The following is a 72,089-nucleotide window of genomic DNA, read 5'->3' as shown; positions in this document are numbered from 1 at the left end:
CATAACAGTGAGTGTAGGAGAAAGAGGGTATTCGCAAGAATAAGAGGACATGATGCCACTCTTTTTGTCAGCACCAAGAGCATTGAGATCTCTCTGGATGACTCCAGTTCTCACAAAATCTGAAGAAAGGAGATGCAGATAACTCTTAGATAGGTCTGATAGATGAATAAGAGAGAAAAGAGATAAATTGTAAATACTAGAAAAAAATCTTAAGCAAACTATGTAAATATATGTAAATATAATAAAAGCAGATTTTTTTTTTGTGTTTTTATATTTTTCAGAAAGCAAGCAGAATCGATGTTAAATAGTTAGAAAACAATTAAGTCATTGAAAGCATGCCAAGATCTGCAATCAATTTTTTAAAGTCTTCTCATCTAATGCCTAGGTGAAAATGTCAGCCAGTTTATCAGTGGATGGAATGTAGAACAACTCCGCTTTTCCCAATTGAACTATGTCCCTGATTAAATGATGACGGATGTCAATATGCTTTGTCTTGGAATGTTGCATTGGATTCTATTTCATCTAAATGGCACTAGTGTTTTCACATAAGATGGGAGTCTTTTAGAAGTTTAGACCATAATCTAAGAGGTGGTAGAACAAGAAACTGATGTATGTTTTTCGTTGGACCGGCTTACCAATCTATCTCCAAGAATTTGAGCTCCTCCTAAAGTGATTTTGCGATCAATTCCACATCCATAATGATCGGAATCAGTGTGTCCCATTAGCTTGAACTCAAAATCACGAGGATACCATAACCCAAGATTGGGTGTATACTTTAAGTAACGAAAGATCCTTTTCACAGCAAGAAGATGAGATTCCTTAGGATTGGTTTGATAACAAGCACACAATATAGTAGCAAACATAATATCAGGGTGACTGGCAGTAAGATAGAGCAGAGAGCCTATCATTCCTCAAAACACAGTTGCATTCGCATCAACGCCATTTGGATCAGCGCCAATAGACGCTGATGAGGACATCAAAGTATTTTTCGGCTTAAAATCAGAGATACCATACTTCTTCCGCATATATGCAATATATATAGCTTGACAAACAAAAAATCCATCAGTTAGTTGTTTGATCTGCAATCCGAAAAAGAAAGTTAGTTCACCCATCATGCTCATCTCGAAATTATTAGCCATGATCTCCGCGAATTCTGAACTTAGCTTTTCATCAGTGGATCCGGAAATGATATCATAAACATACACTTGAGCAAGAATGATATGAGGTCCTAAATTCTTGACGAACAAGGTGTTGTCAATCTATAACATCCCAAAATTCAAGGCTGAAAATGTCATTTTTAAATAAGTTATTATAAAACCAAAAGTATAAAAACATCCATAATAACATCCTATGTCAAAACCAAAGTAGAAATAATCAAAACATGCTATCATAAAACAATATCAGAGTGTAATCCCTAAGATCTCATGTGCGGAAATATAGTGTGATGCGTTGCGATCGAGCCGGCTCCTTTCCTTTGAAAACGAACTACCTGAAACCAAAACTGAAAACCGTAAGCACAAAGCTTAGTGAGTTCCCCCATCATACCACACACCATACAATTACATACTGTCAGGCAATTCTGGGATGCCTGACTTACCCAGGTCAAGCCATTCTGGGGTGCTTGACTTACCCAGGTCAAGCCATTCTGGGGTGTTTGACTTACCCAGGTCATGCCATTCTGGGGTGCTTGACTTACCCGTCGTTCTATTTCACCCGACTACCGGGGACTATTTCACCCCTACCACTACCACACAGTAATATAACACACATATAATGTCAGACAATTCTGGGGCGCCTGACCTACCCAGGTCAAGCCATTCTGGGGTGCTTGACTTACCCTTCGCTCCTTACGACCGACATACAAGGACTATTTCACCTCCTACTACTACCACATACTATCATAGCATAAACATATTGTCAGACAATTCTGGGGTGCCCGACCTACCCTTCGGTCCTCACGACCGAACTTGGGGACTATTCTCCCCCTACTACCACTATCACATATAACATATCATGCTAGCACATAAACATATCAGGTAGTAGCAAACCTAGATGAATATCACAAAGACAATCATCTAACATACAAGTCCTACTGGTGGGCCGACATTGTGGCCGTAGACCCACCGGTACTGGAAGGTAACTCACCTCACACTGCTGAAGTCCCATAGACACAATCCCAGCTGTTGGTTGACAGATTCTCGAACTGTCAATATCAAACAACACCCAATTAATAATTGGGTCCCAACACAAAAATCATAAGTCCATGCTTGGGGTAAAAGACTACTTTACCCCCATCTTAGCTTGATTCAAGCTCAAGGCCCAATACGAAGGCCCAAAGGTCAAACTGTGAATCAAAGCCCAACATATGGCCCGATTTTCCAAATTGGGCCCAAACCTTTACATGGTCTCACTCTAAGGCCCAACCAGTCCAACCTTTGACAGTCTAATGGTCCAATATCATATAATCATCAAGGCCCAAACTATGGCCCATCTATTGACTAATTTTCAAAATTGGGCCCAAACCCTCATATAGGCCTTACCATGAAGCCCATTAAACTATTCTAGTCCATTTGCTTGTTCTTGGATGACCCATTAATAACCCAATTACCAGAGCCCAACAGGAAGGCCCAACTTAAGGCCCAAGTGAAAATTAGGGTTTCACATAAAATGATGATTAGGGTTAAGTGTCCCTACTTAACCCATTAAGGACTTAATCCATTAAGTCCCACATGGCCTTAGGTTAATTGCAACTAGTTATTAATTAATATTTTAATTTAATAAACGATTCTAGTGCGGGTCCCGATAGATCCAAAGCCCATATATCCAAAATTAGGGTTTTCTAAACCCTAATTAGGGTTTCAAACCCATTCATAGTCCAATAGGCCCAAAACCAAGTCCTTAAGCCCATTAGCGTTTTAGACCCTTGTCCAAACATCCCAAACGAATCACCATACAAACAAGGCACACCGCCACCCGACATGGCGGCCGGTAGCAGCAGGAGGCGGCAGCCACCACCTCACGGTTGTGGTTATAGTTTTCTATTATTATTCCGGGCATCATTACAATTTACAACTCAATAACACACACTCACACACATTAATATAAACATACACACACGCAGCCACCTTGTGGTGGCCGGTGGTGGTGGTTCTCGGTTTCCCAGCCAAACAACGACCCACACAACACACCCTACAGCAGAAACAAACACCCATACACTTTCTTGCTTGCAAACGGATCCAGCCACCCTACTGGTGGCGGTTGGCGACGGCAGAACCCTGGAGAGGCGGCAGCGGCGGTCTTGACGGCGGCAGGGGAGTATTCACGGCGACAGCATTGACGAACCCAACAACCGCAACTCGACCGGTCACGACGATTCTTCTCCAGCTACGCGCGACGGCGGTTGACGATGGTGGTCAAGGCTTGAACGAATCACCAGCAGCAAGAAATAGAGAAGAGAGGATGGCAGTCGGACATCCGACAGTGGTTTCCGTCCTCCCTGAAGCGAAACAGCGACCACGACTCTCCCGACGTTCACAAACCACGCGTCCGCGTCCATGGCTTCGACTCCGATCTTCAGTGACACCTCCGGTGGCACACAACGTCATTGGCGGTAGGCGCTGTTGGGTGGCGTCCGGCAGTTAGGATGCAAGCGGCGGAGTGGCGGTCGGACTCGACACCGACGATGGCGGCTGGGGTAGTTTCTTGTGGTGGCGGCTGAGCATCCATTAGGGTTAGGGTTCCAGTTCCATTAAAATGAGAGGGAGGGAAGGGTCGCCGGGTATACATCCCGTGTTCTTGAAACTTTCACGCATTTATTCATTATTAGTCCCTCCCCACAATATCTTCTTCACTTTAAATCTAACATTTACCCATTAGCCCCTGATCCCATAAATTCCTTTCAAATTCGACCCATGAATTACCAAACAGCCCCCAATATCTTAATTATGACATATTCAGCCCCTGTCTTCATATATATTCATAAGCCGAGTCCAGAACTTACACTTTTAACCCCCGACTTCTAAAAATGTGACATTTAGCTCTTCGAGACCATCCGTTATACATAATTATTTATTTTAGGGCTACTATTCGTTCATTAATTTATTTATTTATCTAATAAATAAACTGGGTGTTACAACTCTCCCCCACTTAAATTAGATTTTGTCCTCGAAATAATTCTTCACCATTTCTTATGCACCAAACCACTCAAGTAACATGATCACCATCCTGGGCACACCCTAGCCTTACCAGGGTAACCGTGACCAACCTTCGTAAGGCCTTAAAATCCGCAGGTGAACGAATTCCTCGCAACAAGATCACATCTACTCTGTCTGAAATTTGTTGTATCGAGAGGGTCTGAGTCCCTGACTGACCACTCATACCGAATCACTATTGATGAATTCAGTCAGTTTATCCCTCAACTGTCTACTCAACTTCTAATAGCTCGAGGTTCCCACTTCAAAACAGGTTCACATACCTAAATATCACTGCAAATCACATATACTTGGCCAAGGCTCAGATAATCCCGCTGTGAGTGACTTGTCACTCCCAAAATCAACCAACTATTCCGTTCGTATATGTAATCTAAAGCACAAATACCATCACTGCCCAAACGCCAAAACTGGCCGAAAACTAAACTGACTGAAGCAGTGTGCTACCACATAGCTGCTTCCCAAAATCTACCGCGACCTCCCTGGTCTCAATTCGTTCGACAATCACCTGAGATACCAGGTTCGAACCCAACTACGGAGCCAAAGTTTCACACACAGTCTCTCTACATGACTTCTGAACGAAATCCTTCTCTGGAACTTGTTGTCACTAGCTATCCTGCCACTGTGGCTCTAATAACCTTATGATCTAATTGACCGGTTCGATGCGTCAAATCCTGACATCACCAAATCCAAGGATAGAAGTGATTGCTACATGACCAACGGTAGCCTTATATCACAAACGACTCTAAGCAGTCCATTGCTTCCTTGCTTTCATAGCTGAAATGGCGCTCCTACATCCTTATCACTGGTGCAACCAGATCAATCCGTCTGGGTAATCCATAAACCAATCCGTGGATTTCCATATCCTTACTGCTACACACGAACTGGTGGGTACTATTGTTCCTTCCGCGTCCTAACAATGCACTCATGCTATCTACCAACCTAGTGAATGTTACAGCTACACCTACAGACTTACAACACTCTATCACTATCAGGCTGCTAGTGAATGGTACGGCTACACCCGCAGACTTACAACACTCTAATACTATCTGACCGCTAGTGAATGCTACGGCTACACCTGCAGACTTACAACACTCTCCATACTATCTGATTGCTAGTGAATGCTACGGCTACCCCCGCAGTCTTACAACACTTTCCATACTACCTGATCGCTAGTGAATGTTATGGCTACCCCCATAGTCTTACAACACTTCCCATGCTAACTGGCCACTAGTGAATGCTACGGCTACCTCCGTAGTCTTACAACACTTCCCAAACCGGGTCGAACACGCACTTGACCTAACACTCAACCGAACTTGAGTCCTAACTGAAGCTCAAATCTGGTTCCCAAAACCTGCTGTCTGAGAGTCTCGAAGGCTGTCTGATGCTCAGGCCCCCAACGAAAGGCCACCGACTTCTTGGTCAGTCGAGTGAAAGGAACCGCAATCTCGGAGAAGTCCCGCATAAATCTCCGGTAATAACCCGCTAGACCCAGGAAACTCCGAATCTCAGCTGGAGAACTCGGAATCTCCCACTGCATCACGGCCTCTATCATGGCCGGATCGACCAGAATACCCTTCTGGTTGACAAGGTGCCCAAGATATTGCACCTCACGCAACCAGAACTCACATTTGGAGAACTTTACAAAAAGTCTCTCCCCCACTTAGATTCGACTAAGTCTTCACTGCACGTGAGAGTTGAAGGGTTCCCAATCCTTCTTACTTTCTAATAGTCCACTGTCAACAATCTGAGCTTACCAATGCTGACGATCAATTACCAGTCAAACCTCAAGATCGCCCATTCTCTAAAAACTGGAAGAGTACTCTTGAGATCTAATCCAGTCTGACACTTCAATCTACCTCCTATGCTGACAACTGGAGGCCTTAAACTTCGCCCTGGTTAACGAATTCTCGTCCCCACTCCCAGCCTCACAGCACCACTGAACTCTAACCGAACACAACCCATGCGAAAATACAATTCTTTTGAACATCCAATGACCGAATACTTATGCATCTAACCCCCCGCAACTAACACTTCCATCTTCATGCTACCAATCCTTTCTTAGCAATGGTGGTGCCTTGAACTCCAAAGTTCTTCCATAGACAGCTGTCGACCATGCCCGAACAATGATAGAACCACAGATCTCTGACTTCACTGGAGAACTATCGCTTTAACCCTGACCAAAGGATCTCCCAAATAATACTTCTGAACGGATCCCAACAAAGATTCGGAATAGTAACGGTACACGTGGAACCCACTCCGCAAGATGCGTCCGTCTGTGGGTTCATCAAGGACTTTTTGGCATGCAGGATGGCATATATGATCCTTGATAACCCAGACACTAGCAGAAAACCGACCAGAGATCTGACTAATCCAAACTCACTCAAATTTCGAAAGTAGTACAACTTCCCAATATCCATCTAGTAGCAGTAGAAGATGACATACCCGCAACATCTGAGGGAATCCTAATCACCTTTTGCTGATATGAGCAACCACACTACCCTATATCAGCCTAAACCCTTGGAGCGACAAACTCCCTTGTGCACTTTCCCGTACGTGCTGCACTCACTCCGGCCCTGCTGGCCTTTCATCCGATTATCATAAGTCATGGGTCTCTTCCCGGGACCCTCTACTATACGCACCTAGCAGGAACCTCTCTTCTCAAAGTGCTCCAAATCGATCTCACATCTGAAACCTCTTGGAAATCATATCCTTTAGGGTCTGACACCCTGCCACGCTCACTAGCTCACTTGCCAATGGCTAAGTTGTAACAACTGGAACATCCTCTATCCCCAAACCGGGTCACAAACTCTTCCCCGAAGCTTCTCAGATTCTCCAAGACTCTCACTGATTCGAGTATGGATCATGTGCTTTCAGTAGTACGGGCCCAATACTACCTTCCACACCTATCCATACTTTCCTCAGAAATCCTCTCGAATCCTCCAAGTCACTTCCTCAAACTGGTACACCTAAGTCTCACTGAACCTTACTACAACCCACTGAAACATCTCCTAGGCTTTCCTACGTTCCCATACCCACCCAGTCCTCAATTGCTGAAGGATTCCCAGTAATGTCAACTAGCTACCTCATGAATATAGCCACATGCAACAGAGATCAGATAATCCTTCGAGTAAAAGACCCATCCCTAGAACGGTTAGACTCAAACAAGAGCTGCGCAATAGGGTCAAATCTATCACTCTGAGATTATCCAGCCTGTGCCACATGTGACTTAGCATATTCATTTAATAGCTAGCTCACATTACTAAGAGTCCCACAAAGCACAAAGAAAGCAGCATTCAGACAATGGAAATTCTAACCATCATATTCCAATCAAACCATTCTATCCTCTAATCAAGAATCTGTACATGCAATTCAAAGGCTCATACAATCAGACATAACCTAAACAGGCTATCCTATCACTGACTGATCAATACTAGCATGCAAGTCTACAAGCACATATAATAGGCATATAAGGCATCCTACTAGATCCTTAGTCCTAATCTAGCATGTAGTTTTCATAATAATATCATAACATAACATATCATAACATCTATGGGTATCTTGGGGAAAACTTACTTGAGCTCGGCTGATTCCACGCATCATACACTTTGTTCTTTCAAAGTTCTTTTCTCTTTTCAAACTCCTTTTATAAAATGATTTTACTTTTGAAAATTTTTCATACCAAGCCCTTAGTTTGAGTCCAGACACACCCGAAAGTATGTCTGAATCCCTCAAACCAAGGCTCTGATACCAACTTATAACATCCGAAAATTCAAGGCTGAAAATTTCATTTTTAAATAAGTTATTATAAAACCAAAAGTATAAAAACATCCATAATAACATCCCATGTCAAAACCAAAGTAGAAATAATCAAAACATGTTATCATAAAACAATATCAAATTGTAATCCCTAAGATCTCATGTGCGGAAATATAGTGTGATGCGCTGCGATCGAGCCGGCTCCTTTCCTTTGAAAACGAACTACCTGAAACCAAAACTGAAAACCGTAAGCACAAAGCTTAGTGAGCTCCCATCATACCACACACCATACAATAACATATTGTCAGGCAATTATGGGGTGTCTGACTTACCCAGGTCAAGCCATTTTGGGGTGCTTGACTTACCCGTCGGTCTATTTCACCCGACTACCGGGGACTATTTCACCCCTACCACTACCACACAGTAATATAACACACATATACTGTCAGGAAATTCTAGGGCGCCTGACCTACCCAGGTCAAGCCATTCTGGGGTGCTTGACTTACCCGTCGGTCCTTACGACCGACATACGAGGACTATTTCACCTCCTACTACTACCATATAATATCATAGCATAAACATACTGTCAGGCAATTCTGTGGTGCCCGACCTACCCTTCGGTCCTAACGACCGAACTTGGGGACTATTCTCCCCCTACTACCACTATCACATATAATCATGCTAGCACATAAACATATCAGGTAGTAGCAAACCTAGATGAATATCACAAAGACAATCATCTAACATACAAATCCTATTGGTGGGCCGACATTGTGGCCGTAGACCCACCGCTACTGGAAGGTAACTTACCTCACACTACTGAAGTCCCGTAGACATAATCCCAGCTACTGGTTGACAGATTCTCGAACTGTCAATATCAAACATCACCCAATTAATAATTGGGTCCCAACACAAAAATCATAAGTCCATGCTTGGGGTAAAAGACTACTTTACCCCCATCTTAGCTTGATTCAAGCTCAAGGCCCAATCCAAAGGCCCAAAGGTCAAACTATGAATCAAAGCCCAATAGATGGCCCAATTTTCCAAATTGAGCCCAAACCTTTACATGATCTCACTCTAAGGCCCAACCATTTATTCCAGTCCAACCTTTGACAGTCTAATGGTCCAATATCATATAATCATTAAGGCCCAAACTATGGCCCATTTATGGCCTAATTTTCCAAATTGGGCCCAAACCCTCATATGGGCCTTACCCTAAAGCCCATTAAATTATTTTAGTCCATTTGCTTGTTCTTGGATGACCCATTAATAACCCAATTACCAAAGCCCAACAGGAAGGCCCAAGTGAAAGTTAGGGTTTCACATAAAATGATGATTAGGGTTAAGTGTCCCTACTTAACCCATTAAGGACTTAATCCATTAAGTCCCACATGGCCTTATGTTAATTGCAAATGGTTATTAATTAATATTTTAATTTAATAAACGATTCTAGTGCGGGTCCCGATTCATCCAAAGCCCATATCCAAAATTAGGGTTTTCTAAACCCTAATTAGGGTTTCCAACCCATTCATAGTCCAATAGGCCCAAAACCAAGTCCTTAAGCCCATTAGGGTTTTAGTCCCTTGTCCAAACATCCCAAACGAATCACCATACAAACGAGGCACACCGCCACCCGACATGGCGGCCGGTGGCGGCAGGAGGCGGCAACCACCACCACACGGTGGTGATTATAGTTTTCTATTATTATTTCGGGCATCATTACAATTTACAACTCAATAACACACACTCACACACATTAATATAAACATACACACACACACAACCACCTTGTGGTGGCCGGTGGTGGTGGTTCTCGGTTTTCCGGCCAAACAACGACCCACACATGTAACACACCCTACAACAAAAACAAACACCCATATGCTTTCTTGCTTGCAAACAGATCCAGCCACCCTACTGGTGGCGCTTAGCAACGGCAGAACCCTGAAGAGGCGGCAGCAGCTGTCTTGACGGCGGTAGGGGAGTATTCACGGCGACAGCATTAACGAACCCAACAACCGCAAATCGACCGGTCACGGCGGTTCTTCTCTAGCTACGCGCGACAGCGGTTGACGATGGTGGTCAAGGCTTGAACGAATCACCAGCAACAAGAAATAGAGAAGAGAGGATGGCAGTCGGACATCCGACGGTGGTTTCCGTCCTCCCTAAAGCGAAACAGCGACCACGACTCTCCCGACGTTCACAAACCACACGTCCGCGTCCATGGCTTCGACTCCGATCTTCAGTGAAACCTCCGGTGGCACACAGCGTCATCGGCGCCAGGCACTGTTGGGTGGAGTCCGGCAACGAGGATGCAAGCAGCGGAATGGCGGTCGGACTCGACACCGACGATGGCGGCTGGGGTAGTTTCTTGTGGTGGCGGTTGAGCATCCATTAGGGTTAGCGTTCCTATTCCATTAAAATGAGAGGGAGGGAAGGGTCACCGGGCATACATCCCGTGTTCTTGAAACTTTTACGCATTTATTCATTATTAGTCCCTCCCCACAATATCTTCTTCACTTTAAATCTAACATTTACCCATTAGCCCCTGATCCCATAAATTCCTTTCAAATTTGACCCATGAATTACCAAACAGCCCCCAATATCTTAATTATGACATATTCAGCCCCTGTCTACATATATATTCATAACCCGAGTCCATAACTTACACTTTTAACCCCCGACTTCTAAAAATGTGATATTTAGCTCTTCGAGACCATCCGTTATACATAATTATTTATATTAGGGTTATTATTCCTTCATTAATTTATTTATTTATCTAATAAATAAACGGGGTGTTACACAATATTTCCTCTTTTGTATCCACTTTCAAGAAGATAGCTCGCCAATGTGTCGTACCATGCTTTAGGTTCTTGCTTTAAACCATAGACAGATTTATCAAGATGATACACATGATTTGTAAATTCTTCACTTTCAAACCGTGGTGGTTGTTTTAACTAAAACTTGTATGGGAGTGAAATAATTAACAAAGTACCTCCACCCCCTTTGCGGGTACCAACATCTTCTTTGACACCCTTATTGATAACTATTAGAATCATGGCTATCGAATCTTCTAGTTGAAAAAATATAGTCACGAATTTCACGCATGTCATTACCCAATAATAATTTTGTCCATATTAGTTGTTGGTGTTAGAGGTGTTGGTGGTGATGAGTCGGATTCATATGAACCTTTGGAACCATCTGTCTGTGCCTTCTTTTGTTGAGGCTCATAGGTAGGCAAGTGCGGAGGGTATTTTGTTAGAGAAGGTGCCATGTGAATGTATTTGGTAGCTAAAGCTGGGAGGTCAATACACGCAGAGCTAAAAATCCACCATTTAGCACGACTTCTCATCTGTTGTCGACTCCCACTTCTCTATAAGTCTATTATATAAGTAATCATATGTTGTTAACGATTAGAAATTGCTTGCACTGATCCATGTGCATCTTCTTCAGTTTCTACCATCCAACAACCGATGGATCACATTCGGTTGTCGAGTACCAAACAAACTGCTCACATGAAAACTCTCAAGAATCCATAATTAGAAGAATGAAGTATTAGAATATTACCAAACAAAAAATGTTTAATTTTTAATCACGTATTTTACCCTAAAAGCGTATAAAAATCTGTTTAGGGTGTACGTCATTTTTTAAGATTTTTTATGTTTTGGCTCCACTTGATGTATAATTTTTTCAACCTTATCGAATATAGTGCATACTTGATAGGACAATTGATCCCAAATTATTTCCCTCATGGATATCTGGAACCTGAATAAATTCATAGTTTAATTTGTAAAAAACTTTAGTAATAATAATTATTAATTAACAACATGATACATGTTAAATTCATCATGGTTGGATAACAAAGCGAAATACTCCTGTGTCATAGGCTGGCGATCCGACCGCCCATTGAACCTTTCTCGAACAGATGTAGAAGACGTACACAGAACGCATCCTCATCCGATAAGTCATTAAACGAATTTTCAAACACATCGACCACATGTTCTAATTTCACGGAGACATTCAAGTTATTCATACGAAATACATGGGATCGCGAGGTGGCGTATGAAATGGAGGCAATAAAATATTCACCAAAGTAGAAGTCAATGAGAAAACATATTTTTTCTCCCTAAAAGATAGGTCGTACCCCCAATCTCAAAAACCATTTCCTGTACTTCGCTTAAAGGATTTGTCATAACTTCATTGCAAAAGATGTAATGTAGATGTAAAGGGTCCCCTTCGATGTAACATCCGGAATTCCAAGTATTATATTTTATCATTTATTTTTGAGAAAAGAGAGGGACTCGATGAGTCGATTCGTAGACTCGTCGAGTAGGACCGCGAATGATGACTGGATTTAATGAATGGACTCGACGAGTCGATGCGTGGACTCGGCGAGTCCGCGCTGTAAAATGAAACCCTAATTCTCGGGGTTTGGGTCCCTATTTAAAGGCCTTTATGGCCTCCATTTGCGGCCACTTCATTCGAGAGAAACCCTAGAGAGAGAGTGGGTGAGTTTGAGGGCAAGAAGAGGCTAATACATCACTTTTGGTGTAGTTTTTCTAGAAGGAAGAAGGAAGAAGGAAGCACCAATCTAGAGCGTAAGGGGGGTTTGGATCTGGGCTAATCACCTTCAGATTTCATCTCTGGAGGTATAATCCTATCTATTTCATGTTGATATGATAGAGTTCATGATTTTAGGGCTTTTACCCCCCATTTCATGTAAGATCTAGTGAGTATGAGGTCCCCTTTGTGTTAATAGCATCAGATCTGGACCATGAAAGGTCCATAGAGTCACTATCCCTCAGCTTTATGCAAGTAAATGAAAGATTGGAGACTAGGTTGACATTTCTAGAGTTATTTCTCCATTTATGACTTATGGTGGGTTGCATGCACGTAAAGGTTGCACCTTTACGTGACATTTGATCATTTGAAGGGTAGATCTGTTAGTTGGTGAAGCAGATCTGACCTCAAGAGATCTTTTGAGAGTTTTCATGGGAGGAACTCGCCGAGCCCATAAGGGACTCGACGAGTCGAGTCGGGTTGCCCCGCGACTCGCGACCTGTGGCGACCCGTGGAGTATAGGGTTAACTCAGCGAGTCAAGTGAGGACAGGGGCGAGGAGGACAGGCATGTACTCGCCGAGTCACTCTAGTGCACTCGGCGAGTCCGGTCAATGTTGACCGTTGACTTTCGTTGACTTTTAGGGTTTCGGTCAACATTTGGACTTTTGGGTCAAGGAGGGGTAAAATGGTCTTTTACCCTTCTGAGGTATCATAGAAGGGGATTTAATCTAGCCTTTGAGAGCCATTATTTATTCGAGGATATTGTGTATGTGATTAGGCGGGGGCTAGATCAGTATATTCATGAGCGAGATCATCCGAGATACCCGAGGTGAGCCTTTTCACTATACATTACCTAGAGTGGTATTTATGTGTAGACCAGAGGGTCTTGTATGCTATGTGTATATATATGAGATTATGTGCATTGTGTTATATGTATGCTATGTGTTGAACAGGCCGGGCCGGAGGGCCTAACGATATAAGACCGGACTGAAGGGTCCAACGACACAGACTGGACCGAAGGGTCCGACGAGCTATGACCGGACCAGAGGGTCCAACGAGCTACGGGACTGGAGGGTCCCGCTGAGACACATCGACCGGAGGGTCGTACTGTAGCCTCGAGTGGCGTATATGTTGTATGTAGTATTTTGGGGAACTCACTAAGCATTTATGCTTACAGTTGTTGTGTTATGTGTTTCAGGTACTAGCGAGGATCGCGGGAAGGCGCCGGCATGATCCGTACACACTGAGAGGATTTATGTATTTGAGGATCTTGGGATTTGTTTATTGTGATAACAGGTGATACATTGGATTACTATGATATTTTATGAATGAAAGATTGTTTTTAAAATGAAAATTTGTTTTGGCAATTCACGTTGTTACAAGTTGGTATCAGAGACTCGGATACACCTCCGGGCGTATCTGAACTCAAACTAAGGATTTGAGAGAATTTTTCATAAAAGAAACAATTTTTCCAAAAGAGTAAAGGACTTTTCAGAAAAGTAGAACGGAGCAGTGTGTACGATCAGCCAGCGCCTGAACGGTGATTTTCCAAAATACCCTTACATTATGTGTTATGAGATATGTTATGATATGATATGCATGCTAGAGTAGGCTAGGTATTCATATTAGGACTAGAGTGGCCTGATTTGTGATGCCTTAGCCTAGGAGTTAGTGCTACTATGAGATACTTCGAGAGTAAGTAGGTAGCAGCGAGGAATTTATGAGTGGTCTACTAGAGAGTAGCCTGAGTTTAGTGATATATAGAGTACTTGTGATCTGGGATCCTAGGAGGAGGACTTGGGGTGAATATCGATGCTCTGTGGAAGGTGGTATAAGGGCCCGTACTAGTGGAAACACCGGATCGGTGAGCAGTCTAAGTAAGAATCCTTAGGGTACTAAAGAACGAGTAGGGTTGAGTATCGAGTGCGAGTATACTCGAACGAGTCTCTGATTCTTTTGTGTTGTGTTTCAGAGACATCATGGTTGGGACGCGCCACCACCCAGGAGGCAGTGGTACCAGTGGTACCAGCGATGAGGAGATTCGTAGGTTGATTCACGAGGAGGTGGCTGCGGCCATTCGAGCTGAGATACCAGAGATGTTCGGGTCTATCAAGACCATGCTGATCGAGACTTTTGATGAGCGGTACGCTGCTCTTACTGAGGCTGTTGTTGCTGCGGCGACCGCAGCCGTCGCTGCTGCCAGGCCGCAGGAGGGTGACTCGTTGCTGTACCGAGAGTTCAGCAACACGAAGCCACCAGAATTTGATGGGATGCAGGACCCGATTGCTGCGATGAGGTGGATTTCTGACATCGAGGGATGCTTCTACACGTGCTCGTGTCCGGAGCATCTGAGGGTTCGGTTTGCGCTGAACCATCTTCGCTTGGGAGCGAAGGACTGGTGGAAGTTTGTGACGGCAGACTTCACTACGGCAGAGCTTACTGCGGTGACCTGGGAGAGGTTCACCACGATGTTTCGAGATGAGTATGTTCCCCCTGTGGAGAGGGAACGTCTGGCCCAGGAGTTCTTATCCCTCAAGCAGAGAACTGAGTCTGTGACGGTGATTACGAGGATGTTTCACGAGAGGGCTTTGTTTTTCCCTGAGCACGTGTCGACTGAACAGGCACGTATGAGCCGGTACTTGAGCATACTGAGGAGGGATATCCGTGAGTTCGTGGCAAACTCGTCATACCAGACATTTTCCGAGCTTCAGGCAAATGCCCGGAAGAGAGAGATTGAGCTGGAGACTCAGGTCAGGGAGGAGGCCGAGTCTCAGAGGAGGGACAGGCGACCGGCACAGGCGCAGCCGGCAGCCAAGCGGGCAAAGCCCGCTGATTCGAGATCTGGGGGTCCGAAGGGCCGCACTTGTGGAAAGTGCGGCAAGAGCCACGAGGGAGTGTGCACGGCTGGGGTGTGTTACAAGTGTGGGAAGGAGGGGCATTACGCGAGGGATTACCCCAAGGGATTCTCGGTTTGCTTTCATTGCAACCAGACCGGCCATCGGAAGGCCGAGTGCCCACAGCTGCTGCAGGGATCAGCGCAGGGATCTACACCTGCTGCTCGAGCTACGGAGACCCGGCCAGCGAAGGCCGAGGCACCGAAGGCTCGCGGGAGAGCCTTCCAGTTGACAGCGGAGGAGGTCCGCGCAGCGCCCGATGTCGTGGCTGGTATGTATTCTTTCATTTATTTATGTTGAGTTTGAGATATTGTGCTTATATAATGTTATGCGTAGGTACTTTTCTTGTTAGTTCTATACCTGCTTTGGTGTTATTTGACTCGGGTGCGAGTCGGTCTTTTGTGTCGTTAGCGTTTAGTCAGCACATCAGTATCCAGCGGGAGGCGTTGAGTCGACCTCTCCGAGTTTCCATAGCTGACGAGTGAGCGGTATATGCTACGGATGTGATTCGGGGATGTGTACTCGAGATCTTCGGTGTTGAGTTTCCGATTGATCTGGTCCCGATTGCGATGGGGGACGTGTGTGTTATAGTGGGTATGGATTGGTTGAGCCGTTTTGGGGCAGTTATAGACTGCGAGCGACAGTTGGTGACGATACAAGACCCTAGTGGGGGAGTTATTACGGTGTACGGCGAGGGTACCCGTTCAGGGTCAGCATTCTGTTCGGCTGCTAGAGCGAGGCAGAGTCTACAGCAGGGCCGTAGTGGGTTTGTGGTCTATGTGATGGACACACTAGTAGCAGCGGAGAGATCTAGTTCTGTTGATGATGTGCCGATAGTACGTGAGTTCCCGGACGTTTTCCCCGAGGAGTTGTCGGGTGTGCCTCCCGAGAGGCAGGTGGAGTTTTGCATCGATTTGGTTCTGGGAGCGGCGCCTATCGCCAAGACGCCCTATCGCCTTGCGCCACCAGAGATGCAGGAGTTATCCTCACAGCTGCAGGAGCTGCTGGGGAAGGGGTTTATTCGACCGAGTAGCCCACCGTGGGGAGCACCGATCCTTTTTGTCAAGAAAAAGGATGGTTCACACCGGATGTGCATTGATTACTGGGAGTTGAACAAGTTAACGGTCAAGAATCGTTACCCACTGCCGAGGATTGATGATCTGTTTGATCAGTTACAGGGATCGTCTTGGTTCTCCAAGATTGATCTGAGGTCTGGATATCATCAGATGAGAGTGCGAGATGAGGATATCCAGAAGACGGCGTTCAGGACTCGTTATGGGCATTACGAGTTCGTGGTGATGCCTTTTGGGCTCACCAATGCACCAGCAGCATTCATGGATCTCATGAACAGGGTGTGTAGGCTGATGTTGGATCGATCGGTGATCATGTTCATCGATGACATATTGGTGTATTCGAGATCTAGAGAGCAGCATGAGGAGCATTTGAGGGAGATCCTCGGAGTTCTGAGATCGGAGAGGCTTTACGCCAAATTCTCCAAGTGTGATTTCTGGTTACGAGAGGTCCAGTTCCTGGGACATCTCGTTAATCAGAATGGGATATTGGTCGATCCGGCCAAGATTGAGGCGGTGATGAGTTGGGAGGTGCCGAGAACCCCCACTGAGATCAGGAGTTTTCTGGGGTTGGTCGGCTATTATAGGAGATTTATTAAAGATTTCTCCAAGATCGCCGTGCCTCTCACCAGGTTGACCCGGAAGGGCGTTACTTTTTCGTGGGGACCTGAGCAGCAGGCCTCGTTTGAGACTCTTCGCCAGAGGTTGTGCGAACCCCGGTGTTATCCCTTCCAGAGGGAATGGAGGATTTTGTGGTGTACTGCGACGCATCGATATCAGGGTTGGGTGCAGTGCTTATGCAGAGAGGGCATGTGATAGTGTATGCATCGAGGCAGCTGAAGCCTCATGAGACGAGGTATCCCACCCACGATCTGGAGTTGGGGGCAGTGGTGTTCGCCCTCAAGATCTGGCGCAATTACCTGTACGGGGTTCGGTGTACCATATACACGGACCACAAGAGTTTGAAGTACCTGATGGATCAGCCCAACCTAAATATGCGCCAGAGGAGATGGTTGGATGTGGTAAAGGATTACGATTGTGAGATCCTGTACCACCCGGGCAAAGCTAATGTTGTAGCTGATGCGCTGAGTCGTAGGGCGGAGAGTGCCCCGATTCGAGACACTTGTATGCGATTGACAGTGATGACTCCGGTGTTGGATACCATTCGGGAGGCCCAGGCAGAGGCCGCGAGACCAGAGAACCGCAAGAAAGACCTGTCGCAGGGTTAAGGCCGAGCACCAGCGTCCGCATGGCAAGTTGCAGCCACTTGAGGTTCCCCAATGGAAGTGGGAACAGATTTCTATGGATTTTATCACCAAATTGCCGAGGACCGCTCGGGGTGTCGATGCAATTTGGGTGATCGTCGACCGGCTGACGAAGAGCGCGCATTTTCTTGCTATCAGTGAGAGCTCTTCTGCCGAGAGGCTGGCAGAGTTGTATGTGAGGGAGGTGGTATCGTGGCATGGGGTGCCGATCTCGATTGTGTCGGATCGAGATGTACGTTTCACTTCCAGGTTCTGGAAGAAATTCCATGAGGAGTTGGGTACGAGGCTGCATTTCAGCACAGCATACCACCCACAGACGGACGGACAGAGTGAGCGGATGATTCAGACGCTCGAGGACATGCTTCGAGCATGTGTGTTGGACTTTGGAGGGAGCTGGGACACATACCTACCATTGGCTGAGTTTTCCTATAACAACAGCCACCATTCGAGCATTGGTATGCCTCCCTTCGAGTTGTTGTATGGGAGGAGGTGTCGGACTCCCATTTGTTGGGGAGAGGTAGGGCAGCGTGTGATGGGTAGCACTGAGATAGTGCTTCGGACGACAGAGCAGATACAGCAGGTTAGACAGAGGTTATTGACAGCTCAGAGTCGCCAGAAGAGTTATGCGGATAGGCGACGATCCGAGCTTGAGTTCCAGGTGGGAGATTTCGTACTCCTGAAGGTATCTCCTTGGAAAGGAGTGATCCGATTCAGGAAGAGGGGCAAGTTGGGGCCCCGGTACATCGGTCCGTTCAGGGTGACTGCGAAGGTAGGCAGAGTAGGATATCGATTGGAGCTACCTGCGGAGTTGAGCCAGATTCATGATACCTTCCACGTATCTCAGTTGAGGAAGTGCATAGCCGACGAGTCGGTGGTGGTACCGCTGGAGGATATTCAGGTGGATGCGAGCCTGAATTATGCTGAGAGGCCAATCGCGATCCGGGATCGGAAGATCAAGGTTCTGAGGAACAAGGAGGTGTCCCTGGTGCAGGTCCAGTGGCAACATCGGAGGAGGTCCGAGCTGACTTGGGAGCCGGAGTTAGTGATGCGTGAGCAACATCCAGAGTTGTTTGTCGAGCAAGACTTCGAGGACGAAGTCTGATTCTAGCGGGGGAGAATTGTAACATCCGGAATTCCAGGTATTATATTTTATCATTTATTTTTGAGAAAAGAGAGGGACTCGACGAGTCGAGTCATAGACTCGTCGAGTAGGACCGCGAATGATGACTGGATTTAATGAATGGACTCGACGAGTCGATGCGTGGACTCGGCGAGTCCGCGCTGTAAAATGAAACCCTAATTCTCGGGGTTTGGGGCCCTATTTAAAGGCCTTTATGGCCTCCATTTGCGGCCACTTCATTCGAGAGAAACCCTAGAGAGAGAGTGGGTGAGTTTGAGGGCAAGAAGAGGCTAATACATCACTTTTGGTGTAGTTTTGCTAGAAGGAAGAAGGAAGCACCAATCTAGAGCGTAAGGGGGGCTTGGATCTGGGCTAATCACCTTCAGATTTCATCTCTGGAGGTATAATCCTGTCTATTTCATGTTGATATGATACAGTTCATGATTTTAGGGCTTTTACCCCCCATTTCATGTAAGATCTAGTGAGTATGAGGTCCCCTTTGTGTTAATAGCATCAGATCTGGACCATGAGAGGTCCATAGAGTCACTATCCCTCAGCTTTATGCAAGCAAATGAAAGATTGGAGACTAGGTTGACATTTCTAGAGTTATTTCTCCATTTATGACTTATGGTGGGTTGCATGCACGTAAAGGTTGCACCTTTACGTGACATTTGATCATTTGAAGGGTAGATCTGTTAGTTGGTGAAGCAGATCTGACCTCAAGAGATCTTTTGAGAGTTTTCATGGGAGGAACTCGTCGAGCCCATAAGGGACTCGACGAGTCGAGTCGGGTTGCCCCGCGACTCGCGACCTGTGGCGACCCGTGGAGTATAGGGTTGACTCAGCGAGTCAAGTGAGGACAGGGGCGAGGAGGACAGGCATGTACTCGCCGAGTCACTCTAGTGCACTCGGCGAGTCCGGTCAATGTTGACCGTTGACTTTCGTTGACTTTTAGGGTTTCGGTCAACATTTGGAGTTTTGGATCAAGGAGGGGTAAAATGGTCTTTTACCCTTCTGAGGGATCGTAGAAGGGGATTTAATCTAGCCTTTGAGAGCCATTATTTATTCGAGGATATTGTGTATGTGATTAGGCGGGGGCTAGATCAGTATATTCGTGAGCGAGATCATCCGAGATACCCGAGGTGAGCCTTCTCACTATACATTACCTAGAGTGGTATTTATGTGTAGACCAGAGGGTCTTGTATGCTATGTGTATATATATGAGATTATGTGCATTGTGTTATATGTATGCTATGTGTTGAACAGGCCAGGCCGGAGGGCCCAACGATATAAGACCGGACCGAAGGGTCCAACGACACAGACTGGACCAAAGGGTCCGACGAGCTATGACCGGACCAGAGGGTCCAACGAGCTACGGGACTGGAGGGTCCCGCTGAGACACATCGACCGGAGGGTCGTACTGTAACCTCGAGTGGCGTATATGTTGTATGTAGTATTTTGGGGAACTCACTAAGCATTTATGCTTACAGTTGTTGTGTTATGTGTTTCAGGTACTAGCGAGGATCGCGGGAAGGCGCCAGCATGATCCGTACACACTGAGAGGATTTATGTATTTGAGGATCTTGGGGTTTGTTTAGTGTGATAACATGTGATACATTGGATTACTATGATATTTTATGAATGAAAGATTGTTTTTAAAATGAAAAATTGTTTTGGCAATTCACGTTGTTACATTCGACCTCCACATGAATATCTAACCATCTCCTAAAACAGGTCTTTTATAACATAGCCTCGCATGGCAGTCTGTCTTTGAGTGCTACAAGAATATTAGTGACATTGTAGGTTTGCAAATTAGTGTAATTGATGCTTCAAAAAGCTTGTCATGTTGTAAATAAAAAAACAAATTAGTTTTAAGGTAAATCATAAGTTTAAATGGTGTTCTGAAACGAAATATGATGAACACTTCAGACCTGTTCTTCACATTTCGAACCTGTTCTCCGCATTCCGGAGAAGTTCCTCATTTTCCGGACATTTCAGAATTTTTCCGAAATGGTAATTTTTCTTCTGGAATACGAATTTTTGATGTATAATACCCTAATATGAATAAGTAAACTAGTTATGGGTTGGTCCTAACTTTAATGAAAAGATTTCGGCTGGAACGTGTTATGTGCATTCCGAACCTGTTCTTTGTGTTCTAGAATAATTTATTAAAACCAATAATCTTCAAATTAAACTACTAAAAGTGTAAGAATAAATGACTTATCCATAAAACGTCAAGATCATCAAGATCGTGTTCCATATCTTCTTTGGTTCTTAACTCTGAAATGTGTAGTAGTGGGCGGAATGTGTCAGAATGAGTTTGCAGTAACTTTTCCAAAATGTTTATAAAATCCAGAACCCAATTTTGTTAATCGATATACGGAACAAGTCGGTTTAATTAGGAATGGCCATTCAGGAATGTCTTTGATTGGTCGGGCCATGTAAACAGTTCGAAATGGACTCCAGATTAATCCATTCCGGAGATGATGATTATTTTGCAAAAACGATTTGTAGTGGTTATTTTTTTTAAATAAACACAAAATAATTTACCTTATGTATTTATCTGTATTTGAAAAAAAAAAAGACATAACCTCTTAAATGACTACCTAGATATAAATATAAACAGTGGCAATTATAATAAGACAATTGTTTTTCAAAGTTATATTTTCCATATAAAATAATAAAATTTAGTAAACTTTAATCAATATTTAAGATTACATGTGTTGGTTGAAATGCTTAAGGTTATATATATATATATATATATATATATATATATATATATATATATATATATATATATATATAGGGAATGGTTATTTGGAAAACAAAAAAACCCTAAAAATCATAAAAATGCATAAAAGAAATACCTAGACATTACAAAACTTTTTTTTGAATTTTTTTATCAAAAAATCGCAGCCTTTTTGACAATTTCGCTGAAAAAAAAATCAATTTTTTTTTTTTGTAAAATTTTTTTTTTCAAAAAAATTTTCAGCGATTTTATGTTAAAAGCTGCGATTTTTTGATAAAAATATTAAAAAAAAAAGTTTTGTGATCTCTAAGTATTTTTTTTATGCATTTTTATGATTTTTAGGGTTTTTTTGTTTTCCATAGAACCTAAACCTATATATATATATATATATATATATATATATATATATATATATATATATATATATATATATATATATATATGGAAAAGATCAAATAAGAACATTTAAAGGTTAAGAACCATTTGACAACCACTTTCATTAAGGGCATATATATATATATATATATATATATATATATATATATATATATATATATATATATATATATAAAAGAACCATTTGACAACCACTTTCATTAAGGGCATTTTAGTCTGACTTATAATTTTCAATCATTTAACATCAGATTTGAGATACATCATAATATCTGAACCATTCTTACAAACCCTTATACCCCCAATCTCTCTCATCAGTTTGCAAATCATTTCAACTTTCAAACACTTACTTTTTCTACAATCACCACCTACCTCCAGTGACTGTTCAACCCCACTACCACCTAGCTCCGACGACTGTACAACACCTCCGAAACCTACCTCCGACGACTATCCACCACCGTTACCTAGTGTCTCCGCCATGTCGCTACCTCATGTCGCTGACAAAACTCGTTACCACCGCCGTTACGTGCTTCTCTGGCGACTTCTAAAAGACCAGTTGAAGGATTCCAGTGGTCTTGTCACATTTCTGGTGGTCTTCGTAGTTCAGATTTGTCCAGATCTGATCAGATCTCGAACCTTCGGCTTCAGATCTACAACATTTTCCTTCACATCTGCCATCATCTCCCTCGTTGTTACTTCTTGCTACCAATGTTGATCTCACCACCACCGTCTGCCAACCTTCATATCAGGAGTCGCCACCTTCAGATCTAGAACATCCGCCTTCAGATCTGTCATCGTCGTCGAGTTGTTGTCTCATGTCACCATTGTCGATCTCTCCACCACCGACCACCGCCTACCATCAGCGAATGTGCTTCGCCGGAACACCAAAAAACATCACACTCTACTCCAAAGTTCAGATCTGCTTCGTCCTCAGATCACTGACGTTCAGATCTGACAGAGTACAAGAAAACTTCTCTGATTTGCTTCACCGGAACAAAAGATATGATGAAGCATATAACTCTTTTCTTCTCTAGATGTCCAAAGATCTACTTCTTTATTCAGCCAATCTTCTTTAATTGATTTTATAATCTTCACCGCCAATTTCATACCATTGTTATCACTTCCGACGTCACTCTACCGCCACCACCACTGGTGTTGTTTCCTTACCACCAGTACTCAGGGATCTGAAGCTAGAGAAAAATATCAGATGTGGAAACAAGATGCATTGAAAGTGTTTGATGAAATGCCTCAACGAAAAGAATGTATGTTTTTAAGCTGTGAATAATGTGAATGAGTGTTTAAACTAATTTATTAAGCTGTGAATGGATGTCTGGACTAGTATGTTAAGTTGTGAATAAGTGTTTTTTTTATAATGATGGTGATTATATATTTGATGTATGTGGTGCACACAAACTGTTTGATGAAATGCCTCAAAGAAATTTGGTAAGTCATTAAGTTGTAAATATGTCTTTTTTATGTATTAATTAGTGAATATGTAACTTATTAAGTTGTGAATGTGTATTTTTTTATGCGCGAAGTTGTGAAATAGTGTCTGAAGTATTAAACTAAGTTGTGAATTAGCGTCCTAAAAGTGGTATTAAACTGTGAATTCTGATTATTTTTATCTAGATATGATTTTTGAGGGAAAGATGTTGGTGGTATTGGCATTGGTGGTTGGTGGTGTCCATGGTTGATGGTTGTTCTATTTCTCACTCATCTTCTTGATTGATTTCAGATAAGTCATATCATCTTTTATGATACATGTATATGTTTTCTTTTGATGTTTGCTTATAAAATATGAGATATATTATGTATTAAACTGTGAATGAGCTGTTTAATACACTGAAATATGCAATTATTGTAACGCCCGTGTTTCCAGGATAGGCATTAATGATGATGTAATAGTCTAGGTCAACCTTTGTAACTCATTTTGAAGAAATGAAGAGGAATTATGTGATTATTATGTGAATTATGTGTTTTATGCTTAATTATTAGGATTAAATTAATTAAGAATAAAAATGAGCGTCGAAAATAAATATTAGATAAAGTCGATATCTATTAAGAAAGTTGTAGTGGTCGTGACAAAGATTCTGAATATATAAAGAATACTGAAATCCGAGTTATAACAAAGAAGTTATGACCTGTCGAAGTTTCGCGACAAAACCGGCACGGCGTCGAATGACGTAAAAAGTGAGTTTTTGATAAACTACTTTTTAGCCTTGGTGATCAAAATGAAAGTCGTGGTGTTCGTTAAACCGAGAGTATGTATAAAAATAACGCCCAAATCTGACTTCGTATGAGAAAGTTATGATTTTTCTAAGTTTCAGCTTAGCAGTAGACAGCCAAAAACTCGAATTTTAGATCGAGTGATTTTTAGCCGACACGACCTAAACGAGAATCGAAGGTCTCGTCAATAGTAGTACAACGGTAAAAAGACAGACGAAAACGGACGTCGGATGAAGAAGTTATGAATTTTTAACGGATTTCCTGTCCCGGTCTGTTAAAAATAATAATATTAAAATTAAAGTCAAAATTAGCCGACGAAGTCTAAACAAAAGTTGTAGAGCGTAATTTTACCTACGCGTGCATATAAAGAACGTCAAAAACGGAGGCCATATACGAAAGTTATGTATTTTAGAAGTTTTGCCTCAAAAATGGAGAAAAACACGAAATCGGAAAACTTTCGCATGGTCCGGATTAGGCCACGTCACCCTCGCTCGTAGCATGCCACGTGTCCGAATTGCTGAGTCATCCGAGGCCTGCTGGCGAGGCGTGTCGCACCATCCTCGCACCGAAGGCTCGGCCAATCAGAAGCCACCCCGTGCCTTCTCCGTGTCCGATCTCGGTGAGTCAGCAAACGCGTGTCCGAAGCAGGTGAGTCATCCGAAGCGCTGGACCAATCCGAAGACAACGCGTGTCCGAGCCTCGCACCGCCATCAACCTTCCCTCGCCTCCGAGCCTCGCAGCTGCGACGCGTGTCTCCTTCTCCTTGCTTCGGGTCCGAAGCTCGCCCCTATAAATAGAAGGGTGCGAGACCTCCCGGGTAACTTTGGAAATTTTCCATTTTTCACCCCTAATTTCATATTTTAGCTATTTCCACTTCCCCCAAAGCTCCGGTATCATACCAAACACCCCAAATATGTCCTGAAGTACCCGAGAAGCCCGAGAAATTTATCTTTTCGGTTTGAAGCTCCACCCTTGCAGGGCCCGGTTTTCAATAAAACGTCCCGGTTTTATCGGAAACGATTGTTTTAGGAAACAAAGTGCTGCCCAATTATCGTTTGGGCTATGGACTTAGCACATGTTGTATAAACCCTGGCAGCTATGGACTTAGTGCCTGTTGTATAAACCCTGGCGACGATGTGACTTCGTGCCTATTCCTTTGGTTACCTTGGCAGCAATGGACTTAGTGCCTGTTGTATAAACCCTGGCGACGATGTGAATTCATGCCTATTCCTTAGGATGAATCCCTAGGAATGAGTGATAGTTGATTCTTAGGGTAAATCCTTAAGAAATAAATAAGATAATGAGGTTGGGTAATTTGGTTGATTGTTTGATGTTTAAGCATAATAAATTTATTTATTGTGGGTTGAAAACCCTATATGCTCACCAGGCTCCCAAGCCTGACCCACTCAGTTTGTTTGTATCACATGTATCGATACAAAGTTACTTTACACTAAGAGATTAAAAGAGATGTAGATCACTAGTGTAAGTGAATGTAAGTTCTGTTTATGCTTATGTTTCTGTATTGACGATGACATCCCAATGGTTTAAATGAATAAAATACATTTCTTCGGAAATGATTTGATAATATAATTATCATGTTTTTATGGGAACAAATTCTGCAACATCTTTTAAAAGGATTACTCTGATTTTATTTTAAAAGAATAAATTAAATCGGTCTTTTCTGGCCGAGAAATTAGGGGATGTCACAGTTGGTATCAGAGCATTAGTTTAAGCGAACTAGGAATTTGTAGGATTTCTAGACTAAAACTTAGAATGCTAAGTGATGATCGTGATATGGGTGTCTACCATATTTTAGACACGAGCACTTGTATATTTTAGGAAAGATGCCTAAGATGCTTGTATGTGCTAAATGCTATATGTTTGCCATATATGTCATTATTTGTTCGGATCTGTGGTCTGTTGCCGACCGGATCTGGAAACCTTATGTGTTCAGGATTCTAAACGTATGACTACGATATTAGAACTAGCATGTAAACGTTCCGGAATGATAACGAAGATTTAACGTCTATCAAAAATAAAGATCTAAATTCACCTACGATTGGTGTATAGATCGAAATGGCGAGTACTCAAAGTGGATTCGGAAACGATAACCCACAGCCCGAGCCAATCACGATGGCTGGGGTACAGGCAATGGTGCGTACGATGTTGGATCAACAGATGGAAGAGACAAAACGTTTACTTCAACAAAGTAAAGACGAACTTACTGTGCCAGTACGTCAGGCATCTGCTCTTGAGGCAACTATCTGGGTTGCTAAGTCTATTGAAGAAATGATCAATGACAGGACCGCCAACAAGGTTGAAGTTGGCAAGAAGAGGAAATCTGAGGGGTCTTCAAGGTCCAACAAGAGCAACATGTTCTCAAAGTCTGGCAAAAGAGGAGGTAAAAGAAAATGGTGCAGGAAGTGCAAAAATAAACACTCTGGGAATTATGGCGGGAAGGTGAATTGCTTCAAGTGTGGAGAAATTGGGCATTACGCCGATGAGTGTACGATTCCCAAGAGGATGTGTTACAGATGTAAGGAAGAAGGCCATATTTCTAAGGATTGCCCAAAGAAAAATGAAGTAACAAGGCCAAGCGCACCGCCAACACCAAGGGAATTTCAGAATATCCTCGATGAAGCAAATAACAACGCTAGGAATTAGATGTAAAGACTTGATACCCGAAGATCAAGTTATGAAGTAGTAATGTGAATAGTGACAAGTGGTTTAGCCTATTAGAGGCATAGCATAGGGTAAACTTCAACCTCTGTGTAATCGTTTCAAGAAATAATATAAACCCTGGTTTTGTCATCTGATGAGTTGAATGACTATGTAAAATTCTTGTATGGTGACTTTGAGAACTGCGAGACAATACTTGGGACGAGTATGAGTTGGTGTGAATGGTACTGGAAGCACAGGACTCTTACTTGGATCAGGGAAAGTCACAAGGTTACCAAGGAGCTAGTAATTGATTCCGTCTTGTTCTAGTCTGTCGTTACCATCGTTTCGGTAATGACTAAGAAGATGATTGTTATTCCGACCCTAGAGGTCATATCGAATCGAGTCCGACTAAGATGAGTATGTCACGTGGTTCAAAGGACCAAGTTCGATGTAGCATTTGACTTAAGCTAGAAGATTGAAGTGAAAGATGATCAAAGCGATCAATAGAAGTATCGCGCTCGTTGTTAAAGAAGTTGGTAGTTAGAAATGATACATGTTGAAATGTGATTGTATCACGTTAGAACATGAAGGAAGGAATAGTATGTTCCGGAATTTGTCTCTAAGAGACCTGAGTCTAAGCATTGCATTATACGATGAGAGATCATTAAAACATGACCCATCGGTCTGTTACAATAAATGAAGGAAAGTACTTATTCTAAGAAGAAGAAGGAGTCCTCAATAAGGATTTATTTTGTAAGTCGAAGGTTATGATTGAAAGTCCTACGGAGATCTGAAGCTTTTTAGGAATAGTTGGATATTACTGAAGGTTTATCCAATGCTTTTCTTCGATCGCTACTCCATTAACAGCTTTGACCCACAAAGGAGCTACTTATACTTGGAATGAGAAGCATAAGGAAGCTTTTGAGAAGTTAAAGAAGAAATTGTGTGAAGCACCAATTCTTTCTTTGCCTGAAGGAGTTGATGACTTCGCAGTTTATAGCGATGCATCTGGAGTTGAGTTAGGTTGTGTTTTGACCCAAAGGGATAAAGTGATGGCATATGCATCGAGGCAATTGAAAGAGCATGAAAAGAACTACCCCACTCATGATCTGGAGTTGGCAGCGGTAGTATTCGCCTTAAAGATATGGAGGCACTATCTTTATGGCACTAAATGCAAACTTTTCACTGATCATAAGAGTCTTCAATATCCATTTAATCAGAAGGAATTGAACATGAGACAACGACGCTGGCTAGAGTTACTCAAGGACTACGACTGTGAGATACTTTACCACCCTGGTAAAGCAAATGTTGTTGTTAATGCTCTCACTCGGAAGGTAAACCTTGAGAAGAAAAGGCCAAGAGCGTTGAGAATTAAAGTTGTCTCGATAATTGTGGAAAGTATAAAGAAAACTCAAGAGGAAGCTTTAGAGAAAAATGACCGAAAGAAAGAACGTTTGGGCAAAACATGAGTGTTTGATACAAACGGTCAAGAACTGAAGGTATTCCAAGATAGGATTTGGGTACCTAAGACAGGAGGAGTAAGAGATATTCTGATGAAAGAAGCTCACAAGACCATGTACTCGATTCATCCCGGCAGCACAAAAATGTGTAGGGATCTAAAACCCTACTACTGATGGCCGACGATGAAGCTCGATGTTGCAAAGTATGTGGCCGAGTGTGTAACATGTGCTAGGGTTAAGGCACAACATCAGAAACCGTATGGGAGTTTAGAACCTTTACATGTACCCACGGGTAAATGGGAAGACATCACCATGGATTTCGTGACTAAACTGCCCAGAACAAAGAACTGTCACGACATGATTTGGGTGGTCGTTGATCGCTTCACTAAGAGTGCGCATTTCATAGCAGCCAACGAGAAATGGTCTATGGATAAGCTTGCGAATTCTTACGTGAAGGAAATTGTGAGGCTTCACGGTGTTCCATTAACGATTGTATCAGATCGTGACAGCCGTTTTACCTCAAGGTTTTGGAGGAGTCTACAAGAGGAATTGGGTACCAAGTTATGTTTGAGTACTTCTTACCATCCGCAGACAGATGGTCAGAGTGAACGAACAATTCAAACGTTGGAGGATATGCTGAGAGTATATACCCTGGAATTCCAAGGTAACTGGGATGAACATTTACCTCTGGTAGAATTTTCCTATAATAATAGTTTCCACTCAAGCATCAAGATGGCACCTTACCAAGCTTTGTATGGAGAAAAGTGTCGAACGCTGTCATGTTGGCTGGAAGCTAGGGAAAAGCAGTTTATGGGACCTGAAATAGTCCCTCAGACTGCTAAAAAGTTGAAAGTGGTTAGGGAAAGGATGTTAGCTGCTCAAGATCATCAAAAGAGCTATGCTAACAAGAAAAGACAACCGATAACATTCGAAGTTGGAGATTCGGTTTTACTTAAAGTCTCGCCGTGGAAGGGACTTATAAGATTTGGTAAAAGGAGAAAATTGAGTCCATGGATTATTGGACTGTTTAAAGTTCTTCAGAGGATCGGGAATCGAGCTTACAAGATAGAATTACCAGAAGAACTAGATGGTATTCATAACACCTTCCATGTGTGTTATTTGAGGAAGTTCACGGGAGATGTACCCGACATAATTTCAATTTCTGAATTAAGGTTGGTTGAAAACAAGAGGTTAATTAAAGAACCGGAGGCAATCGTTGACCGTAAGACTAAGCAGTTGCGACGCAAGATGGTTGATTTAGTGTGTGTGCGATGGAAACATACGAATGGGCCAAATCTCACCTGGGAAACGGAGAGTGACATGATGAGTCGCTATCCGCAATTGTTTGCTGATGTGTGATTCCGGGGACGGAATCATCCTAAGGGGGAGAGAATTGTAACGCCCGTGTTTCCAGGATAGGCATTAATGATGATGTAATAGTCTAGGTCAACATTTGTAACTCGTTTTGAAGAAATAAAGAGTAATTATGTGATTATTATGTGAATTATGTGTTTTATGCTTAATTATTAGGATTTAATTAATTAAGAATAAAAATGAGCGTCGAAAATAAATATTAGATAAAGCCGATATCTATTAAGAAAGTTGTAGTGGTCGTGACAAAGATTCCGGATATATAAAGAATACCGAAATCCGAGTTATAACGAAGAAGTTATGACCTATCGAAGTTTCGCGACAAAACCGGCATGGCGCCGAATGACGTAAAAAGTGAGTTTTTCATAAACTACTTTTTAGCCTTGGTGATCTAAATGAAAGTCGTAGTGTTCGTTAAACCAAGAGTATGTATAAAAAGAACGCCCAAATCTGACTTCGTATGAGAAAGTTATGATTTTTCTAAGTTTCAGCTTAGCAGTAGACAGCTAAAAACTCGAATTTTAGATCGAATGATTTTTAGCCGACATGACCTAAACGAGAATCGAAGGTCTCGTCAATAGTAGTACAACGGTAAAAAGACAGACGAAAACGGACGTCGGATGAAGAAGTTATGAATTTTTAACGGATTTCCTGTCCCGGTCTGTTAAAAATAATAATATTAAAATTAAAGTCAAAATTAGCCGACGAAGTCTAAACGAAAGTTGTAGAGCGTAATTTTACCTACGCGTGCATATAAAGAACGTCAAAAACGGAGCCCATACGCAAAAGTTATGTATTTTAGAAGTTTTGGCTCAAAAATGGAGAAAAACACGAAATCGGAAAAATTTCGCATGGTCCGGATTAGGCCACGTCACCCTCGCTCGTAGCATGCCACGTGTCCGAATTGCTGAGTCATCCGAGGCCTGCTGGCGAGGCGTGTCGCACCATCCTCGCACCGAAGGCTCGGCCAATCAGAAGCCACCCCGTGCCTTCTCCGTGTCCGATCTCGGTGAGTCAGCAGACGCGTGTCCGAAGCAGGTGAGTCATCCGAAGCGTTGGACCAATCCGAAGACAACGCGTGTCCAAGCCTCACACCGCCATCAGCCTTCCCTCACCTCCGAGCCTCGCAGCTGCGACGCGTGTCTCCTTCTCCTTGCTTCGGGTCCGAAGCTCGCCCCTATAAATAGAAGGGTGCGAGACCTCCCGGGTAACTTTGGAAATTTGCCATTTTTCACCCCTAATTTCATATTTTAGCTATTTCCACTTCCCCCAAAGCCCCGGTATCATACCAAACACCCCAAATACGTCCTGAAGTACCCGAGAAGCCCGAGAAATTTATCTTTTCGGTTTGAAGCTCCACCCTTGTAGGGCCCGGTTTTCAATAAAACGTCCCGGTTTTATCGGAAACGATTGTTTTAGGAAACGAAGTGTTGCCCAATTATCGTTAAATCATGTGAGTGTATAGTCACTTTCATCTTACACATAGATATGAAGTATTTTATATAAAATACGTGCTATGTGAATATATAATGTTTGTTTATTTGAGATGGATGTTTAAGGAATGGTTTATACAGGTTTTTAAATAATTTAAACTGTATATGTATTTTTTTTATCTACAAAAATGTTGGGTAAAACCTGGGTAGATGAAATAGTTGGTATGTGATGAAAGATGAGTTGTATAAATGAGATGATCGGTGATATAGATCATGAGATGAGGGTAAGTGGTGAAATATGAGAGAAGCACTTACCCAAACGTTGGCCCCCGTCATTCAACAGAATATGGATGACAACCATGGACTATTCTAGATGATCTGTGGAACACTAGCAGACTCGCAACCTGTAAGTGTGTGAACTATATGTTCATCAGTTGTACTCTAAAAACCCATTGACATGTATTGCAGGGGGATTCCCGTGAATAATACTGTCGATAAATAAGAGCTATGGACTTAGCACATGTTGTATAAACCCTGGCAGCTATGGACTTAGTGCCTGTTATATAAACCCTGGCGACGATGTGACTTCGTGCCTATTCCTTTGGTTACCTTGGCAGCTATGGACTTAGTGCCTGTTGTATAAACCCTGGCGACGATGTGACTCCATGCCTATTCCTTAGGATGAATCCCTAGGAATGAGTGATAGTTGATTCTTAGGGTAAATCCTTAAGAAATAAATAAGATAATGAGGTTGGGTAATTTGGTTGATTGTTTGATGTTTAAGCATAATAAATTTATTTATTGTGGGTTGAAAACCCTATATGCTCACCAGGCTCCCAAGCCTGACCCACTCAGTTTGTTTGTATCACGTGTATCGATACAAAGTTACTTTACACTGAGAGATTAAAAGAGATGTAGATCACTAGTGTAAGTGAATGTAAGTTCTGTTTATGCTTATGTTTCTGTATTGACGATGACATCCCAATGATTTAAATGAATAAAATACATTTCTTCGGAAATGATTTGATAATATAATTATCATGTTTTTATGGGAACAAATTCTGCAACATCTTTTAAAAGGATTACTCTGATTTTATTTTAAAAGAATAAATTAAATCGGTCTTTTCTGGCCGAGAAATTAGGGGATGTCACAGTTGGTATCAGAGCATTAGTTTAAGCGAACTAAGAATTTGTATGATTTCTAGACTAAAACTTATAATGCTAAGTGATGATCGTGATATGAGTGTCTACCATATTTTAGACACGAGCACTTGTATATTTTAGGAAAGATGCCTAAGATGCTTGTATGTGCTAAATGTTATATGTTTGCCATATATGTCATTATTTGTTCAGATCTATGGTCTGTTGCCGACCGGATCTGGAAACGTTATGTGTTCAGGATTCTAAACGTATGAATACGATATTAGAACTAGCATGTAAACGTTCCGGAGTGATAACGAAGATTTAACGTCTATCAAAAATAAAGATCTAAATTCACCTACGATTGGTGTATAGATCGAAATGGCGAGTACTCAAAGTGGATTCGGAAACGATAACCCACAGCCCGAGCCAATCACGATGGCTGGGGTACAGGCAATGGTGCATACGATGTTGGATCAACAGATGGAAGAGACAAAACGTTTACTTCAACAAAGTAAAGACGAACTTACTGTGCCAGTACGTCAGGCATCTGCTCTTGAGGCAACTATCTGGGTTGCTAAGTCTATTGAAGAAATGATCAATGACAGGACCGCCAACAAGGTTGAAGTTGGCAAGAAGAGGAAATTTGAGGGGTCTTCAAGGTCCAACAAGAGCAACATGTTCTCAAAGTCTGGCAAAAGAGGAGGTAAAAGAAAATGGTGCAGGAAGTGCAAAAATAAACACTCTGGGAATTATGGCGCGAAGGTGAATTGCTTCAAGTGTGGAGAAATTAGGCATTACGCCGATGAGTGTACGATTCCCAAGAGGATGTGTTACAGATGTAAGGAAGAAGGCCATATTTCTAAGGATTGCCCAAAGAAAAATGAAGTAACAAGGCCAAGCGCACCGCCAACGCCAAGGGAATTTCATAATATCCTCGATGAAGCAAATAACAACGCTAGGAATTAGAAGTAAAGACTTGATACCCGAAGATCAAGTTATGAAGTAGTAATGTGAATAGTAACAAGTGATTTAGCCTATTAGAGGCATAGCATAGGGTAAACTTCAACCTCTGTGTAATCGTTTCAAGAAATAATATAAACCCTGGTTTTGTCATCTGATGAGTTGAATGACTATGTAAAATTCTTGTATGGTGACTTGGAGAACTGCGAGACAATACTTGGGACGAGTATGAGTAGGTGTGAATGGTACTGGAAGCACAGGACTCGTACTTGGATCAGGGAAAGTCACAAGGTTACCAAGGAGCTAGTAATTGATTCCGTCTTGTTCTAGTCTGTCGTTACCATCGTTTCGGTAATGACTAAGAAGATGATTGTTATTCCGACCCTAGAGGTCATATCGAATCGAGTCCGACTAAGATGAGTATGTCACGTGGTTCAAAGGACCAAGTTCGATGTAGCATTTGACTTAAGCTAGAAGATTGAAGTGAAAGATGATCAAAGCGATCAATAGAAGTATCACGCTCGTTGTTAAAGAAGTTGGTTGTTAGAAATGATACATGTTGAAATGTGATTGTATCACATTAGAACATGAAGGAAGGAATAGTCTGTTCCGGAATTTGTCTCTAATAGACCTGAGTCTAAGCATTGCATTATACGATGAGAGATCATTAAAACATGACCCATCGGTCTGTTACAATAAATGAAGGAAAGTAATTATTCTAAGAAGAAAAAGGAGTCCTCAATAAGGATTTACTTTGTAACTCGAAGGTTATGATTGAAAGTCCTACGGAGATCTGAAGCTTTTTAGGATTAGCTAGATATTACCGAAGGTTTATCCAAGGCTTTTCTTCGATCGCTACTCCATTAACAGCTTTGACCCACAAAGGAGCTACTTATACTTGGAATGAGAAGCATAAGGAAGCTTTTGAGAAGTTAAAGAAGAAATTGTGTGAAGCACCAATTCTTTCTTTGCCTGAAGGAGTTGATGACTTCGCAGTTTATAGCGATGCATCTGGAGTTGAGTTAGGTTGTGTTTTGACCCAAAGGGATAAAGTGATAGCATATGCATCGAGGCAATTGAAAGAGCATGAAAAGAACTACCCCACTCATGATCTGGAGTTGGCAGCGGTAGTATTCGCCTTAAAGATATGGAGGCACTATCTTTATGGCACTAAATGCAAACTTTTCACTGATCATAAGAGTCTTCAATATCCATTTAATCAGAAGGAATTGAACATGAGACAACGACGCTGGCTAGAGTTACTCAAGGACTACGACTGTGAGATACTTTACCACCCTGGTAAAGCAAATGTTGTTGTTAATGCTCTCACTCGGAAGGTAACCCTTGAGAAGAAAAGGCCAAGAGCGTTGAGAATTGAAGTTGTCTCGACAATTGTGGAAAGTATAAAGAAAACTCAAGAGGAAGCTTTAGAGAAAAATGATCGAAAGAAAGAACGTTTGGGCAAAACATGAGTGTTTGATACAAACGGTCAAGAACTGAATGTATTCCAAGATAGGATTTGGGTACCTAAGACAGGAGGAGTAAGAGATATTCTGATGAAAGAAGCTCACAAGACCATGTACTCGATTCATCCCGGCAGCACAAAAATGTGTAGGGATCTAAAACCCTACTACTGGTGGCCGACGATGAAGCTCGATGTTGCAAAGTATGTGGCCGAGTGTGTAACATGTGCTAGGGTTAAGGCACAACATCAGAAACCATATGGGAGTTTAGAACCTTTACCTGTACCCATGGGTAAATGGGAAGACATCACCATGGATTTCGTGACTAAATTGCCCAGAACAAAGAACTGTCACGACATGATTTGGGTGGTCGTTGATCGCTTCACTAAGAGTGCGCATTTCATAGCAGCCAACGAGAAATGGTCTATGGATAAGCTTGCGAATTCTTAAGTGAAGGAAATTGTGAGGCTTCACGGTGTTCCATTAACGATTGTATCAAATCGTGACAGCCGTTTTACCTCAAGGTTTTGGAGGAGTCTACAAGAAGAATTGGGTACCAAGTTATGTTTGAGTACTTCTTACCATCCGCAGACAGATGGTCAGAGTGAACGAACAATTCAAACGTTGGAGGATATGCTGAGAGCATGTACCCTGGAATTCCAAGGTAATTGGGATGAACATTTACCTCTGGTAGAATTTTCCTATAATAATAGTTTCCACTCAAGCATCAAGATGGCACCTTACCAAGCTTTGTATGAAGAAAAGTATCGAACGCTGTCATGTTGGCTGGAAGCTGGGGAAAAGCAGTTTATGGGACCTGAAATAGTCCCTCAGACTGCTAAAAAGTTGAAAGTGGTTAGGGAAAGGATGTTAGCTGCTCAAGATCATCAAAAAAGCTATGCTAACAAGAAAAGACAACCGATAACATTCGAAGTTGGAGATTCGGTTTTACTTAAAGTCTCGTCGTGGAAGGGACTTATAAGATTTGGTAAAAGGGGAAAATTGAGTCCATGGTTTATTAGACCGTTTAAAGTTCTTCAGAGGATCGGGAATCAAGCTTACAAGCTAGAATTACCAGAAGAACTAGATGGTATTCATAACACCTTCCATGTGTGTTATTTGAGGAAGTTCACGGGAGATGTACCCGACATAATTCCAATTTCTGAATTAAGGTTGGTTGAAAACAAGAGGTTAATTAAAGAACCGGAGGCAATCGTTGACCGTAAGACTAAGAAGTTGCGACGCAAGATGGTTGATTTAGTGCGTGTGCGATGGAAACATACGAATGGGCCAAATCTCACCTGGGAAACGGAGAGTGACATGATGAGTCGCTATCCGCAATTGTTTGCTGATGTGTGATTCCGGGGACGGAATCATCCTAAGGGGGAGAGAATTGTAACGCCCGTGTTGCCAGGATAGGCATTAATGATGATGTAATAGTCTAGGTCAACATTTGTAACTCATTTTGAAGAAATAAAGAGTAATTATGTGATTATTATGTGAATTATGTGTTTTATGCTTAATTATTAGGATTTAATTAATTAAGAATAAAAATGAGCGTCGAAAATAAATATTAGATAAAGCCGATATCTATTAAGAAAGTTGTAGTGGTCGTGACAAAGATTCCGGATATATAAAGAATACCGAAATCCGAGTTATAACGAAGAAGTTATGACCTGTCGAAGTTTCACGACAAAACCGGCATGGCGCCGAATGACGTAAAAAGTGAGTTTTTCATAAACTACTTTTTAGCCTTGGTGATCTAAATGAAAGTCGTAGTGTTCGTTAAACCGAGAGTATGTATAAAAATAACGCCCAAATCTGACTTCGTATGAGAAAGTTATGATTTTTCTAAGTTTCAGCTTAACAGTAGACAGCTAAAAACTCGAATTTTAGATCGAATGATTTTTAGCCGACACGACCTAAACGAGAATCGAAGGTCTCGTCAATAGTAGTACAACGGTAAAAAGACAGACGAAAACGGACGTCGGATGAAGAAGTTATGAATTTTTAACGGATTTCCTGTCCCGGTCTGTTAAAAATAATAATATTAAAATTAAAGTCAAAATTAGCCGACGAAGTCTAAACAAAAGTTGTAGAGCTTAATTTTACCTACGCGTGCATATAAAGAACGTCAAAAACGGAGCCCATATGCGAAAGTTATGTATTTTAGAAGTTTTGGCTCAAAAATGGAGAAAAACACGAAATCGGAAAAATTTCGCATGGTCCGGATTAGGCCACGTCACCCTCGCTCGTAGCATGCCACGTGTCCGAATTGCTGAGTCATCCGAGGCCTGCTGGCGAGGCGTGTCGCACCATCCTCGCACCGAAGGCTCGGCCAATCAGAAGCCACCCCGTGCCTTCTCCGTGTCCGATCTCGGTGAGTCAGCAGACGCGTGTCCGAAGCAGGTGAGTCATCCGAAGCGCTGGACCAATCCGAAGACAACGCGTGTCCGAGCCTCACACCGCCATCAGCCTTCCCTCACCTCCGAGCCTCGCAGCTGCGACGCGTGTCTCCTTCTCCTTGCTTCGGGTCCGAAGCTCGCCCCTATAAATAGAAGGGTGCGAGACCTCCCGGGTAACTTTGGAAATTTGCCATTTTTCACCCCTAATTTCATATTTTAGCTATTTCCACTTCCTCCAAAGCCCCGGTATCATAACAAACACCCGAAATACGTCCCGAAGTACCCGAGAAGCCCGATAAATTTATCTTTTCGGTTTGAAGCTCCACCCTTGCAGGGCCCGATTTTCAATAAAACGTCCCGGATTTATCGGAAATGATTGTTTTAAGAAACGAAGTGTTGCCCAATTATCGTTAAATCATGTGAGTGTATAGTCACTTTCATCTTACACATAGATATGAAGTATTTTATATAAAATACGTGCTATGTGAATATATAATGTTTGTTTATTTGAGATGGATGTTTAAGGAATGATTTATACAGGTTTTTAAATAATTTAAACTGTATATGTATTTTTTTTATCTACAAAAATGTTGGGTAAAACCTGGGTAGATGAAATAGTTGGTATGTGATGAAAGATGAGTTGTATAAATGAGATGATCGGTGATATAGATCATGAGATGAGGGTAAGTGGTGAAATATGAGAGAAGCACTTACCCAAACGTTGGCCCCCGTCATTCAACAGAATATGGATGACAACCATGGACTATTCTAGATGATCTGTGGAACACTAGCAGACTCGCAACCTGTAAGTGTGTGAACTATATGTTCATCAGTTGTACTCTAAAAACCCATTGACATGTATTGCAGGGGGATTCCCGTGAATAATACTGTCGATAAATAAGAGCTATGGACTTAGCACATGTTGTATAAACCCTGGCAGCTATGGACTTAGTGCCTGTTGTATAAACCCTGGCGACGATGTGACTTCGTGCCTATTCCTTTGGTTACCTTGGCAGCTATGGACTTAGTGCATGTTGTATAAACCCTGGTGACGATGTGACTTCGTGCCTATTCCTTAGGATGAATCCTTAGGAATGAGTGATAGTTGATTCTTAGGGTAAATCCTTAAGAAATAAATAAGATAATGGGGTTGGGTAATTAGGTTGATTGTTTGATGTTTAAGCATAATAAATTTATTTATTGTGGGTTGAAAACCCTATATGCTCACCAGGCTCCCAAGCCTGACCCACTCAGTTTGTTTGTATCACATGTATCGATACGAAGTTACTTTACACTGAGAGATTAAAAGAGATGTAGATCACTAGTGTAAGTGAATTTAAGTTATGTTTATGCTTATGTTTCTGTATTGACGATGACATCCCAATGGTTTAAATGAATAAAATACATTTCTTCGGAAATGATTTGATAATATAATTATCATGTTTTTATGGGAACAAATTCCGCAAAATCTTTTAAAAGGATTACTCTGATTTTATTTTAAAAGCATAAATTAAATCGGTCTTTTCTGGCCGAGAAATTAGGGGATGTCACAATTATACTTATAAATGAGTTGTGAATATATTGTATTAAACTGTAAATTTTGTGTATTAAGTTGTGAATTTTATTCACAACTTGATTTAATAAATTCACAATTTAATACATAGAAATGCCTCGAGATATGAACATATAAATGTAAGTTTTAAGTTGAAAATATGGCTACGAATATATAATTGTTGTGAATTAAACTATGAATTTATTTTATTAAATTGTGAATTTTATCTATTAAACTGTGAATTGACTATATTAAGCTTCGTATTTTTTTTTTCTGAATTTTGTGTTTTAATATGAAATATGACAAGAATAAGCATTATAGATACGATTTTCTCTAATTTTAAATAAAATATATAAAATTTAAACTATGAGTTTTGTGTAAATTAAACTTTGAAAGAAGCACTAGCCTACATATCTGAAGGTATAAATGTTAGTTTTAAGTTAAGAATATGTCATTCTTTGTATTAAATTGTTAATTTATTATATTAAGCTGTGAATTTTATGTATTAAACGGTAATTGACTGTTTTAAGTTGTGAATTGACTGTATTTTACTGTGAGTTTTTATAAATTTTATGGTAAAATATGAATGATTTTTTGTATTAATGTTCTTGTGAATATTTTTATTTTTTATGTTGTATAAGTACGTAAGAATGCATTGTTTTTATAACTGTTTTGTGTAAAATTTAAAATGAGTGAACTAATAAGTTTATTAAACTATGAATGTAGTATTTAACTTGTAATTGCATGACTTTATATACATATTTGATTTGTAAGAAGGATGGTTGCAACAGTATCACAGGTGGTTGGTGGCGGCGAGTGGTGGTGGTGGTAGAGTTTGAGTTTCACTTCTCTAAATTTGTGAATTAGTGTAAAATAAATTGTATTTAGTTGTGAATTTTATGTATTAAAATGTAAATAGACTCTATAAAGTTGTATTTTATATAATTTTGTGTTAAAATATAATTCAATGTGTAAATGAAAATATTAGACTAAAATTACGATTTTTCCCTTTTCTTACAAAAAAAAAACAAAATTCAGGATTTTAACATGTTTACTAGTATTCACAATACATATTACTTATGAAATGAGGGTTCTTAGAGTTCTTAATCTTTTGTGGTTCTCATTTAAACCACTCCCTATATATATATATATATATATATATATATATATATATATATATATATATATATATATATATATATATATATATATATATATATATATATATATATATATATATATACTAGTGGGGTACCCGCGCGATGCAGCGTCGGCGAACAGGTTTTTTTGATGAATTGTTTACTTTTGGTGATTAGTTTCCTTTGAGTTTTAAGTTTTGGGGTTTAGGCTTAGTAACTGGCGTTACCAATAAAATAAATTTATAACATGTGTACAAAAAACTAAAACTTTTAAATGAAATTTGGCCAAAACATGGGCAAATGATGTCTCATCCATTTTTACAAGTTCTTTTTTTTTTTTTTTCTGAACGACTCCTAAATATTATAATAAACTACACCAATAATCTTTTTTAAAAGTTATTTTTGTTGAATGGCTCCCAATATCTTTTTACGTCAACCAACCAAAAATATATAGTACAGGGATAAACACCAAAGTTTAAAAAAATAAAGGGGTAAAAATAATATTTTTGCGTGTGGTGGAAAAGCCACAAACTAAAATATAAAAGTTTTAGATAAATAGTCTTTATGGTTTATCAATTGCAATTTTCACTACCACAAATTACCCTATATTAATGGACTAAAATAACGGTGTTAGCACAGGATCATTCTTACAAGTTTTGGAAACAACACGGACCATGTTCGTTAAAAATTTTATAAGGACCCGATTTATGGAGTTTTGGTAAACCACATGGACCATTTGTGTAATTTTATCATGATTAAATTAAAAACTTAACTAAATATGAGAACGCGAGTGTAAAGTTTTCCCTATTTTTTGTGATTAGTTTTTTTTGGAAACATGTTATATTATAGAAAATGTGTTATGTATAGCCGTATTGGTGTTTCCATGCACGATGCAACTGCAGCTATTATTTTCTTTTGGTTGATTAGTTTTTGAGCGATAATTAGTTTTTAGTAGAATGCAGGAAGTTCACTCTCATCAAGTTACATATTAAATCAATTATTTCATATCTTTATGTTTTTGGACAACAAAAGTATTATATATTAAAAAAACATAATAAATTAATAATTTTAAAAACAAAAGTATTATATATTAAAAAAACATAATAAATTAATAATTTTAAAAACTTTCAGATGAAAAGTATCTTTTTAAACGTAAAATTTTAAAAATTAAAAATTGATTGTATTTTACATCTCTTTTTTTATCAACTTGACTCTCGTCAACTTATATATTAAATCAATTATTTCATTTATTTTAATTTGGGCAACAAACAAATTATAAATTAAAAAAAAAACATATTAAATCAACAATTTTAAAAACCTTCACATGAAAAGTATCTTTTTAAACATAAAGTTTTAAAAATGAAAAGTTTGTAGTATTTTTATGCAACAAAAATAACTTTTATCAAACTCATTGAACTAAACCAAAAAAAAACTTAAAATGATTAGTAATCATTACTTGTTAGAAAAATAATTAACAAAAATAATAACCTTTGTCATCACAAATGATATAGAACATTACTTTGAAATAATCAACATTGCTATGAGAATCTAAATAATAATAAAACAAATTAAAAACAAATAACAAACATAAATCTCGTTTATCTTTTGAATAAAAAATAATGCACAGAACAAATAAATGGGTTACATTGAAAGACAAACATAAATCTCGTTTTAACTCATGATGATTTTTGTAGTTGTTCTTAAATACTTGAATGTTTTCATACTCTTTCATAAACTAAAACCCAGCAGGAAGTTGGAAAGTAATACAAAGTACATAGAAAAAGGGAAAATAAAAACAGAAACTGACCAACACCAAAATATAATGCAACATCCATAAACTAAAATACAAAAAAAAAATCATTTTACTTAAGGAAACTCCTCTTGTGAAATTCGACCAGGAAGCATACCTCAAAGCCTCAAAATTATAGCAATGAAGTTTAAAGCTCACACCAACAATAACAACAAACTTTTGAGAGTAAAGAACTATACAACAACAAAAAAAAAATCAATCCTTATTTGGAATGGCATCGTCAATAAAGAGCATTCTCCAAATCCGATTTGGATTTAAAACCCCGATTAAAACCAAGGACAACCACATGGACACATCAGGGGTAAAATAGTCAAGCTTTGACAAAATTGAGAAAGACTTACACTTAATTCAACCAAATGGGTATAACTATGAATGAGCAACAACCACGAGGGCAATTAGAGAAAACATGGGCTGAATTGGACAACATCTGGCTGCATCTAATCTTTTCATAATCAAAATTTGTACCCTACAAAATCAAAATATTGCAGATTAAAAACACAAGGTTGTAGCCACGCAGTTTGAAACACCCTTCAGAAGAGTAGAATAAAAATCATAAGCTATTAAATTTTACATGAAGTACTCCTATTTTTACCTCTTATAAGTCACCATGGTACAGATAAACCACTAAAAGCAAAAATCTTTCAAACAAACAAATTTTCGTGTTAGAAAAAACTTATTTGTGTCCATGAAAAAGCTTTAGGAGTCAAAAGAGTAAAACTAAAGTATTATGAATTAAAAGCCATTCAAGCAAACAAACGGACCTATTCAAAAAAATGTCGACCGTAATAAGTGAAAAACACTTATTTGGGATGAAAAAGTGATTGGCAAGATTTAGATTGGAACAAGGGTTGTAAAATGATTTTTGACTGTAGAAGTAGTAGATCGCATGTACACCAAACTCTATTGTTACATTAAGACTAGAAAAATAAAAGATAAGATCCATTAATAGCTAAATAATAAAAGTGACAACCAATACATGTAGTGCTTTACTAATACCACTGATTTTGGCAATATTATGCACATTTCTTCAAGACTCAACATAATATCGACCATGGTTATTTTTACTGTTGCCATATAAGCGATTTACCAAAATAAGAAGAAAGACACAAACAAAAAGAATGCGTAAAACAGAAAAAATAGACAAAATAGAAAGAAACTAAAGTTCTTTATATTACCTTCTACAAATGACCGAGAACATAGAAATTTTAGTCAGAAATGAAACCTGAGTTTAGATGTTCGAAGCCACACAAGATTATGAACGAAATTATTGTAAAACAATGAGTTTTTCGACCTTCTATGATCCAGAACACTCAGTTGATATGAAACCATAGAAATCTAGGTGAGAAATGGTACCTCGTTAGATATTCGAAGTCACTACATATTCTGAATGAAATCATGGTAAAAGGTGAGGTTTTCGACCATTTACACACTATACATCATATAAATCTAAGTCAAAATGGTACCTGTGGTTAGAGCTTTGAAAATAGAAATCAGGGTCAAATTATTAGAGAACAGGGGCATATGTTAGAGGTTGCTGGCTGTTAAGGAGAAATAGCGGTGGTGATCGTTGGTATGATGAAGCGAGACGGTGGAACAGGTGATCAAGAAGATTTAGCTAGGGTTATCCTGTAGAAGACGTAAACTTTTAATAGAAGACAAACTAAAGAAGATTGAACAAAACTTAAAAAACTAAATGATAAAATCATTAGATTGAACCAAAGACGACTCAGAGCACAAAAAAGATATTAATTCAAAACCTTTACTTTTAAACCCACCTCGTTCTTATTAAACTCATTTGTTGCTGCAACAAAAACTCAACATCAAAAGATTAACCGAAGATAAAAGATTGAAAAATTAACAATAAAAAATGACATAGATCGAGCTGGAGAGCATATATATATGAGAAAGACCTGGTGGATAGCGGTGGTGGGATGCATTTCGCATCCATCTTGAGATCTTGCGGACGATGAAAGAGGGGCGACATCTTTTACGGGAGAAATTAGGGTTTCCCCATTCCTGAATAGAGAGAGACAGAGAGACACACCTTTTAGGGTTCATTTGACTTCAAAAACTTTTGAATTACCCGCTTAGATTGAGTTATCGTGAGTGTGGCCCGCCATAAGGTGCGTAGATTAAACTCTCTGTTCTCATTGGTCAAGAGCATTTCACATGGATCACCAGCAATTAAATGCTCACCATCCAATATAGTTTCAATGGTCCAGATTTCCTTTCCTTGAAATTTAAGATAATTGTCTTAAAATGTATGAGGCCCATAATTATGAATGGTTTATATATATATATATATATATATATATATAGTTTTAGATCATAGATTCATCTCATTATACATACTAAACATCTTCTTTATCTATTTATTGTATTTTGAGAAAAAAACATAACCTTCAAAAATGACTACGTAGATTTTACATATTATCGATGAGATGGATTTATCATTTATCTATTAACCGAAAGAAGTGTGTCGTGTTGGTGCCGACAGTATCCACACCGACAGGCTGACCGGTGGAAACCTGTAACTTGTGGCTGACATACATAATCTTCACCGGCAAATAGTGGTTGGCAGCTGGTACGAAACCTTTATCTTATTTATTAAAGCTTTTTATTGTGGTTTTTTGTTCAATAGTATTATTTTTATTTGTTTTCAGAAAAATAATAAGTATTTGTTGTATCTAGGTAAAAACATAAAAACTAAATCAATAATTTATCTAAAATAAGTAGTCGTTTATGATCTTCTACACTGTTTTCATTAACTTATATCATATATCTATCTAAATAAAAATTTGATAATCATATATAAATATATCGGTTATTTAAATTTTTTGTTAAGAAAATATTACGCTGTAATTTTTGATACCTGGATAGCTAAATCTAAACCGAAAAAGAAAAAAAAAATGAGTTATCTAGTTTTCTTTCAGTTATTTATTTACTAATTAATAAATGTATTTCAAATCTAATAAACATATTTCAATTCACCCTATTTATTAAGCAGTCCATCACCACACCATCCAACTACCATACAGCCGCCTCCAACGATCCCCTCACCCTTTTCGGCTACATCCTCTTCCTTATATGTTTCATTCTTACATTATAGTTCGAGCATTTGTTTGATTATTGAAATTGTAGTTTGATCTATTTGCTACTTTGTTTGACATACAAAATGATATCTATATGTTGTATGGGTTTCATTAAAAAAAAATTACATTCATTATAGATACACACACGTACCACACCGCTGTTTGTTGGAACTCAAAGCTTTGGTAATCGAACGAATTTTTAATTTAGATTCAAGAAATGATACATTAGGATTCAATTGAACCTAAGTCACCAATTGGATTCGAGATGAATAAGGCTAAATGGTGTGGTGATAGTTTTGCCTATAATTTTTTTTTTACCAAATAGACGTCATGTAAGCTTTTAAGCAATTTTCCTATGAGCAGTGTTGTGATATTCTTGCCTACGACTCTTATGTGTTTTCCTAATACACAAAAACACAAGCTTAGAATGTATGCTTTATTCTCCTCATTTATTATTCTCAACGGCAAAATGGAGAGAGACATGGTGATAGTGTGTCAACGGCATAATACCGCCAGCAAAAATAACTTCAAGGTACGGTGTTTACCGTCGGTAAAGTTGTCCACGTAGGTTTGCCATAGACAAACAATGCATGACATTGTTTAGCCTAAGTGGGGCACCAATCAAGTCCTCGTTGCAATTCCGGTATCTCTACTAGAAAAAGGTGGGGTTTCCTAGGAAGTTTTTCCTAGAAATTTATACTTCACTATAAACATTAAGAATAAATTAAGATAATTAAATTATTAGCTTTAATTAGTTTAGATAAAAGAGTTTTTGTTGAAATGGGTGCGGTAAAGTTGGTAAAGGTCAAAGATGGTTGAATAAAAGTTAAAGGGGTTCGTTTGTATATATATAAACTCAAGGGACTACGACTCGTTTCCATCAAAGTTATATTTTCTCGTGGATCCTGTTCAGGTCGGATTCATCGGGTTTGGTTCGGGTATGCACCAGACTTGAACCGGCATTTTGCCTGGTCTATATATTGAAGATTGCATGACATGTTTGGTGTATATCAGCTCATTCATGTCCATTACAATTACCTATTTATCTCTCATCGTATCTGGTTGAGTCTTAGGTATTCTAGGGTTTGCTTTCCAATTCAAGTTCTTAAGTTTGTACGCTTTACTTTGCTTTCTTTTACTATAAACATTGACGTATGAGTGAGAGTGTGATTGTAGTGAGGTCTCAGTTGTAAGTTGATGTAAACCAACTCGTTCTTAATAATAATAAAAGAGAACTGTTGATGTCGGAATCGATTTGAATTTTTCAACATGGTATCAAACCTAGATTAGCTCTCGTTTTCGTTGAATCGACGTAGTTGTGTCATCTGTCTGTTCTCTATTGTTATTATAGGGTTTTGTGTCGATCTGGTTTGAGCTTTCTCATCGATCTTAGATCTTTTTGTTCTAAGTCGGTATCTGTGTTCGATCTTCTTGTATTTTGAGTAAATTGTTCTTGTGCCTTTGGATCGAAATAGATCTGTTGGTTTTTTGGGGTATATGTTTCTTGTTGAAAATTCAAACATTCAAACCGTCAACTTGGTTAAGAATAAGTATCTGGATAGTTGTAAACGTTATATATAACTTTTCGTTATCTCTAACGAACAATGTTATTTGAGACGGTCAACGTTAATCAAGTTGCAAATGGTTGTTCATTGTGTGTTCTGGGTGGAAATCGAGAATTTAAATGTTTTTTTGAATCTAATTAGTATTAGATCTAACTGACAGTGTTAGATCTAACGGTAACTACATAGTTGTTTGCTGAGATTTTTGTGGAGATTTTTAAGTTTTTGTACATCTCTCTTCTGTTCAGGTTATCTTGGGGAATTGTTTGTTAATAGTTTCTATGTGTTTTTTTATAAATCATGGTCATGCATTGTGACAACCCGAAATTTATATCTTGTAAAGTCAATCAAATCAATCAAAAGTCAGACTTGTGTCTATTACCTTTATGTTGTGTTAAGGGTCTGTTTGAGAGTTTCTAAGCCTAGTACACTCAAGTATTGTGTGTTAGGAAGTGTTAGCTTGAGATCATTGAGTTGCAATCGAGTCGGAAACACCATCAAAAGGAGTTCACGGCCGCAAACTAGGTTCACGACCGTGAACCCATTCTTGGTCGTGAACTCATGCCATATACATGAGTTTTGGCCATTTTCTCTTCACTTCTCCATTTTCAGCCGTGAATACATCATTTCTCTCTCAAGTATCATCCATAAAAGAGTCTTCTCTCACCCCAAAAATGTAAGTATCTCATCCCTTTACTTGTTTATACTAAGAAACCCCTTTGATCCTAACATTGATTCATCACTTTCCATCATCATCTTCAAGATCTTCAAAGTGTTCATAGGGTCGTGAACCACTTTTTGGCCGTGAACCTTCATCATTCGGCCGTGAACCCTTCATCAAGGGTCGTGAACCCTTCATACATTCAAGCTAGGGCCGTGAACCCTTCTTAGGATCTTGGGTCGTGAACCATTCCAAGGGTCGTGAACACCTTTCAGCCATTCATTTTCGATTCTAACACTTCATTGTAAGTGTTTCCTAGTTCTTAAGGTTGTTTCATATACTTATTAGTTGTTATAGGCCCTAATTCCATACATATATGTGTTATTATATGCTAAATAGGATTTGTTTGTGCTCGAGACTTCACTTGGCATACTTAGCATCCTATATCGAACTTTCATCCAATTCACTCACATCATGTGAGTTCATACCCCTACAAATACACTTTTAAATGCTTTTAAATTCTTTTTTTAGGGGGGGGGGAATACAAGTAGAACACAATGAAATTGTGTTAACCATTTACATGTGAAAACAACATCACAAAAGGATTTCTTATACTCAAAAACTTGTTAAAACTCTTTTAAATTATTTTAGACTTCTTTTATATCAAATTATATTTGTCTATCTATTTACGTATAGGTATGCTTTAACAGACTTAGGACTATTGCTAGATACCTTGACTCTTGTTCCTTGTTTGTTTGTGGGCTTGGGGTAGGATCACTAGTCCGAATGTCGGTTAAATCATAGTTATACTTATTAAATACATATATGAATATTAAACCCATTTTAATGTACATACTTAACTTAGTTGCTTATTGTTAGTAATTGAGTCTTTTCTACAAATCAGTAACAGTCATACAATCATACTAGTAAACTATAATAGGTATAGTTTAGAGGATTACTAGCTACTACTTCTAGATCAGTGAACCTTACATGAGTCAGTTCATACACACTATAACTAGAACAGGAAGGAACATACACGCTATAACTAGAACAGGAAGGAACATACATACTATAACTATAACAGAAAAGGACATACATACTATAACAAGAACAAGATAACAATAATGTGAGCCACTATTTCATGGCATAGCAATATACTTGTTGTGTCACCTTTTGTAACCAGAGTCTCCTGGAGGGAGAGCGTGAGTTTGTGTATAGATCTATACGGGATTAACCATCCTACACCTTGCTGCTAGCTACAGTGGGACCTGCAGGTCTACGGGTGACAAATGTCATACCATTTCGACGTCTTTTGATCGTCGTGTTTTATACTAGTCAATCAAGCATGGTTATAACCTCATCACATTTTACCTTAATTTAACTTATTGGTTTTAAGGCAGTTAGTACTTCAGTAGTTATTTTATACAATACTACTGTACATCTTCATTTTTCCCATTACATTCATATAGTGATATTCTCACATTGAGTAATGCAAATTATTTTCTAGTAAAGATAGTCATAAACTTGGAAAAACATTCATTTTTACGAGAAAACAAACATACAAAACAGTCGGGTCTTGGTAGAAGACTACTTTCCATTTTAGTAGAAAATATAGGATTTTCTAGGAAGTATACAAACGTTTACATCAAAACACTTGCAAACATTTTCATAAAACTAATGCAAACATTTGACACAAAAATACTTATGAACTCACCAGCTTTAATGTTGATCTACTCTTTGAAAATAACTTGTATTCTCAGGTCACCAGTAGACAGGTACAGATGGCCAGCATTTTGAGAAGACGGAGCATATTCAAGACTCGTCTTTATTTTGATTACATATTTTTGGTGTCTTACAACTTTACACAGAACACACTTGAATTAACTATATTATTAATGCAATGGATGATGTTGTTGCTTGTTTTACTATTGTGCATTGTTATGATACTGTACATTACGTCCTCCGCCCCCGAACGTGTCCGTCGTTCCGGTTTGGGGGTGTGACATGCATATAGTTACGTGTTTGTTAGGTGGTTTAATTGTGATCTAGGTTTCTTGTTTATTCTGTGTATTTATTCTTTGGGTTCTTGTATTGTTTACTTACAGACTATTGGCAATTGCTCTTTATTGTTTCCTTATATGTACTGACTTGCTTTGTCCCATAACTGGTGTAGATTTTGGTTCGGTATAGGTAACTTGTTTTTTGGGAACATAAAACTAATACCAAGCTTAGAAAATCTATTGATAAGGTTCTTCGAAATATATAAACGATGATCGAAGATATGTGAGTTTTTAATAAAGATTACACTAAAAAGATATCGAAGACGGATGAAAGCTACTCGAAGGAAGTTCAAGAAATTAAGTCAACTTTGTCTTTGTTGGAGACGAAGATTCAATCTGTGAATCCTAATCATGTTGCTACTGCACTTGCAACAGTTCAAAGCAATTTTGAAAAAAAAAAGATTGGCTCTGGTTGTTGATGTTGTTAAATGACTACCCACCAGTGCTCCACGATTTTCTCCAAGTATCGTGTCTGAAAAGGGGGGAAAAGGGTTTTGGATCATGGTCAGGATCTAGATCAGGATTGGGAGTTAATGAGAAACAATTTCAGTCTACAGTTGTGGGAAAAGTTTTATCTTCAGTTGTTACAAAAATAGTCCCTATTCATAAAACTTCTGAAGGTGATTCAATAAACTTTAACCTATAAAAGGGATTGTTATTAAAGATCAGCAATTCAAAGAGAAGACAAGGGGATCCCATAGGATGGATGAGATAAACGGTGAGCATTATTAGAAAAAGACAACGTGAAGGAGAATATGCTTAGAAAAAGGGTGATGTAAACAAATTCTGGAACTTTGAAACTATCAAAGAATTAGCTTTTGATGATGTCCAATAATTTGAGAAAGAGCCCAAAGTTAGCTATTCAATTAGGAATACAATGGTTAATCAATTTGATTTACCAATATGTTAACTCATGTTTAAGTTTCATCAATTCAATCTTCCATACAATTTTGATGAAACACCGACTCATAAGCACATGAAGACTAGATTTCATACAAATCTTGCTCAAGATGCTGAGAAGGTTTGGTCTTGAAAAAAGATAATCGAGATTTTCTCTGTAACGAAGGATGTGTTATTGGAGAATTCATTTCAAAATCTTCGATACAAGGTGGTTAGAGGAGATCAAAAGAATTATGATTCCACAATTGCAGATTTTCCACTCATGATTCCACGTGATTTTGTGGTGTTAGTTCAGATTATGACGAAGCTCAGTAATAAAGAAATTCCTAACCCTGCAATATATAACTTATCTTTAGAACATGTTAAGGAATTTCTCATGTTCTACTATTCACAAATGGTTTTATCGGATTTCGAATTAGCTAAAGAATTGGTTGAAAAGTTTGATGATGGTGAAATCCTGTTAATCCTAAAGGGATTGTTTTCTTTGGGAAACCATAGAACAAGGATTAGAAGAAGCACATTTTCTATATAGATCTAAAGGAAAGGTTCTCATCATTATAGATTAATAATTCATTAATGAGAATGGAGAATTTCCGAAAGAATTATGAAGAAGATAAGAAGGAGATAAAGACCATTCTTCAGCGACATCTCAAAGTTCAAAAAACTCTTCTTGAAGTCATTAGGTCTATGTGTAAAAAGTGAAGTTTCATTTTGTCAATACAATGGGGGAGAATGTAGAGGATAGGTTTGTGTTGATGTGTCAATGACCATGACTTGTGTTTACTTTCTATATTCGAATAGAAGAGTTGTAGTGTATATCGAAGGTTACACACCTTCCATATATATTTTTAATTTGGTGTGTAACTTTTTTATGAACTATGATGTCGAAAGCATATTGTACATTTTGTGGTTTGTTTATAATACTATAAATAGTGTTGTAGTCTAGAGTATTAGGTATAAACTTTGAACACATTCCAAACTTGTACTCTTGATTACTTCCAGACTTAATGGAGCTTAAACCATATTTATTTACATCTCGTGTTCATATATTTTCTTATTTAATTACTTGATTGAATCCTTAACTCATCATATTGGTTGACTCTCGTTAGAAGAAATTAGGAAATAGGTTGTAAACAAGATTCACATGTACTTATCAGAGAATAAGTATTGGATAGACCCGCACCAAGATCACCTCATGGATCACTATCGTGAGAGATACTTGATAAAAGGTACTATCTTTGTATCCTTAATACCTTAGATACATATAGGGACTTAAGTGTAGGGAATGATATACTTTGATGTGGTCAAATTCCGATCCTTAAATGGACAGCTGGAAAGGCCATTATCAGGTGTGGTATGAACTATGCAAGAGGCTTATGTAGTCAAGATGAGATTTGTTCCTCTTGTGTATTCGGAGATAGATATCTAATGTGTATTACCCAAAGTTGATTACCAAATGAGATTGATTGTGATCCAAGTCTCATCTTCAAGATGATGTCTATAACAAAGGGGTAAATGCTAAACTTACATCATACATCAATTTCATGGAATTGGATGTTGATGAATTTCATTCTTTGTCGTGTGTTATTAGGGGCACTGAAATGTTGCTAGACGTACACCACTGTCTATATCAATCTATGATGAGTCTTGTGCAAGTGGGAGATTGAAAGATCTTTATCCTCAAGAGTCATTATAGAATGTTATTTGCTAATGACATATGATCATATAGGGTCTCACCAAATAACAAGTTACTACTTATTGATTATTTATTAGAGTAATTTGATTATTGATAAATATAATCAACACTTTTATTTAATTCGAAAAAAATTATTTTATGAAAATAATATTTTACCAACATATTGGATATTTTTTCTAGGAAGTAATAACAAAAGAGAAAAAATAGTTATATTCATAAGGTATGGATATATATATATATATATATATATATATATATATATATATATATATATATATATATATATATATATATATATATATATTGTACAAATTAAATGGACACTTCGAGCAACCATTTAGTTCATATGTAACTACTAGTTAGGTGATTGTGAAAATACCACTCAACTTTGACTCTTGAAAGAGTCAAAGTTGTAGGTATGCTTATATGAATGTATGTTGCTTGGTTGACATGCATCTTACATCCCATGCCTTCGTACTTCAAGTACTTATACACTTAGTGAGGTATGGTCCATCACTTTAATGTAGAAGCGTTTAAAGGAGAGTAAGAGACCAAAATTAGCTAGTATTTTTAACATAAAATTTCTCTCTAAAAGGTTGCCACTTTCATGGTAATTAAGTCCTCATTCTCTCTCTTCTTTCTTTCAATTTGGTGCATGAACTAAGTGTTTATAAGTTGGTTCATCTTAAGGCTTATTTAGTATAAGTCTTAACGAATTAAGAAAAGCTTAATGCAAGTGAAGACTAGCATCTTCAAGTGGTTTAATCTTGATTGGTGGATACTTCTAGAGAAGCTCTATTTCGAGTCTTTTGCCATCTTCATCAAATTTCAGCATCCCGAGAGGAATGAAAATCTATAAAGGTTGTAGTTCTTTTCTTCCTATGGTTGTGTTAATCTTTCCATGCTTCGTAAAATGATCGTTGGTGGGTTAAAAGGAGTTTTAAGTTTGTTCTATTTTTAAGCTTTCGTTGTTGTTTTTAGCGTTTTTGGGAAAACAATTTTTAATAAAACCCAACATATTTATGAGTATTATGAGTCTAAACCTCATATGCCTCACAAGACCTGAGTCTTACGTATTTGTTTCCATTATTGGTTGAGCACTCATGTTTAGGAATCTTTTTGGAGACCTAGTGTACTCTCTGTATAGTGTATTTCCTTCCTTATGCTATGGTAATTTATCGTTTGTAACGTCGTGACGTAAATCTTATGTTAAATACAACTTTTGTAAAAATGTATTTTTTTTCCTTGTTTAATATAGGGAATAATCATATTTTGTAATCATAAATAGTTTGCAAATTTTGGGCGTTACAATTTGGTATCAAAGCCATAATTTAATTGAATTAGGGTGGGTTAGCCATCCTAGACTTAAACCGAGAGGATAGATTCATATAGTGATATCAATATTAATTTGGGTTACATGAACATACGAAATAATGTTAAAATTATGGTATATTGACCTTTGAAGAATTACACATTTTTAGTGAACCACTTAACTCAAAACCAATTTTGCTATTGTTTATAGTCAATGGTGAAAACACAAAGTGGGAAAGAACCCCAAGAAGTTGGCCATTGGTCCAATCTAACAACCTCTCAAGGGAGTACACCTCGACAAGTGAATCCCGAAGTTAACCTATAAAATGAAGGGAATCAAATGTTAGATTAGGTTTCTAAGAAAATAACCAAATTGGTATATCCTTGAATTATTAACAAAGTCTTTTTGCGTTGCCCTCAAACCTGGTAATTGAATAGGATAAGTTTTAGTGAGAGAGACTAGTTTATTGATTTATTATATGATTAATAAAGAGCAATAAATGATTTGTTAATATATTATGAGAATAATATATTAAGTAGAAATAGTATTATTTTATTAATAATTAATTAAAAACTAATTATAATTAATTTTGGGATTAATTGGATTATTTAATACTGCAATGACCGAAGTTGTAATTATTTAATAGTTGAACAAAAGGGTTTCAGAACCTTCCATATGAGGGTGGACAGTTTTAAGGTGTTTCTAGGGTTCTAGAATATCCCTTGGAGATAATTAGGAAACCAGATAAGTACCTGATTTAAGATATTATTATTTTAATTAAGTAAGTGTTATATAGGGTTTCTGTAGCAGCTATATATAGGGCCTTAGACCCTTTGATTTTTAGCCAGTCATTGATAACCAAGATCCATCCGAAATTCCCTTCTTCTCTCTTCAAGTTTCCTAGTTTCTAGGGTTTGGGTGTGAACCATCAGAGGCACGAGATTTCTGGTGCTAGCTTTCAAGATTTTTTTTCAAGCAGGATTGTTTAATTGTTTACTATAACAATCAAAAGGTATGTGTACATCTTCTATGAATTTTGAAATTACCTAGGGTTATAGGGTTCGTGTTGTTCAATAGAATGTAACTTCAATAGTGTTAAGACTAGATCTAATAGGTTGCATGTACACTTAAGTGTATAAGGATTTATCTGTGTTATTGCATGTAAAACCCATCATCATAAACCAATCAGTCTCGAAACTATACAAGCACTTTTGGATAATATTAGGGCCCGAGTACACGAGGACGTGAATCAAATTTTAGATACCTGTTTTAAGGATCCCAGTAAAGGCCCTTCCACTTGAAAGAAGTAAGTCCGTTATGGGGTCTTCTTATGTTAAATATAAGGACTCTGAATCAGAAGATGATAATAGAAAAGGATATTCTTTTAAATATTTTATGGGCTGAAACCAGAAGAATATTATGGTAGCTTTGATCCGAAAGTTTCCATAAGTTGGATTTCCGAGATGGAAAAAGTGTTTGACAGCAAAAAATATAAAAAGAAGGATAACGTGGTGTATGCCTCACCACTATTAAAAGATGGTGTTGTATCTTGGTGGGATGTGATGTGTAAGGTTTTGGGAAGGAAGACACTCCGTCACTGGTCTTGGAAAGAGTTTGCTACAAAATTAAAAGACAAGTTATGTCCTTCTAGGAACATAGAAAAGTTACAAGAAGAGTTTTTCATGCTCAAGAATGGTGAAATGACTATTATAGAATATTCCATGAAGTTTACCGATATGCTTCCTTTTGTATTAGAAGCCTACCCTACCGCCACATGAAAGTTACACATTATGCAAATGGGCTTCCATACGACTATGAGATGGAGGTGAAGCATGCTACCGATCTAGACAAAGCAATTATAGCAACACAAAACGTGGAATACGTTCAGACAAGGCGAGTCCAAGAAAGGAAACATTTCACTAAAAACATAAGTTTAAAGGGAGTGTTGTCTCCAATAAATAGGGGCGAGTATCTACATCACAAGTATCTCATGTTAAACAACCAAGGTTACCAAAATGTACAAATTTTAGGAAGATACATAAGGGGTGCAGGGAAGTTATTAGAGTTTGCTTTAATTATGGGGAAATGGGTCATAAGGCGGTAGATTGTAAGAAGAAACCCACTCGAGAAGTAGAATGATTTAATTTCCATAAAAGGGCACATTAGTACAATATGTCCAACGAAAAAGGATGAGTCCCCAATATCTACAGCTAATAAGAAGCCAAAACCACCTAAAATAAAGATTCGTTCATTCCAACTGACTATAGAACATGCACAAGAGAGCCATGATGTTGTCTCAGGTACTCTAGTACTTAATTCTATGCCACTTCACATATTGTTTGATTTTGGTGCCACATACTTTTTCGTGTCGCATGAGTTTGGTACTAAGTTAAATATACCTATAGAATCTATGCACGATGTATACATCATAGAAATTGTTAATGGTAAATTCACAATTTTCTCGGCATATATATATATAGAGGTTGTAAATTAGAAATAAATGTGCAAATGTTTAAAGATAGTATCATACCTATAGGGATAAAAGAATTTGATCTGGTGTTTGAGATAGAATGGCTTGGTCTTAACCAAGTCAAGATCTTGTGTGGGGAAAATATAGTTTCTGTTAAGATGTCCAATGGTGAGAAAGTTTGTGTATATAAGGAGAAATGTCGCTAAGTACCAACTATTATCACAACAATTAAGGAAAGAAAGTGCCTCTAGAAAGGATTATTTTCATATATTCAATATGTGATAGATGGAATCAAAGAGAAAAAGAAGATAAAAGACATCATAGTAATTTAATAATTTCCTAATGTATTTTTGGATGACCTACCAGGCTTGCCACCTAAAAGGCAGGTAGAGTTTCACATTGATCTTGTTTCGGGAGAGGCACCCATTGGTCGAGTGTCGTATCGTCTAATCCTGCAGAAATGCATGAACTAATGGTGGACTTACAAGAACTTCTTGATAAAGGGTTCATTCGTCCTAGTTCTTCTCCTGTGTTGTTCATATCCTTTTCGTTAAAAAGATGGATGGCTCCCTGTGTATGTGCATAAATTATCGTCATCTCAGCAAGATCACCACCAAGAATCATTATCATTTACCAAGAATCGATGATCTATTTAATCAACTTTAAGGAGTTGACTACTTCTCAAAGATCGACTTGCGATAGGGATATCATCAAGTACGAGTAAGATAAATTGATGTAGAAAAGACAACATTCTTCACACGATATGGTCAATACTAGTTTCTTGTTATGCCATCCAGACATACTAATGCACCCTTTGTTTTCATGGATTTAACGAATTGGGTTTGTAAGTCATTTCTTGAAAAATCTGTAATATTTTTATTGATGATATCCTTTAATACTCCAAATACACAAATGAAAATGAATGCCATTTACGTGAGGTATTGGAGGTTCTAAATCAAGATAAATTTTATGCCAAAATTTCAAAATGAGAATTTTGCTTACGTGAGGTATAATTTTAGGGCAGATGGTATCCATGGAAGGAGTCATGGTTGATCCAGTGAATGTGGATGTTGTAATCAAGTGGGAACCACCCAAGACTCCAACCGAAGTAAGAAGTTTCCATGGACTTCAAGGGTATTATCGATGTTTATACAATATTTCTCTCGCATTTCAAATCCCTAAATTTTTTTGACATGGAAGGGAGTCAAGTTTATATGGGAAAAGTAAAAAAAAAAACGAGGATTTTGCATTATCGAAAGAGAAGTTGTGTAATGCACCCGTTCCTGCATTACTCAAAGTTGCAAATGACTTTGTTGTCTATAGCGATGCTTCTAATAAAGGTATGAGCTAGGTTTTGATACGAAGTGGGAAAGTGATTGCCTACGCATCAAGGCAATTAAAAGATGTTGAAACCCGGTATATGACGCATGATTTGGAATTGTATTTTCTTTAAATCCATGATGACATTATTTATACGATACAAAATGTAGGGTATAAATAGATAAAAAAAAGCCTTCAATATGTATTCACTCATAAAGATCTAAATATAAGACAAAAAGAAGTTATCCAAAGTTTGTAAGTAACCAAAAGTTGATACTAGACGATGCACATAAGTCTAAATACTCCATTCATCTTGGGAGTATGAATACATATCAAGGCTTGAGGAGACAATATTGTTGGCCACTCATGAAACCAAGAATAGCCAGGTATATTTCCAAATGTTCATCATGCGCACAAGTTAAGAGTGAACACTAGGTACCATATGAAGATGCTCAGTCCTTTCAAGTCCCAGCCCGAAAGTAGGAAAATATTACTATGAAATTTATTATGGGGATGCTAAGAACTAATCGGGGACATGATGCTATTTGGGCTATATTAGATAAACTAACAAAAAATCATACTATTTTTAGTTATCAAAGAAAGTAACCCATTCAAGAATTTAGCAAATTTATGTGTGGATGAAGTAGTAATATTACGTGGAGTACCATCTTCCATTGTATCTAATAAAGATGCAAGATTTACCTCCCACTTTTGGAAATCCCATCAAGAAGAAATGGGGACAAGAATTAATTTAAGAACTGCATACCACCCCTGAACCAATGGCATAAGTGAAAGGATCATTCAAACCATAGAAGACATGCTAGGAACCTGTGTAATTGACATGGAGGTAAATGGAATGGTTACTTACCATTGGTGAAATTTCTTACAATAACAGCTATTATTCTAGCATTGGAATGCCACAGTATGAAGGCTTGTACACACAAAAATTAGGTACCCCTTTATGTTGGCCAGAGGTAAGAGAAAAGAAGTTGGTAGGCCCCGATCTTGTACGGATTACTAATGAGAAAATAAGGATAATACAAGAAAATATGAAAAGAGCCCAAGACCATCAAAGAAGTTACTCAAACTTAAAGAAAATATGATATGATATGGTAGAAGGAGATTTAGTTATGCTAAAAGTATCGCCATGGAAGGGTGTTCTAAGAGTTGGACAACCGGGTAAATTTAGTCCAAGATATGTGGTTCCATTTAAAATTCTAAAAAATATAAGAAAGAAAGCATTCAAGATGGAATTACCTCATGAACTGTTGTGTTTTATTTCAAAATTAGTGTCAAAAACTATAAAGATAGTGAATGGAAGACTAGAATTTCGAAAATAGCATAAGATAAATTACACACACCAAGGATCATATTGCAAGTTGTAGAAAGATAAAAACACCAACCATAGAAAGGATGAAGAAATAACAACCTTAGTAGTTCTTTGGGTCCTCTTGAGAGGCTTGAGTTTTGATGAGGAATGTGGAAACTTTGAGACACCAATAATTTTCCAACTTGACTTCAAGATGCTAGTCTTTTGGTAAACTCTTAAGCTTGGAAGCAAATACCCAAGTATTACTTCCAAGAGAGCAAAAAAAATAACTTCTAACACTTCTATTCTTTTCAAAGAGAAAGAGAGTGGGAGAGGACGAGCTTTCAGCAATTGCTAGAGAAAAGGCAACACCAAAATGAAAGCCTCTAATCTAGTTAAAGTGTACACTTTATCTAAAGGTATTTACCCATTAATCCCTTTAAACAAGGTTGTCCCCCATGCATGCACCCATACCTTATTTCTTTTGATTAAACAAACCAAAATGCATCACCTCTCTTCCTAACTCTATTTTTGGCCATAGAGTAAAAAAGAAGAAAAATGAGTTTAAATTTTATAAACTAAGTTTATAAAATATAAATTTTGTCTTTTGGTAAAAGACAAAAAAAAAAAAAAAAAAACTTAACTAGCCAAAAGATTGTGCATAACTTATTTATTCATACAATATGAAATAATATTTTATCTTGTTATTTTAAAATTATTAGAACAAAGTTCTAGTAGGATCGATTGATTCTAAGCAGAAAAGCAATAAATAAAGTAATAAAGAACACATGAATGGTTTAACTGATGTCGAATGATTAAGCTTTAACACCTCAGAAGAGCTCGATTAATAACTTCGACTGTAGAGGTGTTTAGGGTTACAAAGCAATAATAATAATAATGACGATCGTATCTAAGGCATACATGCATGCACTATATATAGCTTAACCCTAATCAATAATCACGGATGGACAGGCCCAATCCGGATGTACTTAAACAAAGCCCATGACGCAACACAAAATACCCAACAATCTCCCCCTTTGCGTCAATGGAGCCGAGAGCTCATTTTGGTTGAGCTACAGAAGACTTCTTGACGGTCTTGAACACCTTCGGTATAATGGCCAGTAGAGTATGACGAAACGTAATATACCACCGAAGCATGTCAGTGAAGTTCTTATTATCTGACTCATTGTTGTGCTTGCACCGATGGATAATATTGTATGCTCCAAGCAGTCCATTGAGAACATATGCTTATCAACAAGATCGAAAAGAAATCTGTTAGCTTCGCCTCTTGTGAACATCACTGTGAGATGTGTAGAGTCAATCTGACCCAGCTTCATCTTGTTCACATCTCCAGGCTTTATAGTTGGCTTCACAGTTGGTTTCTTCTTCAAAACACTAGCAATCTCCTGATCCATTATAGCAACTTCATGGATATAGGAAGCCAACATCCTCTTCAGATTATCTAGGATCAGCTCATACTCCTTCGCATTAGTGAGCAAAATGTTGTACAATAAGATCCAATCATGAGGATTTAAGTTAGGAAGATCTGCCAGGGAAATTATAGAAACCGAGTTGTCTGAACCTCGGGTTATCTTGAAATTAACATTAATAAATTTCCCTGCAGGCGAAGGTTTCAGCACCTTGACTGTTGTAATCTTTTGTGCACTCCAAGTCAGATACTGTGGCTAACCGAACTTGAGATAAAAATCAATAAGTTCACGATCAACTTGAGGGTGAGGTGAGGGAACTTGAACTGTTGAATCAAAACAGTGAAAAGTAAATGCCTTTCGTGTTATAGGCATATCAAACTGTGAGTCCCTCGTATTCTCACAATCAAACGATGCTATAGGTTCCAGCTAGTATATGCTTGGAAACTCTATCGCTTCTTTGATCAGCGTTTCCCTAGTCCAAAGAGGAAACAAAGCCTTTTTGCAAATTAGGGCATCATGCTCTTCCTTCTTCTTTCGCTCCCTCTCTTCTTCTTCTTTTGCATCCCGAAGGTTTTCATCTAACTCCTGATCCCTTTTCTTCCGTTTCAGGGCATCAACAATAGTTTCTTGATCTTCATCACTATCATCAGTAAGACCTTTCTTCTTTTCTTGATTACCAGAACCCGAAGCTTTATCCTTCGGTTCTGTTTTGACAGTGTCCTTCAGTTTAATTGGAGTAGTTTTCTGAGCACCTTCTCCCCCTTATTTCGGAGTAACCAATCGCTCCGAGACACCCTTCATTTCACGTAGAAGTTTAATTGCAGGAAGAAGCTTGGAGGTCAGATGATTCCGGATGGTCAGTGTAAGAATGGGATCATGAGCATGAAGAACATTGTGCAGCATATTAAGAACGTCACCAGCACAACTTCGAAAAACAACACGCTCAGTTTTCAACAAAGAAATTTCCCGATCGGCTTGAGCCAGTTGAACCTTCTGGACTTCAACGTTAGTGGTTTAATGAGCAAGATCTTCCATCAATTTGTTCTCCTTTGCTAAATCAGCATGGAGCTTTTCAAGACGAGAATCCATTGAGCTAAGAAGAGAAGTGTTCTCAGCTTGAATCGCAGAACGAACAATTTCGAATTTGGCTTGCTCCCCTTGAAGTGACTTTGAGAAAGAGTCAACCGATGCATTCACCTTAGCTGCATTCACATCAGCATGACCCTTAAGGGATTCAAGAAAGATCTGAGAATTGTGAATGAGTTCCGCAACATCAGTTGTAGCCTTCCGGCATGAAGAAGTGGATGCTTCAACCGCCTTCGTTGATGTATCAATTGCTCCTGTGTACTGTTCAAAAGCAGTGTCCAAGAAAGCCTTCAGCACAACATCATTGTACTTCAAATAAGAGGCAAGCAATCGATCAAGCTTATCATCGAGACTCTATAATTGTTGTTTGGTTACTGGAGCCTCTTCATCTTCATCAGTGGGAAGTCTATAAGGACTGTAATAGGTTGAGTCAAACTCAAAATTGTCACCACCGAGAGTAGGAGCAGAATCAGTTGAGGGTGAGGGTGAAAGAGGTTTGGATGTAACAGGGGTTTCGGTTTTAGTATTAGCCCCCGTATCAGATACGTTGACGTTTACTGGAGGTTCGATTGTACTGGTGGAGATAGGAGTAGTTGTGGTAGTAGCTTGTGAAAAAATGGGAGGTGGTAAAGGAGTTGTAGAGATTAGTACTGTACTAACTGGTGGTGGGGGTGGAACACTAGTGGTAGGTTGAGTTGTAGGAATTGGTGGAATTGGAGCAACCGAAACTGGAACAGTAGTCTTCGGTGGAGATGGAGGAGGAGGTGGAATTTTGTTATTGAGTCGTTCAGTAGGAGTTGGAGAACGAGGAGGTGTATTATCTCTTGGTGAACCTGTTGGATTAATGTCTAAGTCCATAACTATATTTGGTATGTACTTGACCCGACCCGGCATGGTCCATTTGGGTTGCACTTCACCGGCACAATTTATATGGATAGTCTTTTGAGAATAGTATATTTATGATTTGTATTAATATATTATAAGTTCTAATATATTAATATGGAATCATATTATTTAATTAGTGTTGATCAAGAATTAATTTAGAATTAATTAAGTGATCAAAAAGAACTAATTAAATATGGACTCTTATATATATGGAATGGGTCAAGTTCATTTAGGTTGGGCTAACCTTTCATGGATGGTCCATGGAGCTTTTAACCCATGGATCCTATGTAAATGAAAGGTCATGGGTATTAGGGTTTACATGGATGTAACCCTAATCCTCCATAATATATAAAGGGGTCCTTGGCTCACAAAATTGGCACAAGTGTGTGAAAATAAGAGTGAGCCGATTTTAGTGTGCATACATATTCTCTTAAGTTCTTCCAAGGTGTTTTGGTGATTTGTGATTCCATTTGAGGCTTCCACACTATTGGGGCTAAGCTCTTAAAGCTTGAAGACATCAAGCTACATCAAAATGTATGTCATCTAACTAGAACTTTGTAGTATAGGTGCTTCATAATATGCTAGTTAGGATGAAACCTTGGAATAGTTAATATTTGCATGTATAATAGAGAAAACATAGATCCAAGGTTTATAGGGTTGCATGTACACCATAGGAGTGTTAGAATGCTCAAAACCCAACAGTGGTATCAGAGCCTGGTTGTTTTCTGTTATATTGATGCAAATGTTTTATTTTCAAGTTGAAAAAAAAGGAAAAAAAAACATGACGTTTGTCAAATTTTAAGATAATTACTTGTTTTGTGAAAAACGAATTATTTGTAAAATTTGAATCATTTGTTATATGAGTTGAATTAGGTCAAATTTAGTAAAAGATAAAATGATATGATTATTTTATTAGTTTTAAAAGTTTGATCTAAATGTTTTAAGGAGTTACATATTTTGTCATAAAATTTTGGAGCTCAAAAGTTTTTTTTAAAGTTGTGATCTTAAGGGTTTTTGAAACTTCAATAAGTTATGGATATGAAAGTTTTTTTAAAAAAAAAAAATTTGATTCAAAATTTTTATGGAGTTACAAAATTTGGTGTTAATGTTTTAAAGAATTCCATAACTTGTTCTTAAGTTATGGAACATGGAAAGTTTCATCATAAAACACCATTAATTCCATAAGCTATGGAATCCAAAGGTTTTCAAGAATTACAAAACTTGCCCTCAAGTTTTGAAATTTGAGAAAAGTTTTTTATGAAAAAAAGAATTGAATTCTAAAACTCTTGGGTTCATAACTTAAACAATTAATTAAATGGTTTTAATTTTGAGTTTAATAATTGGAATTATGATGTTTTGTTGAATAGTTCAAATTAACTCTTATGGACTTTATTAATAGTTAATTAAAGCGTTTAATTAAAAGAGTATTATTAATCCATAAATATATGGTTTGAGTTTAATTAAATTAAAAGTCTAGTTTAATTAATAGATTAAACCACCAAGTATTTTAAATGTCTAAAATACACCCTTATACTATTATAATATTAAAAGTTTAATATATATTATATGTATAAGAGCAAGTCGTCTTACCATTAGTAGGCCTCATTCACGAAGCCGGTCTATAAGGGGGGTATAAGGTTACTGCCTATAAAATGGCAGTTTAATGGGTGTCCACTCTCACTCACCGCTTCCTTGACCGGTGGAGGGTCGTTAGCCGAACAGGTAGGACAAGGACTATAATTCTCCCTTCATTATAAGTATAATGATAAATACTAAGTAACTAAACACTTAAAAATTCCCAATCTTAGTTACTTAGGAAAATGTGAATAAGGTGCTAATCCATGAAATTACACTTTGCACTTTGTTTAAGCTGTTAGTGGAGCGTGTGTGGTTAACCGGCACACTAACCTGGACTTAACAAGGTAGGCAAAGGGTAACTTAATGTTTATCATAGTATCGTTGGAGCGTGTGTGGTTAACCGGCACATCGATTGAGGGGTAAATATTAAGGGTACCAAGTATATTTGCATGGTTACTTCACACCTTGTTTTGTGATCCTTGGCATCCCAGTCACAAAACCTGAAGGGCACACTCGAGATTGAAACATGCCATTGAAAAGTTCAATGAATCTCAAAAGATCTAGGAGTTTCAAATCCAAGTAAAAACCTAATTAAACTATTTCGTTTTTCATGGTGGAAATTGGTAAATCGTCATTTACCTACCTTCAACTATTTTATAACTCGGATTACGGCATCCCTCTTCCAGTTATAAATAGGTTGTTGGATCCTAGCCTTAATATTTCATATTGGGTGTTATATTAAGGACTTTAGATCAACTATCTTGAATATCTCCCAAAAGATGTCTAGTTCAGACATCTATGATCTTCCCAAATCTCTTGGAGCTTTACTTCCTCCACCTCCTCCAATTATTCTCCCTAACCCACAAGTTCAAGGTCACTCAAGCCCTAATGGCAAGCAAGGTCTATGTGTGATCGCATCTTAGAGATGAAGTCACATATTGACAAGCCGGGAGAGTTGGGTGTCAAAGTCTTGAGAAAGTTGGATGTTCAATCACTTTCTAAGTCACATAGTGAGTTCCTTTGGGACTACTATGAAATAGACTATGACATGAACCTTAATGATCATATCTATTTGCTTGGTGCTGCTGAATCAGCAATGATTTAGAACGATAGTAAAGCAAATTTGATTAGAAGATCAACTTCCCAAAAACTTTATGGACAGTGACAATGGTGACACTGGAAATCCAGAAAAAACATTCTCTTCCCAATGAAAAGGGATTGGCCATAGTCAACCCGGTTGACCAAATGGTAAAGAGAAAGGCTAAGTCTGAGATAGTCCCATTACCAAAGGGTCCATATGTTTATTTTGCCAAAGGAAGGGGCGTTGATTGCAAACCTGCCAAATTTACCTAAGGATGTTAAAGTCAATAAGTTTGACTCTACATCAGGTAGAGCCCATTATCTAACTCTGTTAAGTTCTATTCTGAGATCCTCATTACATGATGTGACTGGGTCACATGTTGATGTTTTAAGAATCAAAGAATAGAGAGAAATCTTAAAGGAAGTATATGCTGATTCTGATCGCGAAGGTGGATTTCGATCGCATTAGAATTTTGAGCAGTTGCTTAAGAAGTTATGATATATTGCTAAGGAATAGATAACAACAATTTTCCATGTGGATTGTAAGGATAAGTTTTTCCGCAAAGTTTTAAAATAAAAGAAAATTGTTTAATTTTATTTATTTGAAGTATCCTTACAATGGCATTTGTGGAAAATTGTTGCTTATATGATTCCACTGACAACAATATTGGAAAATGGATTTGATTCTTTCATTTGTGATAGTGTCTAAATTTACCAAATCAGGAAAGTTCCTCATCACCCAAGTTTCAATTGGACCGAAACTTGGAATCATGCAAGTTGAATAGTATGATGAATGAGAACTTTCAAGCATTGGAAAATCAAGACTAATTACTTGTTCACATGGATGTGTGAGTCAAGTGAAGGACTAAAGGGATCGAGTACACATTCTTGTGCACTGGTCATATCCACCACAAAGCTCGTTAAGACTATTTGATTTACTAAAGTTTAGTAAATATGGTTATACTTACAAGTTTAAGTATAATTCTGAAACATTGGAAAAGTCTCAATGTATGGCAAAACGAATGGGAAGAATCAAATTAGGCAGAAAGATAAAAGTTTCTTAAATCTGAAAAGATGGGAGAGTACTTTAGTATCATGTTTGTGATCATCTTAATGATTTAGAAATCATATCACAATTATTCCTCTAAAGGTCATCTTAGTGCATTCTTATGACTAAGAAGAGGAGTCATGAATTGTTGAAATGGTTAGATCAGGAAGATGAGTCATACTTCGTTCCAAAACAATTCTTAGAGTCATACTCCAAGATTGTAACTTGAGTGACATATCTTAAAGAAAGGTTTAAAACACTTGTCAAATGTAAGAGTAAAAGTGTCCTACTCTTGTACATTTGAAATTGGTAAGTTGTGATGTTTTGGATAAAACAAAGACCAACTAAGGCCAATTGTGTGAAGTGTTTGTCTTGATAAAGAATCCGCACTATCTCTTGAATATTTGGCAAGATAGTCTTATATGTCAAGAGGAAAGTGGGAGTCTTAAAGATCCTAAAAAGAATTTCAAGAACTAATCAAGAATAAAACCTGAGGTTCTTCACTAGCACACGACTTGAGGTTTATAACCTATCGTGTTGACATATTCTGTGCCCATTCCAGTTAAAGTTGGCTTTGCATAGGAGTTCTGAAAGTTCTCAATTGGTTGCATAACAACTTGGAAGCAATGGCAGGCCCTGTACTGCCAGGTGGCAAGAAGTTAAGATTGCATAAGTTCAGTCCATATGAGTTTGGATTTGTCATTATCCTTGTCTTGTGACTATGGTTTTGACGATTCACATGGATAAGAACACATACACCATAAAATCTAAGGGTCATAAGGTTTCTCTCTGATTCATGAAAATGATGGTGAGGAAACACTTCCACCAAGTAGATTTGAAGCAGATGGCAAAAGGTCTAAACAATTGAGACTATGATTACGACATCCCTTTTCATAGTTCTGAAATTGTTTAGACACACATGCATGCTATCTAAGGAAAGGTGTATGATTTTGATAAAGTTTTATCAAAGTATCTCGTATCAGAAATCTGAACTTTGGTAAGAAAGTCAATAAAGTATTGATTTCTAGAAGTCCAGCTGATTTCTGAGTACATGTCAAAGCTAGTGGGAGCATAAGTGTTATGCTAATAATCATCATGTTAGTGGGAGCATGATAATTATTGTTAGTGTTGCAAGTTAGCAATGTTAATTATAGAAAACAAAAGTTTCAATTCGTGAGGCTGCAGGGATTGAAAAAGTTGTTTTGCTATAATTAAGGGAGAGGATATACTTCATTTCAGTTCTAAAGGCTTAGATTGAGACCTTAATCATCTTTAGTCAAGAATATATATATATATATATATATATATATATATGAATTTCATGTTGGATTGGTTCAACTTAAGGAAATTCTATATATTGCGTTCTCAAAATTCGATTATGATTACGGCATCCCTCTTCATAGTCAAATTTTGAAAACATGGAAAATAAAAATATTGTAGCAAAAGACTGGTCTAGAATCATGTCTTTATGTGAGACATCATGAATCGTGTAACATTTGCTTTGGGTACATGATCGATTGCATGTGCTATAATATTTGTCATTTCTAAATTTTTCCAAATGCCCAGAGGCATTAAGAAGGGAAAAGGTCTAGAATTGGATATGACTAAAATGATTAAGCAATTGTCGAGGACAATCTGAGGTTTACCAAAGATTGGTTGCTCAGGGACAGTTGGAAGTATAGTGTTAATTTTGGAAGGACCATATTGACATATTCTGAAAAGAGGCATCTCTTATTCAGAAGTGATAGTCAAAATGAGAATATGGAGTTGTCTCCATAGGTGGAAGTTATCTGTGTAAGATTAGAAAACTTAATGCAAGAAGCATGTCCAAAGCAATGTACTTTGAATATGAGACTTAGTTTCCATGGAGTTGATCTCCATTGGAATACCTTATAATGACTGTTGACAAGTCTTTGTGACCTTGTACATATTCATTACAGGAGGGTCAGTGCATATAAGTTTAAAATCTAAACAGATTTCGATAAATGATAGGAATTTGAAATTCTCACATTTTTCGATAAGGATTTGAGAGTGTGAAATTAGAATCATTGAAATTATGTTCAATTGGTTTATTTCACAAAGTAAGGATCATAGACAAACATAGAGTGCATACTTGGTGTATGGCAAAGCTATTGTTTAAGAAAAACATAGTGTACATGCTTGGAGCATGGGACAACTAGTGTTTTTAATTCAATTATAAAGTTGATAAAACCGAAACAATGAATAATGAGTAATCAGTATGGTGATAAATAAAAGTGTTTATTTATATTCATAGGGTTTGATACCATATTTGATTCATTTATTCTTGTGTTTCACTTTGCATGTTTTAACTTCCAGAATAACTAAGTCGCTCTTCCTGAATGATTAAGTTATTCAAACCATCCACAGTCGGTCATATGTTGGAAGTAGATATGAATCAAGACTGTCATGAGTTGGTTTGTAGAGGTCCAAGTTGGTGGACAAAGTGGTGCTACAACACTCATGAGTGCTCATAAGTTCTGAGTATTGGATTCAACCCGCGCTCGTTTGAATCACTTCATGGATTTTATCACGAGTGATCATGAGACGATAATATCTTATATTCTTCAAACCTAGAGATATGAGTTGTTACTATGAGTTGGTTATACATTGATTGCACGAAAACGCATTTGGTAACTCGATGTTATAAAACGTGCCTTTGTGTATGATTCAACAAGTAGTAGAACAAGCCATATGAGTCGAAGTTTATCCATTCCTTTTACCTTCGGGATAAAAGCGATATCTGTGGGCCCCTCGATGATTTAGCGATGACACATGTGAGTGCTTGGCCAAGCCAGGACTGATTTGATTTGTTCAATCAGTCAGTCATCATAAATCGAAAATCGGGAAACAACAAATGGACAGAGAGAATGATTATAATCCATGTCTCAGTCCATATGATATCTAGAATGGAGGAATATATGATCCCTTATCTAATGGACAAGTCATTGACAAGGTCAGAGTTCGACAACGGCTTTAAGAGCTACGATTGCCAGTTAGGTTTTGAAGTCATACTCAATAATAGTTTTAGACTTATCCAAGTGGGAGACGGTTGGATTAATGTCTAAGTCCATAACTATATTTGGTATGTACTTGACCCGACCCGGCATGGTCCATTTGGGTTGCACTTCACCGACATAATTTATATGGATAGTCTTTTGAGAATAGTATATTTATGATTTATATTAATATATTATAAGTTCTAATATATTAATATGGAATCATATTATTTAATTAGTATTGATCAAGAATTAATTTAGAATTAATTAAGTGATCAAAAAGAACTAATTAAATATGGACTCTTATATATATGGAATGGGCCAAGTTCATTTAGGTTGGGCTAAGCTTTCATGGATGGTCCATGGAGCTTTTTGTTAGGTTATGAGCATTCTAACACTCCTAAGTGTACATGCAACCCTAAATACCTTGGATCTATGTTTTCTCTATTATACATACAATTATGAACATCCAAGGTATTATCCTAATCTAGCATACAAAATAATAAATATAACAAGATAGAATACATACCTCTTTGATGTAGAATGTCTTCATGAAGCTTGAGTGCCTAGTGCCCCAAGTGTGACAACTCAAATGGTTCACACAACACCAAATACACTTGGAATAACTTGAGAGAAACTTGAACACTCCTTGAAATCGTCTAGCCCTCACACTCACACATTAGTCCATGATTTCTTGAGCCATGGGATTCTTTTATATGGTGGCTATTAGGGTTACACCATGTAACTCATAACTTTACCCATTCCTTATGCTCCATGGATTTTAACCTCCATGGAGTATCCATGGGTCACCCCATGGACTTAGTCCAACATAAGGAATCTTGGATCACAAGCCCACATATATAAGAATGAATGATTTACACAATCAACCCATATATTTAATTAGTCTCCTTTTGATCACTTAATTAATTCCAAATTAATTCTTGATCAATACTAATTAAATAACCCTATTAATATATTAGAACTTATAATATATTAACCAACCTTAAGTGTTATTTCTCTCATTATAGTCTATCCAAATGCATGATGCCATGCAACCCAAATGGACCATGTCGGGTCGGGTCAAGTCTTACCAATTATAGTTATGGACTTAGACATTAATCCAACAGTCTCCCACTTGGATAAGTCTAAAACTATTATTGCGTATGACTTCAGGAACCGATCAGCAATCGTAGCTCTCAAAAGCTTCTGTCGAACTCTGACCTTGTCGATGAACTCTGACCTTTGTCAATGACTTGTCCATTAGATAAGGGATCATATATTCCTCCATTCTAGATATCATATGGACTGAGACATGGATTATCAATCATTCTCTATGTCCATTTGTTGTTTCCCGATTTCCGATTCATGATGACTGACTGATTGAACAAATCAAATCAGTCCTGGCTTGGCCAAGCACTCACATGTATCATCTTTAAATCATCGAGGGGCCCACAGATATCGCTTTTATCCCGAAGGTAAAAGGAATGGATAAACTTCGACTCATATGGCTTGTTCTACTACTTGTTGAATCATACACAAAGACACGTTTTATAACATCGAGTTACCAATGCGTTTTCGTGCAATCAATGTATAACCAACTCATATTAACAACTCATATCTCTAGGTTTGAAGAATATAAGATATTATCGTCTCATGATCACTCGTGATAAAATCCATGAAGTGATTCAAATGAGCGCGGGTTGAATCCAATACTCAGAACTTATGAGCACTCATGAGTATTGTAGCACCACTTTGTCCACCAACTTGGACCTCTACAAACCAACCCATGACAGTCTTGATTCATATCTACTTCCAACATATGACCGACTGTGGATGGTTTGAATAACTTAATCATTCAGGAAGAGCGACTTAGTTATTCTGGAAGTCAAAACATGCAAAGTGAAACACAAGAATAAATGAATCAAATATGGTATCAAACCCTATGAATATAAATAAACACTTTTATTTATCACCATACTGATTACTCATTATTCATTGTTTCGGTTTTATCAACTTTATACTTGAATTTAAAACAATAGTTGTCCCATGCTCCAAGCATGTACACTATGTTTTCTAAACACTAGTCACGCCATACACCAAGTATGCATACTATGTTTGTCTATGATCTTTACTTTGTAAAATAGATCAATTGAACATCACTCCAATGATCCTCTTTTCACAGTCCCAAATCCTTACTGCAAATGCAAGAATTCCAAATTCATGCCATTTACTGAAATCTGTTAGATTCTAAACTTATATGCATTGATCCTCTTAATGATTATGCACAAAGTCAGAAAGACTTGACAACAATCATTACAGAGCATTCCAAAGGAGATCAGCTCCTTGGAAACATCCTTCTTTCATTAAGTTTCCTAATCTTACACAGATTGAATAATTTCTAACTTTGAAACATTTCCATATTCCATTTTGACTATCACTTCTGAACAAGAGTTGCCTCCTTACAGATTATGTCAATATGGTCCTTCCAGAATTAACATTATACTTCCAACTGTCCTTGAGCAACCAATCTTTGGTAAACCTTAGATTGTCCTCGACAATTGCTTAATCATTTTAGTCATATCCAATTCTAGACCTTTTCCCTTCATAATGCCCCAGGCATTTGGAAAATTTTAGAAAGGATGAATATAGCACATGTAATCGATCCTATATCCGAAGCATATGGGACACGATTCATGATGTCTCACATAAAGACTAAACCAGTCTTTTGTTATAATATTTCCATTTCAATTTGCCAAGTTCTCATAATTCAGATTATGAAAAGGGATGCCGTAATCATAATCGAATTTTAGAACGCAAATAATGGACCCATATATAGAATTTCCTTATGTTGAGCCATTCCAACATGAAATTCATATACATATCCTTGATTAAATACGATTAAAATCTCAATCTAAGCTTTTAGAATTGAAATGAAGTATAATTTCCTCTCCCTTAATTATAGCAAACCAACTTTTTCAACCCCTGCAACCTCACGAATTGAAACTTTTGTTTTCTATAATTAACATTGCTAACTTGCAACCTTTGTCATAATTATCATGCTCCCACTAACATGATGATTATTAGCATAACACTTATGCTCCCACTAGCTTTGACATGTACTCAGAAATCAGCTGACTTTCTTACCAAAGTTCAGATTTCTGATACTAGATTGTTTTGATAAAACTTTATCAAAATCATACACCTCTCTTAGATAGCTCACATGTGTGTCTAAACAATTTTAGAACTATGAAAAGGGATGCCGTAATCATAGTCTCAATTGTTTAGACCTTTGCCACTTCTCACAAGTCCATGTTAGTGTGCCGGTAAACCACACACGCTCCACTAACGACTTTGAGAATGCAAATATCACATTGCTATCTAGCTAAAATCTACTTAGTGAAAGTGTTTCCTCACCATCATTTTCATGAATCGGAGAGAAACCTTATGACACTTAGATTTAATAGTGTATGTGTTCTTATCCATGTGAATTTGTCAAAACCATAATCACAAGACAAGGTTAGTGACAAATCCAAACTCATATTGATTAAACTTGTGCAATCTTAAATTCTTGCCATTTGGCAGCTCAGGTGCTTGCCATTGCTTCCAAGTAGTTGTGCAACCAATTGAGAACTCTCAGAACTCCTATGCAAAGCCAACTTGAATAGGCACAAAAATTTCAACACGATAGGTTATAAACCTCAAGTCGTGTGCTAGTGAAGGACTTTAGGTTTTATTCTTGATTAAGTCTTGAAACTTTCAAGAGCTTTAAGACTCCCACTGTCCTCTTGACATATAAGACTCCCTTGTCAAATATTCAAGAGATAGTGCGGATTCTTTATCAAGACTAACACTTTACACAATTGGCCTAAGTTGGTCTCTGTTTTATCCAAAACATCACAACTTACCAATTTCAAATGTACAAGAGTAGATAACCTTTTACTCTT

The 72,089-nt window shown here is 38.2% G+C and overlaps 1 long non-coding RNA gene across 3 annotated transcripts; it reads right to left on the bottom strand.

Annotated features, from left to right (window-relative positions):
• Nucleotides 1–41,511: 41,511 nt before the first annotated feature.
• Nucleotides 41,512–43,768, bottom strand: LOC145141436 (uncharacterized). Of its 3 annotated transcripts, XR_013722659.1 has the most exons (4): nucleotides 43,550–43,765; nucleotides 43,103–43,265; nucleotides 42,815–43,022; nucleotides 41,512–42,105 (listed from the first exon to the last, which is right to left on the bottom strand). It is a non-coding gene; the product is annotated as an uncharacterized LOC145141436 (long non-coding RNA). The 3 variants fall into 3 exon arrangements; XR_013722660.1 differs by having other exon boundaries at nucleotides 42,862–43,265; nucleotides 43,550–43,768; XR_013722658.1 differs by having other exon boundaries at nucleotides 42,815–43,265; nucleotides 43,550–43,767.
• Nucleotides 43,769–72,089: the final 28,321 nt, after the last annotated feature.

This window comes from Lactuca virosa, chromosome 9 (assembly GCF_052849685.1).
Source record: "Lactuca virosa cultivar CGN04683 chromosome 9, Lactuca_virosa_CGN04683_v6, whole genome shotgun sequence".
In the NCBI taxonomy this organism is placed as follows: Eukaryota; Viridiplantae; Streptophyta; class Magnoliopsida; order Asterales; family Asteraceae; genus Lactuca; species Lactuca virosa.
This window is presented reverse-complemented; position numbering and strand designations above follow the sequence as displayed.